Source organism: Nicotiana tabacum, chromosome 15 (assembly GCF_000715075.1).
Source record: "Nicotiana tabacum cultivar K326 chromosome 15, ASM71507v2, whole genome shotgun sequence".
NCBI classification, from domain to species: domain Eukaryota; kingdom Viridiplantae; phylum Streptophyta; class Magnoliopsida; order Solanales; family Solanaceae; genus Nicotiana; species Nicotiana tabacum.
Window position 1 is genome coordinate 4,025,916 of NC_134094.1, and position 71,370 is coordinate 4,097,285.

The 71,370-nt window shown below is 35.5% G+C and overlaps 6 protein-coding genes and 1 non-coding gene across 19 annotated transcripts in view; 5 read left to right on the forward strand and 2 right to left on the reverse strand.

Annotated features, from left to right (window-relative positions):
* LOC107791801 (SPX domain-containing membrane protein At4g22990-like) overlaps window positions 1–6,549 on the forward strand; it is an 8,751-nt gene extending 2,202 nt beyond the window's left edge. For all 3 annotated transcript variants that reach the window (XM_075230466.1, XM_075230465.1, XM_075230464.1), the window contains 9 exons: window positions 1–59; window positions 683–994; window positions 1,206–1,310; window positions 1,451–1,905; window positions 2,672–2,973; window positions 3,526–3,692; window positions 5,056–5,246; window positions 5,571–5,704; window positions 6,198–6,549. The exon at window positions 1–59 is cut by the window's left edge and continues 62 nt beyond it. In XM_075230466.1, the coding sequence (XP_075086567.1) occupies window positions 1–59; window positions 683–994; window positions 1,206–1,310; window positions 1,451–1,905; window positions 2,672–2,973; window positions 3,526–3,692; window positions 5,056–5,133 (1,478 nt within the window). In that variant the 3' untranslated portion in view covers window positions 5,134–5,246; window positions 5,571–5,704; window positions 6,198–6,549. The remainder of the gene's footprint in view (window positions 60–682; window positions 995–1,205; window positions 1,311–1,450; window positions 1,906–2,671; window positions 2,974–3,525; window positions 3,693–5,055; window positions 5,247–5,570; window positions 5,705–6,197) is intronic.
* A 2,887-nt stretch (window positions 6,550–9,436) lies between these two features.
* TRNAL-AAG (transfer RNA leucine (anticodon AAG)) lies at window positions 9,437–9,517 on the forward strand. Its single transcript has one exon. It is a non-coding gene; the product is annotated as a tRNA-Leu (tRNA).
* A 20,609-nt stretch (window positions 9,518–30,126) lies between these two features.
* Window positions 30,127–34,036, forward strand: LOC107796407 (hydroxymethylglutaryl-CoA synthase-like; the record flags this gene model as incomplete). Its single annotated transcript, NM_001325619.1, is given in 11 exon segments — window positions 30,127–30,289; window positions 31,376–31,482; window positions 31,890–32,022; window positions 32,414–32,557; window positions 32,668–32,826; window positions 32,970–33,043; window positions 33,125–33,200; window positions 33,302–33,357; window positions 33,449–33,536; window positions 33,653–33,793; window positions 33,887–34,036. Coding segments are annotated over 11 exon segments (1,200 nt in total), but the record flags the coding sequence as incomplete, so codon positions are not given.
* Window positions 34,037–34,848: 812 nt separating this feature from the next.
* On the reverse strand, window positions 34,849–37,201 carry LOC107796406 (expansin-A7-like). Its single transcript, XM_016619162.2, has 3 exons — window positions 37,024–37,201; window positions 36,175–36,484; window positions 34,849–35,274 (listed from the first exon to the last, which is right to left on the reverse strand). Exons 1-3 carry the CDS (start codon window positions 37,199–37,201, stop codon window positions 34,962–34,964), a joined length of 801 nt encoding a protein of 266 aa, XP_016474648.2. The 3' UTR covers window positions 34,849–34,961.
* Window positions 37,202–39,049: 1,848 nt separating this feature from the next.
* Window positions 39,050–44,491, reverse strand: LOC107796408 (PGR5-like protein 1B, chloroplastic). Its single transcript, XM_016619164.2, has 11 exons — window positions 44,102–44,491; window positions 42,774–42,889; window positions 42,586–42,682; window positions 42,406–42,506; window positions 41,816–41,872; window positions 41,136–41,212; window positions 40,952–41,003; window positions 40,716–40,826; window positions 40,543–40,640; window positions 40,378–40,453; window positions 39,050–39,320 (listed from the first exon to the last, which is right to left on the reverse strand). The coding sequence occupies exons 1-10, from the start codon at window positions 44,310–44,312 to the stop codon at window positions 40,384–40,386; spliced, it is 990 nt and encodes a 329-aa protein (XP_016474650.1). The 5' UTR covers window positions 44,313–44,491; the 3' UTR covers window positions 39,050–39,320; window positions 40,378–40,383.
* A 1,932-nt stretch (window positions 44,492–46,423) lies between these two features.
* LOC107796409 (uncharacterized) lies at window positions 46,424–55,041 on the forward strand. Of its 8 annotated transcripts, none has more exons than XM_075230469.1 (10): window positions 46,424–46,565; window positions 49,287–49,394; window positions 50,945–51,031; window positions 51,106–51,174; window positions 51,249–51,500; window positions 51,602–51,678; window positions 51,828–52,206; window positions 53,915–53,971; window positions 54,592–54,653; window positions 54,737–55,041. In XM_075230469.1, exons 2-10 carry the CDS (start codon window positions 49,368–49,370, stop codon window positions 54,774–54,776), a joined length of 1,050 nt encoding a protein of 349 aa, XP_075086570.1. In that variant the 5' UTR covers window positions 46,424–46,565; window positions 49,287–49,367; the 3' UTR covers window positions 54,777–55,041. The 8 variants fall into 8 exon arrangements, with proteins under 8 accessions (XP_075086570.1, XP_016474656.1, XP_016474655.1 ...); XM_016619170.2 differs by having other exon boundaries at window positions 54,741–55,041; XM_016619169.2 differs by having other exon boundaries at window positions 46,428–46,565; window positions 51,113–51,174; window positions 54,741–55,041.
* Window positions 55,042–60,001: 4,960 nt separating this feature from the next.
* Window positions 60,002–68,372, forward strand: LOC107796410 (uncharacterized). Of its 4 annotated transcripts, none has more exons than XR_001650387.2 (5): window positions 60,002–60,310; window positions 64,091–64,206; window positions 66,038–66,757; window positions 67,010–67,068; window positions 68,013–68,372. XR_001650387.2 is itself a non-coding variant. In XM_016619171.2 (3 exons), the coding sequence occupies exons 1-3, from the start codon at window positions 60,182–60,184 to the stop codon at window positions 66,585–66,587; spliced, it is 795 nt and encodes a 264-aa protein (XP_016474657.1). In that variant the 5' UTR covers window positions 60,002–60,181; the 3' UTR covers window positions 66,588–66,917. The 4 variants fall into 4 exon arrangements, 1 of the variants encoding a protein (XP_016474657.1); XR_001650388.2 differs by lacking the exon at window positions 68,013–68,372 and adding an exon at window positions 67,492–67,646; XR_001650389.2 differs by lacking the exon at window positions 67,010–67,068.
* The last annotated feature ends 2,998 nt before the right edge of the window (window positions 68,373–71,370 follow it).

A 71,370-nucleotide genomic window follows, 5' to 3' on the forward strand; every position in this document is an offset into this window, starting at 1 on the left:
CCGTAACATTGGATCGGCGATATGTTCTCAAGGATTTCTCCAGAATGTTGGACAACCAGGTGAGGAGATGGGACTGATGCACTTGTATCCTTAGATGTGCATATCAACTCAATCGTATTAGAGTTTTTGTTCTCCTGTGCCAATTTATCAACTTTGGAGTTTGTCAATGTTTATTGCGAGAGGTTTCTAGGATGTTGTAATATTAAGAGTGATTTTGGAGGCTCTTCCATTGACTAACTTATTCTTCCGCAAAATAATTCTTGGTCCTTTCTTGAATAAGGAAAAAGACTATGTGTATATGCTTAACATTAGTTTTGAGTACGATTGAGTGACTGAAGCAACATCAGTATTCAGTCTCCCAAAATAATCAGTTGTCGAACCCTCATTTTACAGAAATAATTTTGTTTTCTAGATCAAACTTTTAGGGGATAGCAGGTTCTTGTTTCAATCACTGTCTTATTTGCCATATTTGTTTCTTGCTATGGCTGTTGCATCATTTGTTTCTTACTCTGTTTATGTTCTAACAGGTTTGGAGAGGTCAGTAGTATTCCTTAGAAATTAGTCTATCTTTATTTGCTTGTACTATTTATGCATAATTAGATCAAAGGAATACTTCTTATAGCGAAAAATGGTTCAGGCACATCATGGAGATATGATATTTTTCTTATTAACTTTTTTGCAGATTGAAACAATAGTTCTCTTTTTATTGGAACAACAAGGAGTTCTTGCAAGCAGGATATCTGAACTTAATGAAAAGAAAGATTCTCTTCAAGAACAGCCTGATATATCCAAAATAAATGAGCTACGAGAAGCTTATCAAGCTGTGGGGCGTGATCTTCTAAAGCTTCTCTATTTCGTCGAAATAAATGCTATTGGATTACGGAAGATACTTAAAAAATTTGACAAACGCTTTGGCTATAAGTTCACCGATTACTATGTTAAAACCCGGGCTAATCATCCATATTCCCAACTTCAGCAAGTTTTCAAGCATGTGGTATTATGCTAATATCAAAGTGCTAGTCTACTCTTCTTCTTCTTTACTATAATAAACTGCTGCTACAACAACTGCCACTACAACTTGGTTTTTTATTCTGAGATTTGCCTTTTTAGTCATTACCGCGAATTCGTTTCTTGACTAAACATGAGATTCAGTTTTGTTTGCACTAGTATCTCTAAAGCAAGCCATCACTGAATGATGATTGCAGGGATTAGGGGCAGTTGTTGGAGCGATATCTCGTAATCTCGCTGATCTTCAAGACCGTCAAGGAAGCTACTTGTCAATTTATGACCAGCCAGCTCTTCCACTTCAGGTTTTAGTTTAATTCTATTAACCAGCTTTGGATATTTGTTCAGGTTTTATAAAAATTGTAGTCTTGTGCTGTTAAGCTCTAGATTTAAATTCCAGACATGCTCGACTATTTTTCTTATCTGGTACAGAGCTTTTTTGCAGGACCCTGTGGTTGACTCAATGCAAGCGGCTGTTGATAGATTAAGTCATTCAACAAACTTCCTTAACTTTTTGGCTCAACATGCACTTATCATGCAAGAAGAGTTACCCTCTCCTGTTGAGGAAGAAGTTGATGATCAGAAATACCATTTTATGTCGCTGCTGTTGAACTTGGCAAATACTTTCCTTTACATGGTTAATACATATATTATTGTACCAACGGCAGATGATTATTCTATGAGCCTAGGTGCTGCTGCAACAGTTTGTGGGATTGTGATTGGAGCCATGGCTGTCGCACAGATCTTTTCGTCTGTGTATTTCAGTGCTTGGTCAAACAGGTCTTATTTCAGACCACTGGTATTTAGCAGTATAATTCTTTTTATTGGGAATACCATGTATGCATTGGCTTATGATCTCAAATCAATACCGGTTCTGCTTATCGGTCGTTTATGTTGCGGGTAAATATCTCTCCTCCCTCCTCTCCAGCTAAGTGCATCTATAAATACGTTTTCTTTCATTGAATATTTTAGATATTTCTTTTTTGTACTTGGGACGGGAGTGGTGATGGTTGGAGGACAGTTTATAGTGCGTTTTGTGTCTTCGTTTTACGTCCTTAATTTTGCATGTTTGTTAGTTAAACTTGGTGATACATTGTCAATCTTGTAGAAAGCAAAGTTGTTTAGTTAACTTTTATGTATTTGTCTGTTAACCCTTAAGTGCATTGTCGCCAATGGATTTCCTTAACTGTTAGCTAGTTAGTTAAATTACGTGATAAGATTGACCTAAAATTACGTGAGCAGAAATTGAATAAAATAGCTGACAATCTCTCAGAATCAAATACAAATTTAGCTAAGAACATAATACAATAGAAGTAAAGAATCTATAAGGTGATACTGACTAATTGGAATTATTCTCTACTTGTGGTTGTTAAACTTATATTAGGTTCGGTGTTTTCGGGAAGATAAAGACCTATATGTCAATGTAAAGACAAATATGATACCTAAAGAATCTCTAATTTTGAATAATGCATTCCCATTGCCCTTAAAAACAGGTTATTTATGTAAGAATGCAATGAGTCTGAATAAAGCAGAATTAATATTGAGGATACATATAGTTAACCTCGACTAGATTTGGGATTGAGGAGTATTTGGTTGATTGAGTTTGCACATAATTATAAGACTAGAAGTTGACAAGATGGTGGCTTGCCATTTTTCGGAATTGCAGATTTGGTTCCGCCAGAGCAGTGAACCGTCGCTACATCAGTGACTGTGTGCCACTTAGACTTCGGATGCAGGCTTCAGCTGGTTTTGTCAGTGCTAGCGCACTTGGAATGGCATGTGGCCCTGCACTTGCTGGTTTACTTCAGACAAATTTTAAGATTTACAAGTTGACCTTCAATCAAGATACTTTACCTGGTTGGCTTATGGCTTTTGCATGGTTAATTTATTTGGTGTGGCTGTGGATCTCATTTAAAGAACCTGCTCGCCAGACTGAAGTAAACAATGTTCCTCAAGAATCTAATGCTGGTAAGTTCTACTTCTCGTTTTGGTTATTAGAGCTGTCACTATCCCAAAGTTGCATATATTACTGCCGTTGGCGCTCTCCTTTTACCTTAGTCTCTGTAATCTGAAGAGAATGGAGAATGCAGAATAATGTTGAATATGACTAGAAGAAACTTTTTGTAATTTTGTTTATGAACCAGTTTTAGTTATGAGCCCATATCTAGTCGCTCACAAATATACATTTTCCAACTCATATTTGAACCTTGTAGACTGGATTGAAGCATTATTTAAGAGAAGAGTAGAGTATGCTATTTACCCAAATGTTGAGTAAGGGAACTTTAGTGCGCTACTTACATTGTTTTTTTTTAAATGTTCGAAAATGAAAGTGTTGGTTTGTGAAGTAGAAAATGTTCTCATGATCAGTGTTCTCGTTACGTGCTTATATAGGTAGGGATACATTATAAATAATATTAAATTTCTATTGCTGAAGTAGGCATTAATGTGCAGAGGCGGTGTAATAAGGTCCATACTTCCTAAATATGATCTAATAATTAATCTTTTGGTTGCTCGAACCAGATGCCCTTGAAAAGGGTGTTGTGGAACCATTGCTATTAAAATCACCAGAGAATCAACAAGATGAGGATGAAGAAGATGGTGACGAGAGTGAAGAAGTTCCCGAGGAGTCTCATCAACCTGTTAATTCGATAGCAGCAGCATACAGATTACTCACTCCTTCTGTGAAGGTATGTTCAACTTTGAGCCCGTTGTTCTCTTTTTTTGTAATCCAATAAGTAATATTCTTTTTGTTTGACGGAGTGATCTAGTGAAATTACTTGCTTTATTATGTGGAATATTTGGTCGGTCTTGGCATCTTGGGCAATCCTCACCTCATGAGCTAGTTTTTGGAGTAGACCCTAGGTTCATTTCTTTACATGGTACCCTTGTTATCGTGTGTCACAATACTGGGGCCCCATGTAATGGTGTTCATGCTCCAATTGGCAGGCTTAGGCGTGTGGGAGGGTGTTGAGTTTTCCCACATAGATGAGATGTGGAATATTTGGTCTTGGCAATCTTAGGCGTGGTGGTGGTGGTTGGGGTAGCCAATCCTCAACTCTTGAGCTAACTTTTTGGGGTTGAGTTAGGGCCTTGGTCCATTTATTTACATGGTATCGTGCCAGGCCCATTCCAATAATTGATCTACTAGATGTTGGGCACCCATATTATGTTGTCAGACGCTGTAGTTGGCAGCCTTGGCCATGCGGGAGTGTTGAGTTGCCCCACATCATTGGGATGTGGAATATTTGGTCTCTTTATATGGTCAGAATACTCACCTCATGAGCTAGCTTTTCGGGTAGAGGTAAGGCTGCGATCCATTTACTTACATATTGTTTACGGAGAATTTGACTCTTGGAGTTAAACTGTTCAACAACTGGTATCTAGCACTTGCTTCCCTGATGTTGCTTGTTTGCAATTGTTTGTATTTAGATGTTAGCAAAATAGATCATGATGTCACAGAATGAAAATGGATTGGGAAGCAGAACTCTAGCTTTTAATTATCAAGGTTATAGTGTCTGACAATTCCATACAATTACTGATTATAATCAGATCCCTGAAGGAAAACCTCTTTGTTTGATGGTGGTCGTACAGGCTACGTATTAAATTAGAACATTTCATCTTTTACTACTTTGAAATAGTTATATGTGAAGCTTGTATCTGATATTGTATATTGTCCTCTTACCTATCAAGACACATAAACCAAATTCTGTTTTCCCGATTTATCACACGAATTAGCAGACCACATACTTCTACATAGATTTTTTCTTTTTCGGGCACCTTTTTTAGGTTGGTTCGGATGTTTAGGACACAAGTTAACAAGCAAACTAGATAGTGCTTTCTTGGATGCTGTAGGAGTGGGATACAAAATGAAGAACTTCACTAGTGACGCACAAAAGAACGAATGTAATATAGAAAAGGGAAGAAAAAGAAAGGATGGAACATTCTTTTGCCACCTGCAACAATTGACATCACATGAAGTCTATGATTTGGTTGTCTGTTAGAAAGGCATACCATTTAATAACCACTGATGCGACTCTTTGATGTATCCAGGTTCAATTGTTAATCTACTTTATGCTGAAATATGCCATGGAAATTTTACTCTCCGAATCTAGCGTTGTCACGACATAGTACTTTCGCTGGTCAACAAGCACTGTGGCAGTTTTTCTTGCGTGTCTTGGTCTCACCGTTCTTCCAGTAAATCTTGTTGTTGGGAGCTATATAAGTAACATGTTTGAGGACAGGTAATTTCTTTTGCATAAGAATATAATATGGATGTTTACTTTCTGAACACTTGTTCACTGGTTCCTTAAGTTTCTCGCCGGAATGCTCATGCATGTAATCTATATTTTTCATGGCTTCGCCTAAAATGTTTTGGCAGCTATGTCTGCATAAAAATATAACAAAGTTCAAGTCTCATCTTGTGATACCTAGCTATTAATATTGCGATCAAGGTGAAAATAAATGCATTTAATTAGATAGAAATTGGACAATTTTTATTCAACAGTAAGTCAGGACGATGAATCTTTACCATCAAAATTTGAATATTGAGTTTCTTTTGTTTGCAGGCAAATTTTGTTGGCATCTGAAATTATGGTTTGTCTTGGTATACTCATGAGCTTTCAAGTTGTTATCCAGTATTCTGTGCCACAATATGTCTGCTCAGGGCTCTTATTGTTTGTATCTGCTGAAGTTTTAGAAGGTATGATCCCTTATGTTTTCTTCCTTAAGAAAGCTAACTGTAGCACATTTAGATAAATCAATCTTTCCTTAACAAAGGCGGATGTAGCCTTTTGACTATGCTTTCATCTAAACCTAGAACTTTCGATATGGAATACAGATATGTATGTAAAAACTTATTAAAATCTCAACAAATATTAGATCTGAAGTCATAGTGTTAACAGTATAATGAGTTCAATGCAATACCCTTGTTGTCCGGCCCTTCCCCGGAACCCACCGCATAGCGAGAGCTGAATGCACCGGGCTACCCTTTAATGAGTTCAGTGCAATATTGAACCCATTAAATTTAAATCCTATATCTGCTTCTAACCAACATATGTATATGTGGTGTTCATAGTTATATAGCACTTCTTTGGCATATAACAAAACTTGAAAGGTGGCGATCTTCTTGATGAAAATGGGGATTTTTTTCAGTTTACACCTACATTATAAATCGGTTTTTTCGCTTGCTCCAGGTGTAAATTTGTCACTCCTCTCGCGAGTCATGTCATCTAGACTTTCTCGCGGAACCTACAACGGTGGCCTCTTGTCTACAGAAGCCGGAACCATTGCTCGGGTGATTGCAGATGCAACTATAACTCTTGCCGGGTACTTAGGGGAGAGTATGCTCTTAAATGTTACTCTTCTTCCTTCACTTTTAATATGCATAGTCTCCATTCTCGCCACCTTTTGGACCTACAATTCTCTCTACTGATTTTGTCTATGTAGTTATGTTATTCTCAGGAACCAGCAATCATTGTTGCTCAATTCTTGTACCTCTCCGTTACTTTGAAAATGTTTTACCTTTTGAAATTATTTTATGGATCATTTTCTAGTGTTTGGTTTGATATAAAGTATGAAGTTAAAATCATACAAGGTGCAATTGCACCGAGTTTATGTCTAGTATTAGCTTGTTGTGTGAATATTGGAATAATATTTCACAATTTAATATCCAACAACACATCAATTTAAAACGTGAAAATAGCACGGGCTAGCCATTTTTCGGACTGGTAATTGAAAAATAACCAGCGTTTGCAAAGTCATTGAAAAGTAGTCACTATTTTGCTGTATCACGGAAAGTTCCAGCATAATATACTGGAGATTGACGCACCTGTGTATGAACTTCCAACATAATATACTGGAGATTGAAGCACTTGTGTATGAATTTTCAGCATATTATATTGGAACTCCAGTATATTATTGTTGGATGTCCAGTATATTATACTGGAATATTTTTCGGATTTTGAACAGTGTTTTCGTTTAAATTTATCTTTACATGATAAGTGGCTAAATTTCAATTACTTTTGAAACTATGACTATTTTTTAATGACTACTTGTAAATCTGGTTATTTTTGAAAAATCGTATCCAATACTGTAATTGAAAAGGTTATTTCACCGAGTTTATGTTTTGTACATTGATTGTGTCATGTTTAGTTACAAAGGGACGACTTTTGCGTTGATATTGAGCACTATATAACTTATTTTATGCCTATACTAGATAAATTTGAACCGTACATCAGAAAGCTAACTCAAAATCTCGAACCCTAGTAATATATACATGGTTATGCATCTTTAATTTTTTTTTCATTTTTCGTTGTACTAAATTCACTATTCAAAGTTTCTAACTTCATTTCTTTACCTTATAATTCCAATTTGGGAAGCAAAAAAGAGATATTGAAAAATCGTGCTCTTAGATGAATCAAACCTAGAGAATGATCCATAAGTTAAAATTTTAATTAATACAACCACGGAAAATATTTAAGCAATAATGAAAATTGGAGAAATTATGACTTAATAGGGTGTTGGTCACCCCCAACTTATGAATTTTTAGCTTATAATAAGCACTTTAAGTTTGACCAAGAAAACTCTAACAAAAACACTTGAAAACTTTAGGATTTGTTAAAATAAACCAATAAGCAAAATAAAGAAGGCGAAGAGAAGATAAAGGAAGAAATACATAGAGAAGAATTCTTCTTAAAAAAAAATTGAAATTCCAGTAGTCGCTGAAACAACTGGCGACTTATATTTTTGGGAAATAGGTTTTTCTTTTTTCCAGAAGTTTTCTTGATAAGAGTAATGACATTTTGTAATTTCTTACACTTTCCAATAATTATTTGATATTTTTTAAAGCTACAAAATCACTGCTTTGGACTTGAACGTATTTGGAAGGTAGCATATATTGTGAAGAAAAGATAAAATTTGAGTAACCATATCTAAGATGGTTCATATAGAGTTTTTTTTACCCAACTCCATCTTTTTGTTATCCTCTTTTCTTTTTTCCAAATTAAACGAGTTTAAGTTTTGTGCACCGAATGTGTATATATATAAGTTTGTTTTACGCTGGTCAGGTCAATGTGAAGCCTACAACAATAGAGGATCATTGTCACAACTCGCATTTTGGAGTTGTGATTTCGGCCAAGAATTGGTGAGAAAAGGCTCTTCTGATTGTCTGACGTAGAACTGTCTACTCGAGCAACTTGGGCTTTTTAATTTTAAGAATATATAAGGGGGTATAGGTGATGAAAGCTCCGACCTGCCTCCCTCATACGTGCTGCCACCAAACCGTATCGAACGAGCTACCTTGGGGGCAACCTCAAGGGCCTGCCTAGATGACTCAAATGAGTGTCAAATGTATCCATACGAGTTTAGGAACTCTATGGACGGCGCAACGCCTTCGGGCTAGCGTTGGGCATCAAAGTGGTGCTGGAGGCTCGATGTGTGGGACGGCCAACCCCGCGGGCTGCCGAAGCCGAATGTTGGAAGGAGACCTTCGTGCCGATTGGATACTTGACGCACTTGTCATAGGGGCATCATGTGTCGACTTGTGAGCATGACTTGGGTTCAACCATGCAAGCAAGGGTCCGTTGGCCTAAAGGTGTAGGTGTGGGAGACACTGCACTATTCGGGATGGAAGCGTTTCACGAGGGCAATGTATGGGCATAGCACGAAAGACGCGCATGACAATGGCCAAGGGCTAAAGGTTGCCTTACTCGGGCGAGGCACGAGCTAGTCGTGGATGCACTAGGCGAGTGTCAAGCTTGAGGATTGGGTTGTGCACGAGGGAGCGATGCTCAGTCTTGGGCTAAGGACAAGGCATGTTCTAAGCCAATCCCCTAGGGCGCGCATGGATTGTGATCCTAAGATGAAGCGCCACGACATGTCTAGGGCCTAGACATCTTATGGGCGGCACAAGTTGGGGCGAGCCTACGGGCAAGTCCCACCAACAGGCACATGATCGTGCTTGGAATCCTGGGAAAGGAAACATGCTGGCCTGCAGCGAGGGGAACTGCAGGCGCCGCACGGACGAGCAGATGCCGATACCCAATGTAAGGATTTGGGCCGTAACAATCACTCTTCGTACTGATATGGTATGTTCTTGGTTTCGTTTTATATGTGTTATCGTCAATTGAACTTCTAATTAAAGTTTCACTCTTAAGTGTAGCTCTATATACTCATTTCTCATATCGATATTCTCAAACGTGGACAGACCAATAAGACAATAGACTTTGTAAAGTTGTTGCATCCATTACTTTGTGATTTGTATGTTCCGACTTAGAGCAATTTTTCTCCTGTTCAACCCGCGTTATAAATATATAATTCGAAGTCGAATACAGTGAATACGTCTATTTTCACATTGTCTCCAACCTGAAAATTCTTTATCAAATTCGATGCTTTAAGAATTCAACAATATTAGAATGTGAAAATTATAACAAGTGTTGAGATGGCCGAGTTGGTCTAAGGCGCCAGATTAAGGTTCTGGTCCGAAAGGGCGTGGGTTCAAATCCCACTCTCAACATGAAACATTTTTTTATTTTAAATATAGTTCTCCTTTGAATTCTGAGATAGTTAATTAATTATTATGATCCATAAAAAAACAAGAGCATCCAAAGAACGGGAAGAAAAAATACAAGTAATTCCATAGTAGAAATATTATATGTTATGGATTTTCTAAATGAAGTATGTAGGGAGCCTAGAAGCAACGCTTAAGTTCTTTCAGATTTATAGAAGCAACGATTAAGTTCTTTAAGATTTATAGGTCACAAGTTCGAGTTATGAAATCAGCCATTGATGTTTGCAATCGTACCCGGCAGGAACGCAAGATGCTTTGAGCACCGAGGAAAAAATATAAGTAATTCCATAGTAGAAATATTATATGTTATTGATTTTCTCAATGAAGTATGTACAAATATTTTCTTGATTACTAGTGGTAAAAGTTAAATATTTTCTTAATTACTAGTGGTAAAAGTTGAAGGGGAGCCTAGAAGCAACGGTTAAGTTCTTTCAGTGTGATTTATAGGTCACGGGTTCGAGCCATGGAATCAGTCATTGATCTTTGCAATCAGACCCGGCAGGAACGCAAGATGCTTTATGCACCGAAGAAAAAATACAAGTAATTCCATAGTAGAAATATTATATGTTATTGATTTTCTCAATGAAGTATGTACAAACATTTTCTTGATTACTAGTGGTAAAAGTTGAAGGGGAGCCTTGAAGCAACGGTTAAGTTCTTTCAGTGTGATTTATAGGTCACGGGTTCGAGACATAAAATCAGCCATTGATGCTTGCAATCGGACCCGGCAGGAACGCAAGATACTTTGTTCACCGGACTGCCTTTTTTTCTTTCTAGTGGTAATAGTTGAACTTAACTTCCACCTAAACAAACATTTTCTTGATTATTGGTGGTAAAAGTTGAAGGGGAACCTAAGAGCAACGGTGAGGTTCTTTCCGTGTGACATATTGGTCACATGTTCGGGCTGTGGAATTAGCCACTGAAAGCTTGCATCAGATTAAGCTGCCTACTTAATACCCCCTTGAGTCCGACCTTTCCTCGGACCCTACGTGAACACTGAATATTTTGTGCATTGGAACCAAATTTTCTATGATTCATGGCCTCATTCCATTCTAATATTATATGATGTTAGACTACTACTCGCTCACTCGAGATTTAAGGCGACTTGACAATGGGAAATGGGAACCAATTATTCCCTTAAGTAATAAACAATTATCAAAAAATTGAGAGTTGTTATGAAAATAATTATTGTGGATGTACATTTATTACCCCGCTATAGATAATTTTTCTGAAGAAGATTATCCATTTAGTACTCTGTTGAAGTTTATCTACAAGCAGCTAATGCAGGCAGGTTGCAAGCAGCTCAATGAAATGATTTGTAGCAGCTTCTTATTAAACAGGCAGGTTGCAAGCAGCTCATGCAGACAGCTTACAAGTAGCTAAAGAAAAGCCTTGCAGCTGCTTCCTGAAAAGCCTCGCAGCTGCTTCTTTTCTTCTATAAATAGAGAAGTTTTCAGTTCATTATGTACAACAGTTTGAAGTTGAATAAAAATATCAATCTTTCTCTATACTTGTCTTCGGTTTCTTTACTTTACAGTCTTTATTTTATAACACGTTATCAGCATGAGACTCTGTCATTTTGTGCACTTACTTTGAATTTAATTTATATTTCGTGTCCGTCTCCGATGTAAGGCGACACTCTTATGTCTGTGGTTAGATCTTGTTCATAACGAGCATCATAAGGCAGATTATATCCTTGAGGTGGTGAGTTTTTCTTCTTGGCAGTAATGATATAGATATCACTTACATCTGGTGTGGTCAAATTTGCGTAATTTAATTTGAGCTTTTTGCTTATATTTTAATATCATTATCATCGCTTGCTTGGTCATATGTTACGTATATAGTACCTATTTTGGTATTTGTTTTCATCCTAATTATCTTAATAAAGGATTACAAAGTGGATAACATTGTTAGATCCACTTAAACTCCAGCAGAGTTTGCAAGAAATATACAACCACCAGAAGTGGTTATGTTTCGTATATCTCATTGTAACTAAATTTTGTTAACCACCAGAAGTGGTATATGCCTATGACCACCAGAAGTGATAATTTAGGCTTTCTATGGTTACAATTAAAGATAAGCTAGAGAAATATTCTCTATATTATATGCACGCCTCGATTTGCACCTGAAGTAGTAAATATTTTAAAAGAGGTTGAAGCATCACAATTGATGTGATTAATGCGCGTTCAGATAATTATATTCGATTTCCTGAAGAATGAGAATTTTTGATAAATATTAATCTATTCCCTAAAGTGAATGTGATAATATTAATAAAGCCGTAAATATGAACGTGCTCTTGATGTAAATATATTATAATTCACCTCCAGAAGAGGTAATATGATTGAGAGAATATATACTCAATTTTTCGTATTTCAATTTGCTCCTGAAGAAGTAACACAATTGAAATTTTCTCCTAATGCGGGAAAATATTATGAAACTGTGTCTTTCTGTGCGTAAATAAAATAATGAGCTATTCAAAGTTATTTTTGAAGTACATTTTCATTCCCTGTAGTGAATGAATAAATACCACAACTCACCTCCGGAAGAGCTAGAATAACAGATGATATAAATATTTTTTTGTGGCATAAAGATCATTGTCGCATGTACTTGTTGTACGTAAAACATCTTGGATAATTTTATTAAGTATCATTCTAAGGCAAAATCATTCTTGTAGAATGCTTTCTACTACAACTATATTAATATATTATGGCTAGTTATTGAGTTCCCCGAAGGGAATAACAACTCGTGTATCTTTCCTTAAAAGATGCAATGACTATGTGGTTGTCATATTGATACAAAATATTCAGATATTAATAATATTTCTCCTTGAAGGAGATATTTGTCACAAAGTTAGTGGTAGAAATATTAAAATTCTTAATTTTCGTCATTTATAAATTTAGAATTAGTTTTATATTGTTCATTTGATTATGATTTTCTCTCATGATACCAGAAGTGTCTGAGCAATATTTGATAGTACAAAAAGTATCAACAACTCCTGAAGAGCTAATTGTTTGTCTAGAAAACACATGACACCAGTGGTGTCTGATAAATATTAGATTGTGGATAATAAAAGAAGGCTCTCGAAGTGCTTATATACAAATATGTCATTCATATTATATGATTATGGTCAAAACATATGTTGTAGTAAACCTGAAGTTTACTAATACAAATGGCTATCATATTGAGACTACAAATGATTAAAAGATTGAAAATCTTCATGTTTCTACAATCATATGAGGTAAATATGTGTGTGAGAAGTTACACGCCTTATTCTTTAAATTTGTACTACATCATGTATCACAGTAAATCAGAAGTTTACTGATGCAAAAGTTTATGCCATAGTAAACCAGAAGTTTACTTAGAGATAGCACATGCCATGATAAACTTGAAGTTTTCATTTGCCATTTTTAAATGAGCTATTTGAGAATTCAGATAAGCATATGCTGAAGAACTAGAAGATTCTTCAAGAATTCTCTTGTGTTGCTTGTTCTCATAATAACTTGATTATACCAACTAAAGTTGGGACTAAAATCCCCGAATTCTGAAATATATAAAAGGTGAATATGGGCCCATTCACCTATCATGTGAACCACTTATAGATGCATATATAAGATGGTTACATGTATGCTTATTGTCAACATGCAGTTTGACATTTGAAATTGTCTTTCTCAATTAAGAGCATAATTTTCAGATTATGAAATCAAGATAATTCATCTTGATGATTCTGGTTTATATCCAAGCTAGTTTAGCATTGAATACCTCATATTAATGGCTAACCTATTGCTTATGAGAACAAAGCCTCATGTGTTGGTCTAAGATTTTCTAAATTGCATACAACAACATGTGTATGCATCAGACCAACAAAATATGATAAGTCCTCCCCTCTCAATTGGTTTAGGATCAGAAACCAAATATTTTTATTATCTAATAACTTTTAATGTGTGGTATATGATTAATTTCTCTACCACAATGCACAAAGATATGTTTTCCAAAGAAGATTGGGAATATGCGTTAGTTTTTCTAACATTTGGGGGATGAAATAAACAGCTGGAAAATATGCTATATGAATCGAATTATCATTAATATGATCCTCGCCTAGAAGATAATTCAAGTCAAATGCTAGAAACATTTGCTGATCCAAAATTAAATATCATATTTCAGCTGCAAATGCTCCTATTAAAATTAAAATCCCTGAAGGGTAAAGTTTACTGCACGCATAAAGCGTAGTAAACTGATCGGTTCCAAAGGTAACAATCCTTGTAAAGGATATGAGCAAATGATCACAATGAGGAGGAAATGAGCTCTAGAAGAGCCCACGACATAACATTTTATGAAACTCCAGAAGAAGTTCAGGTACCTGAAAATAAAGAAAGTGATGAGATCTCAACAAGTTATGTTGCTTAGAAACCGATACAAAATGATCGTCGGCGATATATTTGATATAATATAGTACACAATATTATAAATGATTGTGAGGATCAGACCTATAGTCCAGACACCTGAAGATGTCATGCCATCTAAATGCAAGTCATAACCTCTATGACTCATTTGGTTAAGTCAAAATGAAGATCCCTGAAGGATTTAAAATGCTTGAAGCATATAATTCAAAGTCTCGAGAAATATACTCAATCAGATTACAAAAATCTTTGTATGAATTAAAACAATCAGGGCGCATATGGTATAATCGCCTCACTGAATTGATGAATGAAGGTTATATAAATGATGGCATTTGTCCATGCATTTTTACAAAGAAAACAACATCAAAGTTTGTTATACGTGATGTTTATGTTAATGACATAAATCTCATAGGAACTCTAGAAGAGCTCCAAAGGGAAAAACTTTGTCTTAGTCTGCAAATTGAATATTTAGCAGACATGATCTTTATCCATCAATCTGTCTATACAGAAAATATCTTAAAATACTTTTACATGGATAAAGCGCACCCATTAAGTACACCAAATGGGTGTTCGATCATTTGAAGTGAATAAGGATCCGTTCTGACCTCTAGAAGAGGATGAGGAACTCCTTGGTCCTGAAATACTCTATCTCAGTGCAATTGGTGCACTTATGTATCTTGCTAATGCTAACAAAGTTGGCGCAGATCATATTGGTTATGCAGATGCAGGTTATTTATCCGATCCCCATAAAGTTCGATCTCAAATTGGGTATGTGTTTACATGTGGAGGTATTGTCATATCATGACACTTCACAAAGCAATCTATTGCTGCTACTTCTTCAAATCATGCTGATATAATAGTTATTCATGAAGCAAGTAGGGTGTCACGACCCAATTTCACCTATAGGTCGTAATGGCGCCCAACACTACAGCTAGGCAAGCCAACTGATAAATCAAATATATATTGATTAAACTTTTAATCCAAGAAAATAATAAAATACCAAATTCTACCAATGTGTGTGCCAAGACCCGGTGTCACAAGTGCATGAGCATCTAGTAGATTATACAGAACTCCAAATACTGTCTAAAATGAAATAGACAGAATGTAAATATAAGAAGAGACACTGGTAGATGCAGAACGACTCAGAAAGGCAGCTCACCACTATGCCTCGGGATGACGTGGATATGTGATGATAGGTCCTCCACTAGTACCTGTCTCAGATCCTGCACAAAAAGTGCAGCAAGTGTAGTATGAGTACGTAAACAACGTGTACCCAGTAAGTATCAAGCCTAATCTCGAAGTGGTAGAGACGAGATGGCCGACTTTGACACTCACTATGGGTCAATAATAATAATTGAAATAAAGCTAGAATATTTAAATCAGCATGATTCATAGAATATAACAATAATTTATTTAACCAGTAGAAAATAATTAAATTCCTTCAAAATGCAATAATTCTCAATATATATATATATTAAATCCTTCAATTTCAATAAAAATTCCAATTTATCAAATAGTTTTACAAAACTGCAATTCAATTTCAATGAATTTTCAATTTATCAAATACCAGTAGAAAATAATTAAAATCCTTCAAAATGCAACAATTCTCAATATCCTTCAATTTCAATAAAAATTCTAATTTATCAAATAGTTTTACAAAACTACAATTCAATTTCAATGAATTTCCAATTTATCAAATAGCTTTACAAGCTGCAATAAACCGTCAAAGTATCGTGTAATTATTATTATTATTAAGCATGATTTGTGCCGAGGTCGTTCGGCCCGATCCAGAATATTGTGTACACTGCCGAGTGACGTGCGACATGATCCATAGATGTATCTATCCTGCCGAGGCGTTCGGCCCGATCCATAAGAAAGGAGAACATTTTCTTATGTACCTCCAGAATAAGAGTATTTATTGTAAAATTTATTCGAGAGGATAACAATTTATTTCAACAATTAATTAATCTAAACAAAATTAAGCATATAAAATTTTTCATATTTCTCTACCTTTCATAACAATTCACAATATATACATCAAATATTTTAATTAATAAAGAATATAATTTACACAAGTAATTCATGCTTTGAGTCCTAAACTACCCAAACTTTAGCATTAATAGTAGCTACGCACGGACTCTCTTCACCTCGTGCGTACGTAGCTCCCGCAATTTAGCAAAAATATATTTAATTTAATCAGCTATGGGGTAAATTTTCCCCTCACAAGATTAGGCAAGAGACTTACTTCAATTTGCTCCAATTTAATCCACTAGAAGGCCTTTTCCACGATAATTCAACTCTGTCTGGCTCGAATCTAGCCAAAATAATTTGATACAATCACTAAAAATTATAGGGATCAATTCTATAAGAAAACACTACATTGTTAATAGAAATCCCGAAATTAATTAAAAATTTATTTGTGGGGCCCACATCTCAAAATCTGGTGAAAGTTATGAAATCCGATAACCCATGCAATTACGAGTCCAACGATACCAGTTTCACTCAAATCCGACTCCGAATCGATACCGAAATCTGAAAAATTTGTTTCTATGAGATTTCTAAATCTTTCTAAATCTCAATCTCAAAACACTAATTAAATGGTAAAAATAATGATATATTTATGTTTATAGACCAAATCCAAGTTAGAATCACTTACCCCAATGTCTTTTCCTTGAAAATCTATCAAAAATCGCCTCTGCTCAAGTTCCAATTTGTTAAAAATGGCGAATGGGACGAATGCCCTCTTTTATAATTCTGCCCAGGCAACCCTCGATTCACGACCTCGATTGGCAGCCTCGATTAGCAACCTCGATTGGCAGCCTCGATTCACATCCTCGATTCACAGCCTCGATTCTTGGGGCCTCGATTTTGGGCCTCGATTTTGGGCCAGAATTTCCACCAGAAAGGAAAAAAAATTGCAGCAATTGTTTTAAGTCCAATTTTTGATCCGTTAACCATCCGAAACTCACCCGAGGCCCTCGGGACCTCAACCAAATATACCAACAAGTCCTAAAACATCATAAGAACTTATTTGAAATCTCAAATCACATAAAACAACGCTAAAACCACGAATTATGCTCTCATTCAAGCTCAATGAAACTTAAATTTTCCAACTCCTATATTCGATGTCGAAACCTATCAAATCAACTCCGATTGATCTCAAAGTTTACACACAAGTCATAAATAACATAACGGAGCTAAAACAAATTCGGAACTGGATTCCGACTCTAGTATCAAAAAGTCAACTCCTCGGTCAAACCTCCAAACTTAAATTCTTATTTTTAGCTATTTTAAGCCTAATTTAACTACGGACTTCCAAATAAAATTTCGAACACTCTCCTAAGTCCAAAATCACCATACGGAGCTATTGGAATCATCAAAATTCTATTCTGGGGTTGTTTTCACATAATTAGACATTCGGTCACTATTCGAACTTAAACATTTCAAAATTTTATATCTCGGGTTAGGGACCTCAGAATTTGATTCTGGGCATACGCCCAAGTCCCAAATCACGATACGGACCTACTGGAACTATCAAAATACTGATCCGAGTCCGTTTGCTCAAAATGTTGACCAAAGTCAACTCAATTGAGTTTTAAAGCTCTAATCCACATTTTAATCCATTTTTCGCATAAAAACTTTCCATAAAATTTTACGGATTACACACGCAAGTCGAGGAATGATAAATAGTACTTTTCGAGGTCTTAGAACACATAATTAATTATTAAATTTAAAGATGACATTTTGGATCATCACATAGGGAATGCATATGGTTGAGATCAGTGATTCATTTTATTCGAGAAAAATGTGGGTTGGAATGTGATAAAAGACCCATATATTTATGTTTATAGACCAAATCTAAGTTAGAATCACTTACCCCAATGTCTTTTCCTTGAAAATCTATCAAAAATCGCCTCTGCTCAAGCTCCAATTTGTTAAAAATGGCAAATGGGACGAATGCCCTCTTTTATAATTCTGCCCAGGCAGCTCTCGATTCACGGCCTCGATTGGTAGCTTCGATTCACATCCTCGATTCACAAACTCAATTCAGCAGCCTCGATTCTTGGGAGCTCGATTTTGGGCCAGAATTTCCAGCAGAAAGGAAAAAATATTGCAGCAGTTGTTTTAAGTCCAATTTTTAATCTGTTAACCATCCGAAACTCACCCGAGGCCATTGGGACCTCAACTAATTATACCAACAAGTCCTAAAACATCATACAAACTTATTTGAAACCTAAAATCACATAAAATGATGCTAAAACCACGAATTATGCTCCCATTCAAGCTCAATGAAACTTAAAATTTTCAAGTTCTATATTCGATGTCGAAACCTATCAAATCAACTCCGATTGACCTCAAATTTTACACATAAGTCATAAATGACACAATGGAGCTAAAAAAAAATTCGGAACTGGATTCTGACTCTGGTATCAAAAAGTCAACTCCTCGGTCAAACCTCCAAACTTAAATTCTTATTTTTAGCCATTTCAAGCCTAATTTAACTACGGACTTCCAAATAAAATTCCGAACACGCTCCTAAGTCCAAAATCACCATATGGAGCTGTTGGAATCATCAAAATTCTATTCCGGAGTCGTTTTCATATAATTAGACATTCGGTCACTATTCGAACTTTAACATTTCAAAACTCCATATCTCGGGCTAGGGACCTCGGAATTTGATTCCGGGCATACGCCCAAGTCCCAAATCACGATACGGACCTACCAGAACTGTCAAAATACTGTTCTGAGTCTGTTTGCTCAAAATGTTGACCAAAGTCAACTCAATTGAGTTTTAAAGCTCTAATCCACATTTTAATCCATTTTTCACATAAAAACTTTCCATAAAATTTTACGGATTACGCACGCAAGTCGAGGAATGATAAATAATACTTTTTAAGGTCTTAGAACACATAATTAATTATTAAATTTAAAGATAACATTTTGGGTCATCACATTCTCCACCTCTTAAACAAACGTTCGTTCTCGAACGGGTTTAGAATTATACCTGAAGTGCTAAATAAGTATGGATATCTGCTCCGCATGTTTTTCTCGGCCTCCCAAGTCGCTTGCTCGACTGGTTGGCCCCTCCACTGGACTTTTACTACAGAAACCCTCTTGGACCTCAACTGGCGAACCTGTTTATCAACAATGGCAATTGGCTCCTCTTCATAACCCAAACTATTATCTAGCTGAACAGTGTTTAAGTCTAACACATGTGATAGGTCGGCATGATACTTCCGGAGCATAGATACATGAAAAATCAGATGAACTCCCGATAGACTGGGTGGCAATGCAAGCTCATAAGCAACCTCCCCAATTTGTCTCAACACCTCAAATGGGCCTATAAACCTGGGGCTCAATTTCCCCTTTTTCCCAAATCTCATGATTCCCTTCATCGGCGAAACCTTCAAGAGAACTTTTTCACCTACCATAAATGATAAATCACGTGCTTTCTGATCCGGGTAACTTTTCTGCCTGGACTGTGCTGTATGAAGTCGTTCCTGAATCAACTTTATATTTTTCAAGGCATCCTTTACCAAATCAGTACCATATATCTTAGCCTCACCGGGCTCAAACCATCCGATAGGTGAACGGCATCGACGGCCATATAAAGCCTCAAATGGAGCCATCTCGATGCTGGATTGGTAACTGTTATTATAAGAAAACTCTGCCAAAGGTAGGAAATGATCCCACTGACCTCCAAAGTCAATCACACATGCCCTGAGCATATCCTCCAAAATCTGAATTGTCCGCTCTGACTGCCCATCGGTCTGCGGATGAAAGGCTGTGCTGAGCTCTACACGGGTCCCCAACTCACTCTGTACTGCTCTCCAGAAATGTAAAGTAAACTGAGGGCCTCTATCTGATATGATGGAAATTGGCACACCGTGCAACCGAACTATCTCCTGAATATAAATCTGGGCCAACCTCTCTGAAGTATACGTAGTCACAACAGGAACAAAATGTGCTGACTTGGTCAACCTTTCAACAATGACCCAAACTGCATCAAACTTCCGCAAGGTCCGCGGCAACCCAACTACAAAATCCATAGTAATTCGTTCCAATTTCCACTCTGGTATAGTCATCTGCTAAAGTAGGCCACCTGGCCTCTGGTGCTCATATTTAACTTACTGGCAATTTAGACACCGAGTTACATACTCAACTATGTCATTTTTCATCCGTCGCCACCAATAATGCTACCTCAAGTCATGATACATCATCGTAGCACCTGGATGAATAGAATATCGAGAACTGTATGCCTCCTCCAAGATTTTTTTCCTCAGTTCATCCACATTAGGAACATACAGACGATCTTGGAGTCGCAGAACACCATCTGTACCAATAAGTGACTTCCTTGGCACCACCTCGTAGTACCGTTCCACGAAGAACCATCAGGTGTGGGTCATCATACTGGCGAGCCTTGATCTTCTCAAATAGTAAAGATTGGGCCACAACACATGCAAGAAATCGGCTAGGCTCTGAAATATCCAGCCTCACAAGTCTGTTAGCCAAGGACTGAATATCTGAGGCTAATGGCCTTTCCTCTATTGAAATGAAAGCCAAACTACCCATACTCTCTACCTTTCTGCTCAAGGCATCTGCAACCACATTTGCTTAGCCCGGATGATACAGGATAGTAATATCATAATCTTTTAGTAACTCCAGCCATCTGCGCTGCCTCAAATTTAGGTCCCTCTCCTTGAACAAATGCTGCAAACTACGATGATCAGTGTAAACTTCACAAGACACCCCATAAAGATAATGCCTCCAAATCTTAAGAGCGTGAACAATCACAGCTAACTCCAAATCATGTACCGGATAATTCTTTTCGTGGGGCTTCAGCTGACTTGAAGCATATGCAATAACTTGCCCTTCCTGTATCAATACACAACCTAAGCCAATGCGCGAAGCGTCGCAATAAACTGTATACATCCCCAAACCGGAAGGCAATACTAACACTGGTGCTGTAGTCAATGATGTCTTGAGCTTCTGAAAGCTCACCTCACAATCATTGGACCATCGGAATGGAGCACCCTTCTAGGTTAATTTGGTCAAAGGTGCTGCAATAGATGAAAAACCTTCCACGAACCGACGATAATAACCTGCCAAACCCAGAAAACTCCTGATCTCAGTCGCCGAAGTGGGACAATGCCAATTTTGAACTGCCTCAATTTTTTTGGGATCAACTTTAATACCTTCGCCTGACATAATATGTCCCAAAAATGCTACAGACTCAAGCCAGAACTCACATTTAGAGAACTTAGCATATAACTTTTGTTCCCGCAATGTCTGAAGCACTACTCTCATATGCTGCTCACGCTCCTCCTTACTACTTGAGTAGATCAAAATGTCATCAATGAAGACAATGACAAATGAATCAATATATAGCCTGAATACTCTGTTCATCAGATCCATAAACGCTGTCGGGGCATTAGTTAAACCGAAAGACATTACCAGAAACTCATAATGACCATATCTAGTACGAAAAGCAGCTTTCGGAATATCTGAATCTCGAATCTTTAACTGATGATACCCCGACCTCAAATCGATCTTAGAGAACACCCTAGCACACTGCAACTGATCAAATAATCATAAATACGTGGCAACGGGTACTTGTTTTTAATGGTGACTTTGTTTAATTAGCGATAATCAATACACATTCGCATCGTGCCATCTTTCTTCTTCACAAATAATACCGGTGCACCCCAAGGCGATATACTCGGTCTAACAAACCCTTTGGCTAGTAATTCTTCAAATTGTTCTTTCAACTCTTTCAATTCTTTCGAAGCCATACGATACGGTGGGATAGATATAGGCTGAGTATCTTGAGCCAAGTCAATACAGAAATCAATATCACGACCAGGTGGCATACCTGGAAGATCTAAAGGATATACATCGGAGAACTCCCGAACTACAGGCACTGAATCAATAACTGGAGTCTCTGCAGTAGTATCCCAAACATAGACTAGATAAGACAAACAACCCTTCTCAACCATGTGTAGAGCCTTTATAAAAGAAATAACTCGATTAAACGAACTAACAGGCGAACCCTTCCACTCCAGCTTAGGCAATGCTGGAATAGCCAAGGTAACAGTCTTGGCATGACAATCTAGAATAGCATGATATGGAGACAACCAGTCCATGCCCAGAATAATTTCAAAATCGATCATCTCAAGAAATAGGAGATCTACTCTAGTTTCATAACTACAGAATATAATAATACAGGACCGCTAGATCCAGTTCACAACAACAGAATCGCCCACATGAGTGAACACATAAATAGGAGTACTCAAGGACTCACGAGAAACACCCAGGAATGGAGCAAATAGAGATGACACATATGAATACGTAGATCCTGGATCAAATAATACTGAGGCATCTTTGCCACAAACAGAAATAATACCTGTAATCACGGCATCTGAGGCCTCTGCATCTGGTCTAGCCGAAAAAGCATAGAACTGAGCTGGAGCGCCAACTGGCTGGCCTCCGCCTGGCGGACCTCCACCTCTAGGACGACCCCTACCCACCTGTCCTCCACCTCTTGGTGGTCGGACTACTGGTGGAGCAACTGGTCCGGTAAGCATAGGTTGCTGACCCTACTGTACTGGTCTACCCCGAAGCCTGGGGCAAAACCTCCGCATGTGACTGGGATCCCCGCACTCGTAACAACTCTTCAGTGCGATGGGTTGTTGACTAAGTGTCTAGCCCTGGGGACCTGAATACCCATGGGAAGAACCCTGAATAGCTAGTGGGCGATGGAGCACCTCGAGGAAGCGGTGGTGCTAGATATGGGGGCCTGCTGGACTGCCCTCTCACGAACTGACCTCTGCCCCCAGACGGAGCACCTCTGAACTCTCCAGAATACCTGAACCGCTTATCTCTCATACCCTGCTCTCGGCTCCGCTGACGTACACCCTCAATCATGCGGGCTATCTCCACGACTAGCTCATAAGAAGTACCCAGCTCAACCTCTCGATCCATAGTGGCCTGAATGCCAGTATGTAAACCCGCAACAAACCTCCGCACTCTCTCCTCCTCAGTAGGGAGTATCATAAGTGCATGGCGAGATAACTTAAAAAATCTCGCCTCATAATCAGTCACTGACATCTGACCCTGCTGGAGTTACTCAAACTGAAACCGCATCTCTTCCCACTGGGAGGGTGGAATATATCTGTCCAGGAAGATACGGGTGAACCTGTCCCAAGTTATGGGAGGAGAATCTGCTGGTCTGCCAAGAACATAAGACTGCCACCATCTACGGGCTCTGCCCTCTAGCTGAAAAGTAGCAAAGTCTACCCCATGAGACTCCAATATCCTCATGTTGTGCAGTCTGTCCCTGCAACGATCAATGAAGTCCTGCGGATCCTCATGTCGCTCACCCCCAAAGATAGGAGGATGTAGTCTAGTCCATCAGACCAATAATTTTTAAGGATCGGCGACTACAGCTCGCCTGGGCTCAGGTGTAACTGTTGTCACTGGCTGGGCTCCACCCACAGGTAGTGCACCCTGGGTCTGATATACAGCAGCTGCCTGTCCATGGGCATGTGCGGTAGGGGTCTGTGCTCCCCCACTCGCCTGAGATGTGGCTGGGTCTGCCGGAAATAAACCGGCATGAGTCATATTGTCCATGAACCGCAGCATACGACCCATGACATCCTGAAATCCTGGTGCAAATGTGAAATCCACCGGAGCTGGCTCTACCACAGGAACCTCACCCTGTTCCTCAATAATGGGATTTCCTACTGGACCCACTGGCGGCATAACTGGAACAGTCCTGGGACGTCCTCGCCCTCTACCACGAGCTGGAGCCCTCCCTCAGCCTCTAGCAACTGGGGGAGTAGCTCTTCCCTGGTCTGGAACCTCATTAGAGCGTGTTCTCACCATCTGTGAGAGAATAAGAGAAGGATATTTAGTATTACATTAATTGCACGACGGAATATGGAGAAGGGTAGTTTCCTAACACCCTATAGCCTCTCGAAGATAAGTACAGACGTCTTCGTACCGATCCGCAAGACTCTATTAGGCGTGCTCATAACTTGTGAGACCTAAGTGAACCTAGTGCTCTGATACCATGTTGTCACGACCCAATTTCACATATAGGTCGTGATGGCGCCCAACACTACAGCTAGGCAAGCCAACTAATAAATTAAACGTACATTGATTAAACTTTTAATCCAAGAAAATAATAAAATACCAAATTCTACCAATGTGTGTGCCAAGACCCGATGTCACAAGTGCATGAGCATCTAGTAGATTATACAGAACTTCAAATACTGTCTAAAATAAAATAGACAGAATATAAATATAAGAAGAGACACTGGTAGATGCAGAACGACTCAGAAAGGCAGTTCACCACTATGTCTCGGGATGGCGTGGATATGTGATGATAGGTCCTCCACTAGTACCTGTCTCAGATCCTGCACAAAAGTGCAGCAAGTGTAGTATGAGTACGTAAACAACGTGTACCCAATAAGTATCAAGCCTAATCTCGAAGTGGTAGAGACGAGATGGCTGACTTTGAGACTCACTATGGGTCAATAATAATACTTTGACACTCACTATGGGTCAATAATAATAATTGAAATAAAGCTAGAATATTTAAATCAGCATGATTCATAGAATATAATAATAATTTATTTAACCAGTAGAAAATAATTAAAATCCTTCAAAATGCAACAATTCTCAATATCCTTCAATTTCAATAAAAATTCTAATTTATCAAATAGTTTTACAAAACTACAATTCAATTTCAATGAATTTCCAATTTATCAAATAGCTTCACAAGCTGCAATAAACCGTCAAAGTATCGTGTAATTATTATTATTATTAAGCACGATTTCTGGCGAGGTCGTTCGGTCCGATCCAGAATATTGTGTACACTGCCGAGGGACGTGCGGCACGATCCATAGTTGCATCTATCCTGACGAGGCGTTCGGCCCGATCCACAATAAAGGAGGACGTTTTTTTATGTACCTCCAAAATAAGAGTATTTATTGTAAAATTTATTCGAGAGGATAACAATTTATTTCAACAATTAATTAATCTAAACAAAATTAAGCATATGAAAAATTTCATATTTCTCTACCTTTCATAACAATTCACAATATATACATCAAATATTTTAATTAATAAAGAATATAATTTACACAAGTAATTCATGCTTTGAGTCCTAAACTACCCGAACTTTAGCATTAATAGTAGTTACGCACGGACTCTCGTCACCTCGTGCATATGTAGCTCCCGTAATTTAGCAAAAATATATTTAATTTAATCAGCTATGGGGTAAATTTTTCCCTCACAAGATTAGGCAAGAGACTTACTTCAATTTGCTCCAATTTAATCCACTAGAAGGCCTTTTCCACGATAATTCAACTCTGTCTAGCTCGAATATAGCCAAAATAATTTGATACAATCACTAAAAATTATAGGGATCAATTCTATAAGAAAACACTACATTTTTAATAGAAATCCCGAAATTAATTAAAAATTCGTCTGTGGGGCCCACATCTCAAAATCCGGCGAAAGTTATGAAATCCGATAACCCATTCAATTACGAGTCCAACGATACCAGTTTCACTCAAATCCGACTCCGAATCGATACCGAAATCTCAAAAATTTGTTTCTATGAGATTTCTAAACTTTTCCAAATCTCAATCTCAAAACACTAATTAAATGGTAAAAACAATGATATATTTATGTTTATAGACCAAATCCAAGTTAGAATCACTTACCCCAATGTCTTTTTTCTTGAAAATCTATCAAAAATCGCCTCTGCTCAAGCTCCAATTTGTTAAAAATGGCAAATGGAACGAATGCCCTCTTTTATAATTCTGCCCAGGCAGCTCTCGATTCACGACCTCGATTAGCAGCCTCGATTGGCAATCTCGATTGGCAGCCTCGATTCACAGCCTCGATTCACAACCTCGATTCACAGCCTCGATTCTTGGGAGCTCGATTTTGGGCAATAATTTCCAACAGAACGGAAAAAAAATTACAGCAGTTGTTTTAAGTCCAATTTTTGATCCGTTAACCATCCGAAACTCACCCGAGGCCCTCGGGACCTCAATCAAATATACTAACAAGACCTAAAATATCATACGAACTTATTTGAAACCTCAAATCACATAAAACAACGCTAAAACCACGAATTATGCTCACATTCAAGCTCAATGAAACTTAAAATTTCCAACTCCTATATTCGATGTCGAAACCTATCAAATCAACTCCGATTGACCTCAAAGTTTACACACAAGTCATAAATGACATAACGGAGCTAAAAAAAATTCGGAACTGGATTCCAACTCTGGTATCAAAAAGTCAACTCCTCGGTCAAACCTCCAAACTTAAATTCTTGTTTTTAGCTATTTCAAGTCTAATTTAACTACGGACTTCCAAATAAAATTCTGAACACTCTCCTAAGTCCAAAATTATCATACGGAGCTATTGGAATCATCAAAATTCTATTCTGGGGTCGTTTTCACATAATTAGACATTCGATCACTATTCGAACTTAAACATTTTAAAATTCCATATCTGGGGTTAGGGACCTCGGAATTTGATTCCAAGCATACGCCCAAGTTCCAAATCACGATACGGACCTACCGGAACTGTCAAAATACTGATCCGAGTCCATTTTGCTCAAAATATTGACCAAAGTCAACTCAATTGAGTTTTAAAGCTCTAATCCACATTTTAATCTATTTTTCGCATAAAAACTTTCCATAAAATTTTACGGATTACACACGCAAGTCGAGGAATGATAAATAGTACTTTTCAAGGTCTTAGAACACATAATTAATTATTAAATTTAAAGATGACATTTTGGGTCATCACATAGGGAATGCATATGGTTGAGATCAGTGATTCATTTTATTCGAGAAAAATATGGGTTGGAATGTGATAAAAGACCCATATATTTATGTTTATAAACCAAATCCAAGTTAGAATCACTTACCCCAATGTCTTTTCCTTGAAAATCTATCAAAAATCGTCTATGCTCAAGCTCTAATTTGTTAAAAATGGCGAATGTGACGAATGCCCTCTTTTATAATTCTGCCGAGGCAGCCCTCGATTCACGGCCTCGATTGGCAGTTTCGATTCATAGCCTCGATTCACATCCTCGATTCACAGCCCCGATTCACAGCCTCGATTCACATCCTCAATTCACAAACTCGATTCAGCAGCCTCGATTCACAGCCTCGATTCACATCCTCGATTCAGATACTCAAATATTTGAAACAAAGTTTTCATCAGGGGGAGTAAAATACGCGATATACTTTTTTTTCCTTACTAAGGTTTTTTCCCACATGGTTTTCCTTATAAGGTTTTTAATGAGGCAGCTAGAAATGCGTATTACTAAATATGTGTACTCTTTTTCCTTCACTAGAATTTTTTTCAGTGGGTTTTTCCTAGTAAGGTTTTAAAGAGGTACAATACCTTTTAATGAACATCCAATAGGGAGTGTTATGAAAATAATTATTGTGGATGTACATTTATTACCCCCGCTATAGATAATCTTCCTGAAAAAGATTATCCATTTAGTACTCTGTTAAAGTTTATCTACAAACAGCTGATGCAGACAGGTTGCAAGCAGCTCAATGAAATGATTTGCAGCAGCTTCTTATTAAACAGGCAGGTTACAAGCAGCTCATGCAGACAGCTTACAAGCAGCTAAAGAAAAGCCTTGCAGCTGCTTCCTGAAAAGCCTCGCAGCTGCTTCCTTTCTTCTATAAATAGAGAAGTTTTCAGTTTATTATGTACAACAGTTTGAAGTTGAATAAAAATATCAATCTCCTTCTATACTTGTGTTCGATTTCTTTACTTTACGGTCTTTATTTTATAACAAAAGCATGAATTATGTCGAAAAAAAATCTATTTAAAAAAAAAGGTAACATCATTTGGGCAAATCTTCAATTTCGGTTGCTAAACCCAATGTCTGCGTGGTGCCTGCTCCTTTTAGGAGTAGTACTCTATTGACTTTAGAATAAATAAATATATATTTATGTATGGATATAAACGGTTGATCGGTTAACATAAGAAAATATTTATATACATACATATATTTATGTATGTATATAAATATTTGTTGTGAGTAAGTTAAATTCAGAAAAACCCCTTGTGTCTAATTGCATCCGTTATAGCATAACCACACTTCTTTCTTACTCAATTCATTTTTTTGGTTGTTTTGAAATAAAGAATTTAAATTCTATACATGTGTAAAAGATATTTATATTAGATCATTTATTCGCTAATTATAAATAATATATCTACTATCACATATTAAAATTCAATAACGGTATCAAATTCTTGAAATAAAAATTAAGTTTATCGATATAAAAATCAGAATAACAAGTCGTCGTAAGTCGTAACACTTCCTTCTTTGACTAACTGTATGTAGTTGCTCAATGGGTCAAGTTTGGCTGTCAGCACCATATTAACATTTCGTTTAAATATATTCAATTAAAAAGACAGACTTTGTAAAATACCATTTAACCAATAATAATAATAATAGTAAAAAAGATTTATCGAAAACAGTTTCTCTGTCTCACACAAAGGTAGGAGTTTGCGTACACTAACCCTTTCCAAATCACACTTGTGAGATCACACTGAGTATATTTTCGTTGTATCAACACGAGTTTTGATGGAATGAGTACTTCATCTTCCTTAATTAGAAGTATCGGATTCAAGCTCTAAGTATGAAGTCAACTTTATTAAAAAGTGTTTTACCCCTCAAATATAAATCTTTTCGACGCAAATTCAAATTTAATCGAATCTCAATACAAATAACAAACATCGGCTAAACGGGTCTTCCGCTATGTGCGGGGGTCCGGTGAAGGGCCGGACCACAAGGATCTATTGTACGCAATCTTAACCTGTATTTCTGTAAGATACTGTTTTCTCGGCTCAAACCCATAATTTTCAAGTCGCATGGCACCAACTTTACCGATTCCCTCGTCATATAAAAAATAGTTTTTATTATTATCTAGCTATGGTCCCGGACAATAAAGAACACATTGGCAAAACAAAAGGGAAGTTAGAGTCAATGTTGGCTGTTTAGCTGTACAACAGGTGTGGGGTCTTTTTATTTTTATTTTTAAATATATCTTGAAAGTGGATTTGTCCCAAGTGACAAAAAAACAGATATAGATCTGGTAAATTTCCATGTACCTTTTGAAACTAAAAATTCTCTTTTATATTTCAATCAAGTTTGAGTTTAAACCACCACTAAATTGTAATGTAATATCTGAATTTGGCAAGGACAATCATTAAACAAATTAATGAACACTCACATATTATAATGTCATAAGAGCACGGGATTTTAGAAATTTTTTTAATATGTTTGAAATATTTAGCTCATGCATTAAAAGTTCTATCTTTATTAAATTTTGTGTCTAGTAAAAAATCAGTATATAAAATTGCATTAGGACTATAAATAATAAATCTTCTCATAAAAATATGTATTTCAAAGTACCGACTAAGGGCCAGTTTATATAATTTCAAATTCTCATTTACCGAGATGATCTGTACCCATACAAATATTTAGTAGTTTGTTTTGGATCATAATTTCAAATGGCTTTTCTTTCTTTCTTTCTTAAATATTTATGCTCAATTAAATACAGTCCTACAAAATAAAAGATAAAGAGTATTCTTCCCCTCCTAATTTATATGATACTTTCTCTTTTTAGTTAACCCAAAAGAATGATATTTTTTTATATTTAGTGATAATTTAACTTTAAATATTTATTTTACTCTAATAAGATGATTTATAGTCACATAAATATATATAATTTGTGTTAAATCATAAATTTTAAAAGTCTTAAACTCTGTGTTCAGTCAAATACCACTATATTCACGGACTTCAAATTCTAAATTCGTATCCAATTAAAAGTCTTAAATTCATTTATTTTTTAAACTTCATGTTCAGTTAAAACGGACTTCAAATTCTAAATCCCATTCCTGTGATGTAATAAGTCTTCGGAATATTTTTTCTTTCTTTTTTATTTTCTCCATAAGTCTGTGGAATATCAAAGTGGAAAATTCTCACCTTTTATAGTATAAATATGCAACTTAAACATGTGAAAATCTCCACACAAATCATTCGCTCTATTTCCTCTTCTCTCTCTCTCTCTCTTCTGCAAAATATTTTCCAGTTCGAAGAGACTTAGAGAGAGAAACAGTGTGTGTGTGTGTGTGTTTTTTTTCGATCTGTCCATTTTACGTTTAGTAATACACAGAAGAAATATCAGAAATGGCAGCTCAACCGAAGAATGTCGGAATTCTCGCCGTCGAAATTTACTTCCCTCCTACTTGCCTCCCACAGGTAAAAAAGAAAAACATAGTACTATTACTTTGGCGATATTTACATAAACAGTGTAAAAGATATTTACATAATTAGCTAACTTAGAAGTAATTACGTTTAAATCTTTATAGTAATTTAGTAAAAATAATACTCCTTATGTTTTAATTTAGGATATATATTTCGCTTATCGTGATTCAATTTGACTCAACTTTGAAGCTAAATTGAACTAGTTAAACACATTATTTTAAAATTAAAATTTAGATATTCAAAAACTATATGAAAAGTATTATAAATTGTAATTTTTCTCATGCCAATTTGATTAAAATATATTTTAAAATATTGGTAGTTTGACTCTCGATTAGCGAAAGTCAGCTAAACTGAAACGGGTCGAGTAACTAATCTGCTATCGTATGTTAAAACTCATTCATAGTATGAAAATTTTTTGCATTATGGGTGTATATAATTTAAATTCATACTTTGACAATGAATAAGTAGAGAAACTTGAGCATAGATATGTGTAATAATTACTTTAATTACTGATTAATTAGCATATTAGATGCTTTAAATTTTTCCAATGTTTTAGAAATAATTTTAATAACCAAAAAATGTGATATTTAGTTTATACCTTATACCAACATGTCATGGATATTTTATTTATTCGTGACCTATAGCATGTTCACGTGCTCTGTTCTGAGATTATTTTTTTAAATCAAGTTCTCAGTTTATTTTATTTTACTTTTGAAATCCCATATTGCAGCCTTAACTTTAGTCCGTTAAAACCTATGTGCTTTTTCTAAGGGCCATGTAACATTAAAATATCTTATCAGATTTTCAGTAATTTGGATATGCTAATACAAGTTTAAAGGGAAAAAAAGGGTCATTCTGGTGCACTAAACTCTCTGGGTTTGGGAAGGGTCGGACCGCCTTGAGTCTTAAAACAGTCTTAGCTTGTATTTTGCAAGAGGTTGTTTCAACGCCTTGAATCCATAACCTCTTGGTTAAGCTTTTATTATTACGCCAAGGCTCCCCTTCATCTGCTAATTTAAGTTTAAGGCAATAAATTATGATCACTTTAAAAAATTTAAATTATATTGCAATATTCTATAGGAAGCATTGGAGGCTCATGATGGAGCAAGCAAAGGAAAATACACAATTGGTCTTGGACAAGATTGTATGGGCTTTTGCACTGAGGTTGAAGATGTTATATCAATGAGGTATACATCCGCTACTCCCGCCGTTCCAAAAAGAATGACACGTTTTTAAATTTGGAAAACAATTTAACTTGAACTTTTCATTTTACCCTTTAATGACAACTGTCAAGTTTTTATAACCACATAAATGTTATTGCATGTTTAAGACCACAAGTTTCAATAGTATTATAGTCACACAAATGTTAGGATATATCTAAGAGCACGAGTTTCAAAAGTTTTTATTTTTTGCTTAAACTTTGTACTGCGTCAAAATATGCTCATATATATTGAAATGAAGGGAGTAGTTCGAAAGTGTTGGTGATTTCTTCTTCCAGCTGAATGGCAAATTTTTTTGATTTCTGGAGTAAAATAATTTAGCTTGTGTAATTTTGGTCAATATACTGTTTTCTAATTAAAATGTTCATATTCAGTTTGACAGCAGTTACTTCCCTTCTGGAGAAGTATGAGATTGATCCTAAGCAAATTGGTCGTCTCGAGGTCGGAAGTGAGACAGTCATTGATAAGAGCAAATCCATCAAAACATTCCTCATGCAAATATTTGAGGTACTGGCTCACAGTTCTAGCAAATATTTGAAATTTAGTGGTTCTTCACGTATATAGCAAAGGTCGCATCCACCTCTGCTCAATGCAGACTAGCTCATGAAGCAGAATATATGTTGCAATCTAGTATTAAAAAAAGCGCGTGGCTTAGTTCTGCTTGAAATATGCTGTAATGTTAATATAGGCCCGGAAATCGCTTGATCATGCTGTTTGTTAAAAAAATGAGTTCATTGTTTGTTTACATCATCCTTAATAATTGATTGTTTGGTTGCATCTGGTTTGTTTTTTTGTTTCTGTTGACCTTCCACTTCACCAGTAAAGATTTACATTATGACAAACAGAAATATTGTTCAGCAAAAACTTACCCTGCTTCCTTACTGTGTGAAACAAACAGAAATGTGGAAACACTGACATTGAAGGAGTCGACTCAACTAATGCATGTTATGGCGGAACTGCTGCATTGTTCAACTGCGTGAATTGGGTCGAGAGCTCTTCATGGGATGGACGCTATGGACTTGTTGTATGCACTGACAGTGCGGTATGATCATTACAATATTGCGTATGCATTGCTCATTTGTTGCATAATTTGCAATGAACTTGAGCCTTTGCTTGATTAACATTCACTTATCTGAGAGCTTCTTTTGACAGGTCTATGCTGAGGGAGCTGCTCGGCCAACTGGAGGAGCTGCAGCAATTGCTATGCTAGTAGGGCCGGATGCTCCTATTGTATTCGAAAGCAAGATTAGAGCTAGCCATATGGCCCATGTCTATGATTTTTACAAGCCCATCCTCGACAGTGAATATCCAGTAATTATCTTAAGCCCCTGCAAGTCTTGTTAATTATCCATTTTCACAAGAATGCTCCGATTTTGTTGTTTCCTGGACACAATTTAGAAGAAATATAGGATATTGTTGTTGGTACATGAATTTATGGTAATTGTTTGTTGCAGGTGGTTGATGGAAAGCTTTCACAAACTTGTTATCTTATGGCACTTGATTCTTGCTACAAGAGCTTATGCGATAAGTAAGCCACTAGTTGAGCACATTTTAATATTCCGATACTTCTTTATTATCTTCTATAATAACATCTCATTCACATTTTTAGATACGAAAAACTGGAAGGCAAGCAGTTTTCGATTGCTGATGCAGCCTATTTTGTTTTCCATTCACCATACAACAAGGTACTTTTTGGATTCAAATATTCAATACACAATTTTGATTTCTTACTTCAGTAAACAAAGTGACGATAAGAATTACCTGAACGTTTTATTTAATCCTGCAGCTTGTACAGAAGAGCACTGCTCGATTGATGTTCAATGACTTTATAAGGAATGCTAGGTGCGTTGCAAATCTTCAGTTTGAATGTACTCGCCTTTTATTTTGTAAAAGGAATTCAGTTGACTGATCTTCTTTGATTTTGCATTTGCAGTTCCATTGACGAGTCTACTAAAGAAAAGCTTGCACCATTTTCATCCTTAACTGGTGATGAAAGTTATCAAAGCCGTGATCTTGAGAAGGTCCGTACAAAAGCTTTCACATTCGTTGTTTTCCAAAAAAATATTTTTTGTCATTTTCAGATATATATAAGTTGAGATTGGAACTAACTAAGGGATTATAAATTTTGCATATATAGGTATCCTGGCAAGTGGCAAAACCATTTTACGATGAGAAGGTGAAACCAGCCACATTAATACCAAAACAAGTTGGCAACATGTACACCGCGTCTCTCTATGCTGCTTTTGCATCCCTTCTCCACAATAAACACAGTTCATTGGTAAATACAAGTTACTTCTTTCCCTTTTGGTCCTGTTTCTTGTTAACCTCTATCGCGTTTCATCTAATTTTCAAATGATTTTGCCAAACTCAGGCTGGACAGCGAGTAATCTTGTTCTCTTATGGAAGTGGATTGACTGCAACAATGTTCTCATTAAGGCTTAATGAAGGTCAACATCCTTTTAGCTTGTCAAACATTGCAGCTGTTATGAACGTTGATGAGAAATTGAAGTCGAGACACGAGGTATGTTAAGATTTTGTTTTGTAATTTACTCGTGGACTTTGAACTCGTTACCAACTCTGTAATGGTTAGAGTTCCATAACTATCTTTGACAACCGATCTTTTGTGCAGTTCACTCCTGAAAAATTCATCGAAACGATGCATATAATGGAACACAGATATGGTGGTAAGGACTTTGTGACGAGCAAGGATTGCAGCCTTTTAGCACCGGGTACCTACTACCTCACAGAAGTCGATTCGAAGTACAGAAGATTTTATGCCCAAAAATGTGCTGAGAATGGACTTGCCAATGGTCACTGAAGATAAGTCCTAACATGATCTAATGTCATGAAGTTGGCTTGTGCTCTTATAATTATTGTTAGCATATAAAAGAATAACTATTGTCATATTACATTTTTCCCTAATGTTCAATGCCTTTTTAGTTTTCAACAAATTCAATGTTTTTTGGTTCACTTGTTTGTGAGATGATTGCAAAATCATCAATGTAATGCAGTCTATATTTGAATGAAATTCATTGAGCAAAATATTCTGAATTGGGCCTTAATTAGTTAAGTCGACAATATATCAATCAACTACAATTTGGGATCGGCTATATGAATCCATTATATCCATTCGCTCTATTATCTATTAATCGTTCAGTAGCACATCCAAGGTAGGAATGTTGCAATGATGTTAGACTATTCTTACTGTGACCGTTAACCAATTATGAGTGTGTTAAGAGTTACATGTTAGTATGCCAATTTCAATGCGATAGTGTAAAAGTTCTTTACATTGTCTGTGTACAGATACAAAAATGATAATACTCATTACTAAAATTATATAGCAAGTCTTTCACTAACAAAACATCAGTCGATACAAGAACAATCGCAAAATAAAACTCGATAAATTATTATTTTTTTTTAAAAAGAATAAATGTTGCATGCCTTAATCAATGGAAGTTAACATTGGCTTGATATGTCATTCCTACATGCCAATTAGAAGGTGCAACATTAGTAGCTATAATTGTTTCATGTGATGTGTAGGAAGTGAGCTTGAAAGAAAGTGCTTGACCACTTAGAGTTGCAAATGCTTGATATGAAGCTCCCCAATTATGACTCATACTTAACCAATTTGTCTTTGTTCCTTTTACCCACATACTAGCCACATCTCCACCTCCACCAACATTCATCACATATACCAATAACCAATAGCCATTTCCTTGGAAACTAAACTTGATTCCACCTTTTATAACACAAGGTACCCTGCAACCATGAAGCAATAATGCATGTTAGAGGTAGCAGATATTCGGTAGAATTGTCGAAATGCATATAAGCAGTGGCAAACTCAGAATTTTTAAGTCGTGAATGCTCAACTACCTTACTACTTTGAAATTGGGCGACGCCCAGCCAATATCTTTGTATGTTATTTAGCGGCTTCTAATATAAAAATATAATGTTTGGGTAAGACACAATAGGTGCTTGAGCACTCACTAGCTATAGTTGTAGGTTCGTCGTTGTGCACAAACTGACGCGGACGCTATCGTTATTAAAATAATTATAGAGCAAATTAGAGGCATGTAAATTTAGAGTCCATTTCTGCTATGTTTCCCGGATCCTTAGTTTCTCGATTTGTTTGAACATAGATATTCACAATGTATGTTCAAAATATAAAGAACTAAATACATGAAAAGCCAACTGGATTTAAATATTGTGTATATACATATAAATAAAATGATCTATCTATATAGTGTAAGTTTTCGAAAAAAAGGTGTCAATTGACTTCCATTGGACAATAACTCTGCCCCTGGTAACAAGTATTTGGTAGAATAGTCAAAACGTGCTTAACCTGATCCGAACACGACCGTATGAAAAAGATAGAGAAGATTAGAGGCAAGTAAATTTAGAGTCCATTTTTGCTATATTTCGTGGATCCTTAGGTTGTCTTGATTTACTAATCACGTTGAAAGTGTGTGTTTGAATATAGATTTGGTGAAAACAATATTCAAAATACTTGCATGACATTGTCAAGAAACGAATTCACGATATCTAGATTCATTATATCCATGTACATTTTAAAATTTTCAGTTGAACTCACAGACCCCGTCTTATATCGGTCCATTGCGTCTAGAATGTTAAATGTTGTAAAAAAGAAAAGAAATATACCTGCGATATGAAACAGGAACAATGCCAGCTTTCCATTGAGCAATTTTCATGAAAGCAGGTTTAGCCATGTCAAAATGTGTACGAGGTGGATTACACCAACCACCATGATCTGTGTTTTGTGACCAATTTGGTGGGCAGAGATTGGTTGCAGTGACTGTGACAATGGTTGAGTAGCAATCTTTTGATTGTGTACATTTTATTTGGTAACATTGTCCACATGAATATCCATTGCTATATAACACTGAACTTAATGCTGCTGTATCTGTTCCATAACCTGAATTGAATAAATTCCCATATCCACAAGCTCCACCTACAAAAATAATAGGAAATAAATAAATAAAAACATTAGACTTATTAACTAGAAGAAATTTAGTATTTGCAATCCGTCACAGAATTCAGATTGTGACGGATTTTTGATGGATAGATGGTCATCTCAGGAAAAAGTGACGCAAATTCTTCTTTTGACAGATCTTCAATTTCGTCACAAATTCAAGATTGTGACGAATAAGTGAGGCTTGCTCTAGTGGAAGAGCACCTCTAACCTCAAGCTATGTGGAGGGTAAGAGAGAACATAATTGTTCTTCAAACGATGGGGTAACCCCTGGTTCACAAAGCATCTTGTGTTCACGCAGGATCCAGGGAAGGTCGCACCCCAAGGGGGGTGTGATGTAAGCAGTTACCCTGATACAAGCATCATCGGCTGATTTCATGGTTCGAACCCGTGACCTATAGGTCACACGGAGATAACTTGACAGTTGCTCCAAGTAAAATTAAAATGGTAAGAAAAACAAAAGGATTGGGTAGGTTTAGTAAAATGTACAACAATGTTTTTAGTTTTGTGTAACGCACCCATTGTCTCTCTTGCAGTCTCGTCGCCATAAAACGTGGCATGAGCGAGTTTCCAAGGGGTCGCTTTAAAAGCGACGCTAGGGGTGGAATAGCCCCCGGCGTTTGCTTGATCGATGGGTGCTAGTGTTGCAAAAACGAAGAAGAATGTCAAGCTCCATCTATGGTGGAAAGAGGCCATGGAATTTAGCTCCTTTTGAGAAGGAGGAATGCTATTCTTTAGAAAATTGCAATTGCCTTATTTGATTTTGTAAAGATAGGTCTTAATATATAGTTTTTGTGTCTAAATAATGTTTCAAATGTATAGGCTTCGTGCTATCACGAACATATGTAAAACTTACAAGTCAACTTATGTATTTTTAAATTAGTTATGTTTATACTACCTAAATATCATGTAAGCGTGCAGGCAGGTTAATAAACTTACATGTTATGCCATTACTATTCTCTAGTGCCTAATCTGGATCTAATGTCCTAAGAATAATGGAACCCAAATACTACAAGAACCCAAATCTTATCTAAAAATTTCTGAATTTTGTAATGATTTGATTACACCTCCCTTTTGACAGATCATTGAAAGAAACTTTCAAGATAAAAATTACAATCCTAAGAAAGGGAGAATTACACTGTATAGCCGCTCTCAAAATAATAGTCGAAAAAATATTTTTTTCGACTCAGTAAAATCCCACAAGGCGGGTCTGGGGAGGGTAGTGTATAACATCATGTATGTTATATAAAAAATTATATAAATTTTACACACTTTTTTTGCTACAGATTTGCTATAGAATATAAATAGTTTATGGCGGGGGCTAAAAGTGAAATAAGCCCATTAAGAAAAGGAGATGGAGTACATGTAAATAGATGAGAGGAATGAGTAAAAATAGCACGGGCTAGCCAGTTTTCGGACTGGTAATTGAAAAATGGCCAGCGTTTGCAAAGTTATTGAAAAATAGCCACTATTTTGCTGCAACACGGAAAGTTCCAGCATAATATACTAGAGATTGGTGCACATGTGTATAAACTTTCAGCATATTATGTTGGAACTCCAGCACACGGAAAGTTCTAGCATAATATACTGGAAATTAGAGCACTTGTGTATGAAATTCCAGTATATTATGCTGGAACTCCCGTATATTATGATGGAATTCCAGTATATTTATACTGGAACTCCATCTTAATATACTGGAATTCCAACATAATATATTGAAACTACAGTATATTATGATGGAGTTCTAGTATATTTATTATGCTGGAAGTTCACATGTAAAAAATTCGAATTCCGATATATTATGCTGGAATATTTTTCAGATTTTGAACAATGTTTTCGTTCAGATTTATCTTTACATAAAAAGTGACTAAATTTTAATTACTTTTGCAATGGTGACTATTTTTAATTACCACTTATAAATTTGACTATTTTTGAATTTCACCCGAGCAATGAAAGATAAGGTGTCTAATCATGGTAGGGAGCGTTTTTTCCTTTGACGGGCCAAACGCGATGCCAATTCGAATCGTTGAGCCCCAAAGTGGGTAACAACCCCGAGTGTGAAATATTAAAAAAATATTGCGTAGGTCTTCAAAATCCATAATCTAAGTGCAAATGAATTTTACCCTCCTAGTGAAAAATTTTGAATTTTGCTTCTACCGTCAATTCTACCTTTAGGAAATTTCTTTTCAAGTTAATGACATGAGATATTAAGTATTATAAGCAACTGAATAGATGTAAAGGACGAAATATAGGTAAAATGTTATTTTTAAATTTAAAAAATGGTAATGGAAGCTCAATTTCATGTCGGAAACTAAAGTTGTAGCTTCACCTTCTATGATCAGGTGTTTATACAAATCCAATAAATGCAGGACACGTGTTTTCACAAATATCGTTATCACTATCGTAGTTAATTCATACGCATTCTCACCTTAATATATCACTTGATCATGATAAATTAGTATGATTTGGTATAAATACCCGATGCACACGGACTTTTTAGCGACAACCGTTATGTCAAAAAGTATAACACATGAAGCAGTTCAATTTTAGGAACCTTGATATTCTTTCATCACCTGTGATTAAAGGTTGTTAATTTTTTGTATTGATATACTTATACTCACACATTACATAATATATTGGACAAAATACAAGTAGCAAAACATTCACAATTTCAACACTGAAAGTGCTTTCCATTTTTACAAACTTGACTCATGTATGTTATTTGGCTCTTCCAATAGGCAACTTGTTCTAGTGCAATCTATTGTGCAGATCTCCAACTCCAACTCCAAGTTATTAGTAAATGGCAATGGTTTTCCTGTACGAGGAAAGTTCTCACCGGTTATACTTCTCCATACAAGCGATAAAATACAGATAAACTTGCGAAAAAAGCTCTTTTTTCCTAGATCGAAAATGACATGTAATCTATGTTGCTCGGACTTTCTGAAAATGTCTCTAAGTGTGTGTTGGATCCGTCATAAGTACTGTATTTTTGGAGGTTCCGACATGGATGCAACAACATTTTTTAAAGTTCGCGCAACATAGTCTGTAACTCAAGGACAACAGAGGTACGAGGATGTAGAGCAGGTCATATTTAAGTAATATAGTGTAAATTGAGGTCTGAGAACATAAAAGATGGTGCTTAAGTGAACTATTATGTGGCGTTTGGGTTGGAGAACAATAGTATTTGAATTCATTTCAAGAAAAATAAAACGAGTTAAGAATATTAAAATTTTATCTAGAAAATTTGCATTTTGGAAATCTATATTTTTCTTTTTGAAAGTAAGTGCTGGATCTATTTTCAAATATGAACCGAAAAGAAGTCTTATGTGAAATGAGAAAGGTAATATCATAGATTAGTTTATCTAAATTGTTGGGAAGGATCAAGGGAAACCATTCTTAGGTTTAAGTCCTATTTTTGTACACTAAGCATTAGCAGTTAGAGGCGGACCCAGGACTTTAGCACGACGGGGAGCACCGGTATTCTGTTCAACTAGTGCCCCCTAAAGGTTTTAGTATTCAGGGAGCCAAGCGATTTAAATTAAATCATTTTCAAGGTGTAAAATATAAGATTTCTACCGAAGTTTACGAGGTCGGGTGACCCCTCAAGGTTAGACATAGGTATGCTTCTATTAGCAGTCGCCTTGAAAGATAAGTGAGCAATGACAACTAAAACGCCTATAATTTTCCAAGCAGCAATAATAGTGTTACACCCTAGGCAAATTCTATATCTGCAAAACACGGAAAAGATACTGGTAGGAAAGCAAGCTTAAGACATTAGTAACGCGTGTTTAAAGCAGTACGAGCCTAAGACCAAAGCGGACAATATCATTAGTGAGCTGAGCTGTTACAAATAGGTTAAAGAGCATAGGTACCTCGAATCATCCACTAATTCCTTCAGGCAACGTGATCAAACGCGTGTCTGAATCATAGACCAAATCCGTCCCACAACTGCGAAAGATCATGGCGATGATTACACTATGAACAGATCAAGCAGAGAAAGATGAAAAATACCTAAAAACTAAGGCTTATGGACTTACCCTGAGCATTTTATTTTGTTGGTAGAACCACCACTAGATACTGATAATATGGTACCAAAGAAGGAAGTATTTTCTGCTCCACAATTCGGACAAGGGCCCTGAAAATTGTGTGTTAATATCAAACACATAGCATATAAGATAATACTACGCGCACAATGTTTCCGAAATCTTACCTTTAAGATCAGAAAATCTTTAACAACGACGTTTGTGATTGTAAACGATAGATACAATATCAAAGGCAAAGCAGCAAACCATGTGAAAATGAAACTGAAAGGCTCTGGAAGCTGCAAAATTGACAAAATTATAGCATTTGACAAAGGTTAATGAATACTCTGATCTTTTGCAAATAACCACTTGATAATCTAGGGATTACAATAAAGAACCAGGCTAGATAACAAGATATGATTACCTCCAAAAGATAAGTGATCTCAAATCCAGTTAAATCGTCAAGGAAAAAGAACCTAGCAAACATTAGCCAAACATATCTATTAGAGGATAATAATGTTGGTTGCTTCATAACCGGGTTGAGAAACTAATGACAATGTACAAAGAAATGAAAACTTATAATGCTGAGAGTTTTAAGTAGTACTCACAATCCAAGAGCAACAACAGCAGCAGGGACATTTAACAAGAACATCTTCAGATAATCAACAGAAAGATCGCTATAAACCTGCAACAAGTAAAGTTCATTTAACCACTTAACCTCATAAACATCTTGCACGAATGTATGATGGCTAAAAAGGGCAGCCCGCTGCACAAAGCATCCTCTTCGAATTTGGAACTGCCGGTGTGAGCTATAGCAACTGAGTCACATTGGGTGCTAATACTGAATTTTGACCCTCATTCGAGGACGAATGATCCTAAGCGGGGAGGATGTAAGGCCCCGAAAAATTTCACCTAAAACCCGGGGTTTCATGATGCCGAGGTAGACTTATGCGTTGATAATCGGTTCCGACTTTTTGGGTTGAACAGTGCGTTGGGGAGTTGAAAAATAATTTTGGAAGTGCAGGGCGTTTCTGCGGTTGCAGAATTGATCTGCAGACCGCAGATCTGCCGCAGACTGAAGCTAATGTATTAGACAACCTACTCTAATACAAGCATTAGTGGTTGCTTCCACAGCTCGAACCCATGACCTATAGTCACACGGAGACTCCAAGGATCCTCTTCGAATGTATGATGGCACAAAATAAGTATTTTCACAGATGCAATATAAAAGATGAGTACCTATTAACCAGCTAGTAAATGTCTCATTGAGCAGAAAAGTAGTACAAACCTTTCTACTTCGAAGACTGCACCGAGGACCCTCAACCACAATATCACTGCCATCCCTCTGAAAAATTAAGAGATGTCAATACAGGAAAAACTACATAAGTCCGCGATATTATAAGAAACAAAGAAAGCAACAGAAAGAACGGTAACAACTAACTTGATTTGTTCATATTTGTAAGGGCAATAAGTTGAAGAATAGCAATGACTAACATAGTTCAACTACTTCATAAATTGATAAGCTTAAACTACCAATTAAATGGTGATAGGAAAAGAAAGTACAACACATTCAGTATTATACAGTAAAATCAGTTGCTTTTTTTGAAAAAACTGTCAAAATAACAAATCTTTTTCATTTATTGGATCTTCTCTTATCTTATCAAGAACAATAAATAATACAGTCAAACCTCTCTATAACAGCCTTATTTGTTCCGAATTTTATTGGTTGATATAACGAAGTGGTGTTATAGAGAACATATATTATAGTATAATATAAAAATTGATTCCATAAAAAAACTTGACTTTTATAGTGAATGACTGTTATATAGCGATTATGTTATAGAGAGGTCTGACTTTATAATGCTAATAACCAAGTACCTTAAGTTTCATCTTCAGCTTGTCATACTCTTTATCAGTCATAATTGGATTCCCAGATACATAAGCCATAGAAGCTTCCAGAAACTTCTGTTCATCAGTGCCTGCATTGTTAGGAATTTGCTCTTACTATACCTATTTTAAGTGCCAATGAGACATAAACAGACAGAAATTCTTACTTACTTAGCATGACGACGCTGCTCCCTTCCCACATTAATTCTTCCTTAAGGTTATCAAATTCTTCATTTGACATGGTCGCCTTTCCTTCATAATAGAATGACTGTGGTACAGAACCAAGAAAGAGTTAGTTAACTTTAGTAGAATGAGAATGAAAACAATCGACGAATTAGTAACTGATTCTGCTTCATTACTTGCAGTGCTTGAAGAAACTCTTGCTCCATTTCTCCTAAAGATTTCTTTCCTTTCCCGTCAATGCTACAATATTGCATGATTTTACTGTCTTCAACCTCATCCTCATTGAGCTGACCTGAAAGCAAAAGTGAGTCTTCAAATGATGTGGTATACGCCACCATAAAAAGAAGAAATTGGAGAAGAGGAAAAAACATACAAACATAGAGCAAACATACACAGAGAGAGAGAAGGTATAAGAGTGTTTTTCAGTTCATATGAAAACATCAGTTGTTGATTGTCTCTATATTGGTCTCACTTTATTACTTCTTTCTATCTCTATTCATTTGTTGATTCCTCATTGAGCTTAGGACTGTGTCATGTATAGAACCAACATTTGAGGGTCAATGAAGTTTGTTATTTCATTGAAGCATCAAGAATACAAAGAACCTATGTTTGGGAATAAGGCATTGTAAATTGATCGATAGCAAAAGCACGAGACAGATTATGGAAAGATTGATTGCATCTTCTTTGTCAAGCTTAGGGCGGTTAGTTAGTTATGCCAAGAAAATCACTATTATTTGCAGCAACATCAAGTTGGCCTTGCAATAAATCAATGATACATAATAATTGCTTTCTTTGAGTTATAGAAAAAGAAGCAGCAACTAACAGGCCTACCTATAGCAAGAATATACTTTATCAAATGTCAATCAACAACTATTCCTCAATCTCAATCTACTTGGAGTCCGCTGTATGAATTCTATGTATCCATTCCCTTCATTTCAGGTTCGTTCCGTTCAAACTAGTTGGGTTCTGCTATATGAATTCTCTATATCCATTCCACCTTTTTCAAGCACATTTAATTACCATAGTGATAAATGATTTATCTTTTAAACATATTGGAGTTTCCTATACGTTAACCGGTAAAGGAGAAGTGTTATAGTAGGCCGACTACATGTTAAAAATATTCAAAATAGAGCTTGTGTTCTGTGCACTAACAGTTTAAAGAATATTTACACTATCAGATTACGTTGACCCACAATATGCAACTCTACATATCAAACCTAATATGGTAACATGAAAAATAGAGTAATAATCTACTATAACTAGTCAAATTCCAACGATAGAGTACAAATTCTTGACATCGTCAGCTTACACAACTTAAACCCTTTATAATTTAATCAAACTTTGATCAAAGAAGAAAAAAAAATAGTTTAAGTTATATACATGGACTAGTATAAAAATATTTACACAATCATGTCACTAATAAAAAATTACATGTGAATCTTTCGATAAGATTAATCCGTAATTTCATAAAGAAGGACATGCAGATGATAACTCATTGATTTACCTGGCTGGTCAGTTGTGGCCTTAGGAGAGAGAACCAATACCCTATGTTTTATAGCTAACTTTCTTCCAGCAAAATTAATTAATTTGAGATTTGAAGAACAGAATGAAACATCTTCTAAAGAAGCTGAAGATGAAGAAAATATTGGTTTTTTCCTGAAAGGGCCATGAAAAAGGCGAGGGCTAGTTATAGTAAATCCAAATTTAGTGGCCATTTGTGGCGGCGGCGGCGACGGCGGCGGCAGCAGTGGTGGTGGTGGAGGGAGTGAAGTGGAAGTGAATATTGCATTTGTGAAAAAACTGAAAAATGGAGAATTTGATGAGTTTTGATAAGAGATGAAGATAAGGTTATGTGTATGAATGTGTGGAGAGTGTTGAATGTTGAAAAGCTTTTGTCTTGATTTTTTTGAATTCAAGAAAATCGTTTCCCGGTTTTAACTGTTTTTTGATGTAACAGAATTTGACAAGTCAGCTTTATGATTTTTGTCTAGAATCTAGGATCCTACATTTGGTTGACACGTGGATGCTTGTTGCTTTCATGCATCTGCCACGTGAGATTGTTCGATCAAGGCTTTATATTAAATTCTACAAACTAAGAGGTGGTTTGGTTCGCGACAAGGTTATACTGTGATTATAATTCAAAAATTAATAATCTCAAGTTTATTTAGTGTTATATGCTTCGTTTAATTAGTATGTCTACAAATCTCCAACTTCTCATTAACATCGTCTCACGATTCATCAATCAATATTATATCATCACCGAATAACATACGTCATGACACCTCCCCTGAATATGATGCGCCAGTGCGTCCATCGCCAATGCAAACAAGAACGGGTTGAGTGTAAATCCTTGGTGTAACCTCGTCCCAATCGGAAAATGGTCTGAGTCTCTTCCCACTGTCCTCACCCGAGTCTTAGCTCCATCGTATATACCCTTAATCACTCTAGTGTATGCTACCAGAACAACTTTAGCCTCCAAACACCTTCAAAGAACCTCCTTAGGTACCTTGTTGGATGGCTTTCGTAGTCGAACGACCCGACATGAAACCAAACTGATTCTTGGATATAGATACAGTTCTCCTTACCCTCACTTTCACCACACTCTACCAAACTTTCACAGTGTGGCAGATTAAGAATAAGATATGCAATGCATAATTCGAAACATGTATTTGGTTTAAAGCTAGATAAATTTTTGTTTCCAACTTTAACCTTGGGTGTTACCAGCAACAAAGGTAATATTTTGATGGCAAGTTGACGTGGATACGATGAATGAAATGTATTTTTCTACCAAAAATTGAAATTTTATGCTGGTTTATTGTATGTTGCACTAATCTATCTACATATAATAGGAGAGACAAAGACACCATAGTATGCCAAGTGACAACATAATAAAAAGTCACTTGACAATTTTAGGACAAAGTTAGTAGGTTAGGTAAAAATTAGTTTCTTTTTGAATTTAATTTTAAAAAAATAAAATTATGCATTATTTATTATTAATAATTAGTTACTCTTTTTGAGCTTGAATTTAAATATAGAAGAAAAATCTAATTTGAATTTGAAATAATTACAAGCAACATAGTGAAAAAAAATAAAAATCAAAACTTTATATTGAAAATAAAATAGAAGAAAAGTCCAATTGCTTATCCCATATAATCTATCTATATATAATAGGAGAAGCAATTAAAGACTCCATAGTAAGCCAAGTCGCAACATAAAAAAACAACTTCGCAGTTTTAGGACAAAGTTAGTTAGGTTAGATAATAGTTAGTTTCTTTTTGAATTTATATTTTAATAAAATTAAATTATACATTATTTATCATAAAGTCTAATTCTTATTCCATATAATGTAGAAAAAAATTCTAAAATATTGATACATTTTATACAAAATAATAAAAGAACATATATTATGGACGGAATAAAAAAATATAAAAATTAAAACTTTATACTGAAAATAAAATAAAAGAAAAGTATAATTTCTTATTCCATATAATGTAAAAAAAAATCAAAATATTGATACATTATATATATATATATATATATATATATATATATATATATATATATATATATATATATATATATATATTTTAGACGAAGTAAGAAATCTATATTATCTATGTTATATTAAAGGAGGTATCTATATATTATATATTATATTATCTATACATAATAAAAAGAGAGACAATAAAAAATTACTTAGCAATTTTAGGACCAAGGACCAAAGAATTATTATTCATAAAAGACAAAAATCTTTTAATGCTTATAGATATAAGTATAATGATATCTTATATATTTCACTCATATTATATTTCTTCTTTTTCCTCAAAATGAAACCAATAAGTATTATTTGGGCAAATTGGGGGCCAAATTAGGGCACAGCTTATCTCCATCAAACTGGACGCTACTCTGCTCCTTCGCTCCAACTTCCAACCCCCAACTCTCTCTCTCTCTCTCTCTCAATTTTAAAGGTAAATAAATTCCTCTTTCATTTTCAATTTCAAGGCATAAAATAACTTTTAGAAAACCCTAAACCCAAATTTACATAGTGAAAAAGATAATCCTTTTTGGTCACTCCCTTTCTTCTTGTTACAAATGACGCTGTAAATGAATTATTTTTAGTTAAATAATTTGCATAATGAGTTGTTTTATCATGTGGGTTTGTGGGTTTCTTGAATTTTGTGAGCATTTTATTTACAATGTTGAAGTTGTACATGAATTATTTTTAGTGAAAGAATTTGCTGACTGAATTGTTTTATCATGTGGGTTTTGTGGGGCTTTTCTTTCTTCTTCACAAAGAAAAATGAAAAACGAACTAAATCTGATATTTAAGTGGAGAAGGTCAGAGGGCGGACCCTTTATCCCCGAGTATCAAAGGCTGCGGGTTGGCCCAGATAGATTTCTCTATCATGAAAAAAAGAAAGATGAAGAAACTGTAGCTGTCAATTTTAGTTGAAGTTTTTTGAAATTATGAGCATTTCATTACAATGTTGAAGAATTAATGGTACGTACTCGACTATTGTTTGATCACTGTTATGTACAGTGTGATATCTAAGAGTTCATTTTGTGTAGCCAGTAGCTACACTGAAACAGAGGCAGATGTAGTGCATAAGTTACGGGTTCATCCGAACCCAGTAACTCTCGCTCATGTTAAAAGTTTTATTAAATAAGTATGAGCTATAGATTTTGAATCCAGTAAATTGAAGGGGTTTCGGTAGAATTCCTAACTTGAAACCATAAAGTTCAAATCCTGAATCCGCCTTTGCATTGAAGGCGGGGAGTGAAAAAGGCAACTGAAGAAGAAAATTAAATGTTCACAAAAGATAGTCTTAACCATTACACATCCAGAATGTATGAAAAGATAGTTTATAGTAGGGAGAAGTTCTTTGGGCATGAGCTGTCAGGTGGAAAACTCAAAATGCTAAATCAAATTAGTTGAATCAAAAGAAAATGAATAAAATTGGACTAAACGTAAAAAAAACTTGAACTTTAATTTAAAAGTGGGCTGAATTTGAAGCGTAACATCCAACAGACACGAACAACTCTGGAAGTCATGTGTGCCATACATAATAAGAATTTGATCATTGCCTCACACTAGAGAAGGGTTTGGATTTTGGGGTGGGGATTGACTCTTTGCTATCTTTATAAATCCTAATATTTTCTTAGCGAAAATGCATAATTAGGAAGATATCTTTAGAATGCTGGACCTTGAATTTTGTCAGATGACCTTTGTCTTGTAAGTTGGTTTCTACTTTTCTCACATATGTAATATAGAGCATCTTGAAGTGTCTGCTAGATATGGACGTTGAAAACCTAGGCGTATCAAAGTTGAATTTATATGTTTTGTTCTTATATGGAACAATATAACGGGGTTCTTGTTGTTTGAAGTTTCAAAAATAAATGATGCGAGAACATATGCTCTTATTAAAGCTTCTTCTCGTGCATTTGCCGCTAAAAATGATGTGTTTTAGTTTATAACATCCATAATTGCTTCATGACCAAATAGTTCAAGCATGTACAACAAGAAACGTCCTTTTAAAGTTGCCCTTTTTGGGGAAAATAACTTGAATTACTTAGGTTTTCTGAAGTGACCTTAGTTTTTCTATCACTATGAACTTTATAGCATTCACAATCTACGGTATGATGCTTGAAGGCTTTGTTGCGTACTGTTAATGGTATTGATAAACAAGTGGGCCAGCCAGTCCGTCTGGTAATTGATTCTGTATTCAAGGTAGGCTATTTCGTCCTAGCTTTCCAATTTATCTGTCCTAACAAACTGCTAAACCATGTGCGCGTGATTTCTCGCCTATCATGACTTTGTCTTGCGCTCTAAATTAATTATTATTTTAATAGTTAGCGCTCTAACGACGTTTGAATAGAACTCAACGTTGTGTGCTAGGTTTCAAGGTCAAATAGGGCTTTGAAGATTGGGGTTGGCAGAAAAAGTGAAGGAAGCAATTTTTGTTACTTCACTCTACATATGCTAGTTCCGTTTTCTTCTCCCGATTATCGAGCTTTGATTAACTCAACACTTTAGTCTGCTTTTTCTCTTTGTTCCAGTTATTTCACATTAGATGAATTTTCTGGACTTTTAGTTTCTATATTTCTGGAATGTCACGTTGAGACATCAAACTCTATTTGTTTGAAGGTTGGTGAATGTGTACTAGTATTGGATTTGATTCATGATAATTTGTTATTGCATTTTAAAATGATTCCATGTGAGAATTATCTTTTAGTTATCCGAATTTAACGGTCTAAGATGTTCTATGCTTTGCTATTTTCTGAAGGATAATCTTCATACAGTATGCTAGAGAGACAAGCCTGATCATTGCAATCTCTTTGTTTGTTCCTTTCATGCTACATTTGCTCTATGCTCTACAAACAAATATATACGGACAGAGTGTGGAGAGCATCTCCACCTCCAACCTTAAGGTTGTGGGTTTGAGTCATCAATGGAGCAAATTACCATATATTGAAAAAAACAACTATGAACAGGCTGAGTGGCCGAGCCTATAATTATTTACTGTACTCCCGATTTACTATTATTTTTTTTGATAAGGGACTGTATTCCTGGATTTATTTTCTAAAGGTTTTCTTTCTAATTTTACCTTCAGATGTTTTTTTTCCGTCTACTTTGAGTTCTTGTAATTCTAAACTAATTCTACTGTCATTCTACTGGGGTTTTTTGGCAGGAGGTTGTAAGCAACATATGTCGTCAGATACTGCAAAAGAAAATGCATCTGTAGTTGATTCTTCAGTGACTGAATGGAAAAATGAAAGAGGGAATATGGATGAACCAGGTAAAAGTGATGCTAAATCTCTTCTTAATTTAGTCATCGTGTTGGATATTTGTCTTGGATTTTTATTTGAGTAGTTGTTGCTGCTGTTAAGATTTGGTGACACATGGTTTACCACTAGTCAGTAATTAGTGATGACACGAAGAGCTTCAATTACTTGCATAGTTTCTTGAGTATGTGTAAGCTGGTTTGACATTATTAGGTCTATGCAGTAAACCAGGTAAAAATGATGCTAAATCTCTTCATGATTCAATTCTGCATGTTATTTTTTGTCTGAATAGTAATGGCTGTCATGGAGATTTGTTACTAGGTTTACACCCTCCATGAATTTGTATGCATAAGATAGTTATTTAGATGCACAATTTTAATTCCCCTCGAAAAAGTGGTGTCATCCCTCGAGTATGTTTTTTGTTGGCTTTGCTTTGAAATTGACGGAGCAATAAATACTTCATAACTTTTCAGTTTAAGAAGCTTGAATAGGTCAAATGATGGCCAAACATGGTCAGGTTTAGTTTACTTTAGCTGGAACTTCACTTGAGAAATAAAAAGGGCTTCTCAACTTGGATGTTGCAATGCAATTTCAAGGCACCAATAGTGAACCTGCGGGTTACGTGAAATTGTTTGGAGACTTGTAGAGAGCTTTTCACCTTCTGTCCTGTTCCTATTTTGTGGTTGTCACATCCTCTTTCTTTCTCCCTCTCTCATATTTTTGGAATATCAGCTTATTGGATTCTTAAAGTATTTACTTATTTTAATATCTTGGAATGTGGAATACAGAACCTACCTACTAAATATCTAGGCCTTCCTTTGGGATCCAAAAACAAGTAAAGCATTTACTTATTTTATCCCAACTTCCTTTCTCTTCTAGTTCCTGCTCCTTTTGGTGTATTCATCCATTATAGTAAGTGCAACATGAGTATATCAACGTTAATCATAATACTTCTTTTGATAACTGAAAAAACCCCGAGGCCAGTGGTGCACGATTTGAAACTCAATGGATAATTGGCTCGCCCCTCTACGCTTCTCCACTTAAATACCAGACTTTTGTCTGCGGCAAGGTTCGAGCCAACAACGTGCCCCTAACCCACATATCATGTCCAACCTAGCCCTTATTTATTGTCTTTTACATTCTAAGTATCCTACTTCTCCTCTTTTCATTATATTATTCAAGAGCCTTACCACAATCTAACTTGTCAAGTTTTACTTACTGAATCTTGTATCGATAGTTATTAGTAACTTCGCGGAAAATGGCTGTGTGCTCATTTATTTTCTTCTAGGAGATGTTTTGAGATGTTGGAACCAGATGATTAATTTCTATGCACAAGCAGTTCAAGCTAGTTCCTGTGCTTCCTCCATTATTTGTTGTTGTGAATAATGCCTCTTTTTCTTACTTTTAGGTACTGTTTTTTAAGACTGTTGTTAGATGCACGTTCTCATATATCCTGTAGCTTCCATGTTATTGAAATGGCAGTGCTAGTTAAATGATAGTTTATGAATTGCTTCTTACAAGTATATGTGGACATTAATCAATAAAATGTGCACTCTTTTTTCAGATACTCCAAGCTACAGAGCAAATGAGGATACATGTCGTTCTAGAGCAGAAGAGCGCACAAATTCATGTCAGCAGATTGGAATTTCAGGTGCAATTGGAAATGGTAAATTCTATGGCATAAGATATTTCATAATCAAGAGTTTGAACCATGAAAATATCCAGTTATCAGTAAACAGAGGGATTTGGGCAACTCAAGTCATGAATGAGCCAATTCTGGATGAAGCATTTAATGTAAGTCGATTTTCCTATGAAAACCTGTCATATATCTTACAGTACAGACAAATACACATGTTTTTTTTGGGCAGAATTCCAGCAAGGTGATACTAATATTTAGTGTCAACATGAGTGGCTTCTTTCAAGGGTACGCCGAAATGATTTCTACTGTTGGTTGGAGAAGAGACCAAGTTTGGAGTCAAGGAAATGGTGGACGTAATCCTTGGGGTCGCAGCTTCAAAGTAAAATGGCTGCGATTGTATGATCTGCCTTTCCAAAGAACTCTTCACCTTAAGAATCCATGGAATGACTACAAACCAGTCAAAATTAGTAGAGATTGCCAGGCATGGGTTATATTCTTGTCACTGTACTATTAGGTTATTTTTTCCATGTACTCTTGTTAGTAAAGAGGCTTTTATGACTCTGGTACATGTACTGCTGTCAGGAGTTACCTCCAGATATTGGTGAAGCTTTATGTGAGCTCCTTGATGGACAAGATGCGTTGGATGTTAATTTGAAAATGTATAGCCCTTTCCCCAAAGTTGAAATATTGTTTCTGTTCTGTTATTTGGAAACATAAGAGTGTTTTCTCAAATTTGAATTAGTGCTAGAGTTCTGGAAAAATTGGTCCAAGTGATTTTTCTTTTTATAATAGTTATTGGCTCATTCAGGGATAGATTTGCAAGGAATGATCTCTCTTTTAAAAGACCATATGTAGAGCCTACAGTTCATCCTCTGGGTGGAGAGTGTAATGCATCTCTACATATGGGGTCCATGCTTTATCCCTCCTTTCTCTACCAACATCAAGTTAATGGTAATGGACTGCACGTAGCACCTCAAAGAATAAATGGTGTATTTGCTGCGGAGGAGTCAGTCATTGCATCAGGGGAAGAATCGAAGTCGAAACAATCAAGGCATTCACAGAGAAACGAAGGCCTTGCTAATCTTCATATAGACCCTGACGTGGGTCCTCGAATCAACATGTGGGGTATGTCAGCAGAAAGGAGCCCACTTGCGAGTAATTTGACTGAAGATGACATTCTTGAAATGGTTTGTGTTTCTTGTCTACTCTTGATTTTACTTACTGATGCTCTTGTAATTTCCATGAAGATGAAATAGTCTTGTGTACATTTTTCAAAATTCACTGATGATTTCGGTCATTAAAGCTTGATTTCTCTGTAGTTTGTAATTGGTTATTTGATATATAGCATCCTCCTCTTTGAATGAATATGAAGCTGTACTTTGTGTGTGTCTTATACGTTGGTTGTCTAGTGTTAGGAGGTATGTGCAAGAACTTGTCAAGTTTTGTAATTTTGAACTTGAAAGGACTGCCAGATTTTCTGATATTAGACTTTTTATCATCTGTTTCTGTAGTGGGGCTTTCAGTTCTGTTTGTATCATAAGACACACAAGTGTAATGACTTACAATTTCTTTGACGTGATTAGCCGTAATGCACAGATGTTGAATCAAGAATCATATTAAGTTATTGTTATGAAGTGTAGGGTGTTTTATGTATATAGTGAACTTTTTGTAGCTAAATGGATTATTAGATTTTAATTTATTTAGTTTCCTAATTTTACTTGGGAATCCTAGTAGTGTTAGAAGTCAGTGTATGGAAGTCTACTTTTTCTTTGAATAGTAATCCTTAAAGATATGATGAACTGGATAGAGTGGAAAGTTATCAGGTTATTCCTATTTTGTAGGGTGTTTTATGTATATAGTGAACTTTTTGTAGCTAAATGGATTATTAGATTTTAATTTATTTAGTTTCCTAATTTTACTTGGGAATCCTAGTAGTGTTAGAAGTCAGTGTATGGAAGTTTACTTTTTCTTTGAATAGTAATCCTTAAAGATATGATGAACTGGTTAGAGTGGAAAGTTATCAGGTTATTCCTATTTTGTTGGTGATGCTTTTGTTTTTTCTTCTTTGGTGCTTCTAGTCCAAGGAAATGCTAGGTGGGACTCGTCGATGTTCTTCTCTTTTCATTGTCTCCCACCTCACCGCCAAAACTTGTTCGCTCATACCCCGTTTCTACGACCTCACACTATTTCTTATATTTCCGATATGATAGGACTAGAGCTTCAAGTTTTCTGCTACTTAATGTTACCTGCCTTGAACTTTTAGTCCTCCTACATATCCGGCTATCCTTTCTTTTTGCCCATCTGACAGGCAGTAGAACCTCAAATTCTCTATGTAACTTTCAGCATGCAAAATTCTATTTATATCATCCAAAACTTGCTCGTCTTCTGTTGCCTAATTTAATCTCTTCACTCATCCTACATCAGTCCCTAGATAGCATATCATTATATTGACCAGTAATGATTAAAGACCCTTACTAATAACGTGCACTTTGTTTAGCAGGTGCCACGACCCTTCCCGTCATTCTCTCTCTCCATCTCTGTTTGCGTGTGTGTGTCCCTCTCTTTCTTGAACAAGTTGCGTGGCTGCTACAATTTAAGCCGTTTTGGCTCTTATGAAGACATTGCATTTCTTATGTATTTAATACATCATATAGATTTACCTGGCTCCTAGCTATAAACTCAGTGGGTTGTATATTCTGTTCTTCCCGGATTTAAGTTTGAAGGATGTTTTTAAAACTAGGTACTTTAATACTTCATGGACTTTACATTTTCATAAAAGGTATAATACCTCATGGGCGATGTTGTGTAGCTGGTAGATCCACCATTAACTCATGTTGTCATAATTAAGATATTACCGAAACAAGTTGTTTTTCCAATTCTTTTCTCTTGATGCAGACGTATGAAGAGTATCTTGAAGCTCATAGCAGAGGAAGCAAAAGATCACACCACCCTGTTAGTATTCTTTGATGCTTTTTTTCTTATATTCTGTATTATAGAATAAATATATCAAGCATGCTTTGTCGGCTTGAATTTTCAACAACTGTAAAAGGTTCAGCTTGAGAAGATTTTTCATTCTGTATGTTATATTCTTTGGCATTCTGTATCATCCTTGACCGTCATTTTAAAGATTTTTCAAAAGGATCTTTTGAGAGAAGGAAGGGGAGCCTTGGTGCAACTGGTAAAGTTGCTACCATGTGACCAGAAGGTCACGGGTGCTTAGTGCACCGGGCCGCCCTTTATCTTTTTGATAGAACGAATTCTGAATGAAGCTTGAGGTTTCCCTTGTGTTCGTAAACAAGACATAGTCGTGTAATTAAGTGTATGCCAGGGATGCTTTTTCTTGAAATGAACATGGGAATAATTAGGGGGGAATGCCGAGATTTTATTACTTCTCTGAAGTTTTCTGAAAAGCAAGATATTGAGAAAAAAACCCGGTAGTTTTTAGATCTGCTTGCAGTAAGGTTGAACCGGATGGTTAGAAAGGTCTATGATTAGTATATCTATTCCAACATATGGAAATTCTCTTGATGCCCATTTGATTATAGTAATTTACCTTCTCTCTCTTTATCTAGGTTTCAGGACCATTGCGAAGTACACAAAGGTCATTAGGCAGTGAAGAAAATTGTGATGATTCGTAAGTTTTTTGACTTCTCATTTCCAAAACACTTGATTTGCACTGGACCATCTGCATAACTTGTATGCAATCTATCTTTGCAGGCAGTCGGGTTGCAGTTCAAAGAAAAGGAGAAGTCACTGAATCTAAATCCGCTAAGTGGTAACGTTGATCTTCATGGGAAGCAGGCAGTGATTGATATTCTTGTATTGTTGCATTCGTCGCGAAGTGGTGGCTTTTGCAAAATTGTTCAGTTTTTTTTTTGTAAAACTTAAAACTTAGGAGCACATATTGCTATGATGTTGTATTATATCTGTACTGTATTATATGGCCCTCTTGTCACCCTCCTCCTTCCCCTCCTGCATTTGAATGGAAACTTTTACTGTCAATGCAAACTTGTACAGGAAAATTAGCAGTTTTTTTATACTATTTATTCGTAATTTTTTTCTTCTTTGACAAACTGAAAATCCTGTATGGATCTGGATATTATCTTTCCATAAATTAGGACGGACTAGGTATTGATTATTGGGATGTAGAGAGGATATTATCCTTTTATTCTTTTGAGAGCATTTATTATTGATAAAGATTTTTTATTTGTAGTTTATAGTTTGGATGATGACCACGAGAAATTATTGAACAACTCTCAACAGAAGCAAAAAAATTTGGGTCTTTTTTTAAAAAGTATTTCTACACAGTAGTAAACCAAGAGTCAAACAATATTTGTATTGATAAAAGGATGCAGTATCTCCTACTAATTGTATTTTCTAGAGAGAAGTGTGTATTTTTATTTTGTGAGCTGTTATTTTTGAAAGCAGCTAAAATATACATTTCTCAAAAAATGCGGGCACAAATTGGCCCAAGAAAAAGGATCCGAAGTGCCCCTAACCAATAATTAAGTAGATTACCACCAAGAAATGTGGTATGATACTTGAGATCTCTCAATACTTAATCAGAGGTTTCAAAGTTGAGCCTACGAGGGTTGAACTCGTTGAGAGTGAAGAAAGGGTTAGAAGTACGGAATGACTAAATTAAATAAATGTCACGATCCAAATCTCCTTCCGTAGGATGTCGTGATTACACCTAGTCTTAGGGACTAGGTAAGCCTAACATTTACTGAAATAATAACAATATTTCAGAAGGTGACTCTGAAACATGCGAACGCAACAACATGTTTCCTTTGAGTCTCCACAGCAAGATCCGTACAGCTAGCTAGCAGTCAACTGACTTCCAATTTACCTGGCTCTGCACAAAAATGTGCAGAAGTATAGTATGAGTACACCACAGTCGGTACCTAGTAAGTATCAAGACTAACCTCAGCGGAGTAGTGACGAGGTACAGTCAAGATACTTACTAGTCAAATAACATGTGTAATATAACATACAAAAATAATCGAAAATAAATAGTAGTGATAGCAATAATAATCAACTAGTGATATAAACAGTAAGGCAACAAAAACACCATAATCATTACTCAGACGAATAAGAAACACAAGTACAATCAATTAAACAAGTCCTTCAAATATAAATCTTTTAACATATAATTCTTTCGAATAAACACCCTCCAAATATATTTCTTCAAATAAGTATCCTTCAAATATAAAACTCTTTCAAATAAATATCTCATATCATAATCATAAAATACGGTTTTCAACTCCCTTTCATATTCTCACGGCACCTCGTGCCCATATCTCTATCACAACCGCACGGACAACTCTCGTACCAAATATGTCAATATATCAAATCCGCACGATTAGTTTATTTCAATAAAGTAAGGTTTCAATTTTTTAAACCAAGTAAGAATTCAACAAAGAAATGAGTTTATTTTAGAATTAGTTTGAGTGAAGAAAATGACATTTCAATTTAAATAAAACATCAGATAAACTACTGATTTGGATGTAAAACTTATCATATTAAAACATAATAGCAATTTCTTTTATTAAAATCAAATCAATCATCAAGAATAATTACAAACCAGAAATACAAATCCTCAAAAGTCTCGTACGAAAAAGTCAAAGCCAACACAACACTACAAGCAATACAAAACACTTAATATTAGGTCAAATAATACATCACAAAAAATACATGAAATTACATATTACGGAAAAATAAAATAACCAAAGGCAAGTGCAACTATAGAGAAATATCAACAAAAAGGGAACTCCCGAGGTACCGCCTCGTAGTCCAAATGATAAATAAATTTCAACAAACAACAAATGCCCCCAGGCCATCACAAGTCATCACAAATATATCCCCGACATAGCCCACCTTGTCTCGCCATGTGCACAATAATAAAGTAAACGCCCACCTTGTCTTGCCGCACGCGCATAATAATATCCCCACATTGTCATGCCACATGCGCAAACCCACATATATAGCTCGCCTTGTCTCGCCGCATGTGCATATATCAATAGTAACAATAGCACAGCAGAAACCTCGTGCAAACACCCAGACAAACCTCTCAACAATATCACACGCCAATATCACAACATCTTATGAATTGCACCTCAAGTGCTCAATTATCACAATATATCACAAATTATACATCAAGTGTTCAAATATTACAACTTGATACATAAATCAACAATACATTAGTTTCCACAATAAGGAGCCCATGGCTCGACCATAATGTGCACAAAATCTTAACAAAATATTCGGGAGTGAACAACTCAACAAAATAATATTTTACAATTTAACACTTTGCCTCAGTATGATTTACGACCTTTATAACTCAATACCAATTTCAACAACATGACTAGAAAGTAATTCATCAAGGAACAACGCCTTCTTTAATCCAAATTTGTGGCAAATAGATTAATGTCTTATTTTAATATTATTTAATAAATTATTTACAAATAAATAATCCAGAATGAAATTATATCCAGAAAATATCAACTCAACAAAAACACGGGATTCACATAAAATCAAGGTGGCAATCACACCAAATCATCATATAAAAATAAATTCAACAAACAAGGATTTAGGTATGACAAATAGAGGATTTAATAAGTGCCAATAATTTTTAATTTAGTACATAAGGGCGTCTAAGAATTTTAGCCGATATAATTTGCACATATAAACCAAGTACGTACTCGTCACCTCGCGTACATAATTTTCAATTACACAGTTTTTCACATAAGATTCAATGCTTAAGGGGTAATTCCCCCACTCAAGGTTAGGCAACATACTTACCTCAAATCGTAAAATTCTTTACTCCGATGTACCTTTGCCTCGCGGATTGGCCTCCGAAAGTCTCATTTCTAGTCATAATTAATTTGATATACTCAATACAAATCGTAGGAATTAATTCCATATGAATTTACTAATTTTTCGGAATACCAAAATTCATCTAAAAAAATAATAGTGGGGCCCACGTCTCGAATCTCGAAAAATTTACGAAATCTGAATACGCGTTCCGAGACGAGTCTAACCATACAAAAATTATCAAATTCCGATGACAAATGGACCTTCAAATCTTAAATTTTTGTTTTTGGAAAGTTTTACGAAAATTCCAATTTCTTCCATCTAAATCCGAAATAAATGATGAACATAATCATAGATTCATGAAATATAATCACTTTCGGATGTAGAACACTTACTCCAGTCGAAGTCATGAAGAAATCCTGAAAATCGCCCAAAAACTTAGCTTCAAAAATCCCAATTGAAAATGAAGAAATGACACATTTTCAATCCTTAAGTTTCTGTCCACGTTCGCATTTGCGGATAAATTATTCGCAATTGTGAGTGAACAGTATTTTCGTAATTGCGATAAATGGTTCGCAATTGCGAATGAACAGTACCTCACCAGAAACCAGCAAACTCAAATTTCTCCAAAATGATCCGAACTCACCCTAAAACTCATCCGAAACCTCCCGAACACAAACCATATATGAATTTCAATCATAAAACATGCTACAGACCTGCTCGCGCATTTAAAACACTGAAAATAGGTCGTCTTGACCCGATATTGACCATGGTCAAACTCCCAAATTTCTCAACTTTACTAGTCTCTCAACTAATAATCCAAAAATACACCCAAAAACTTCGGGACCCCGTCAAATCATACCAACAAATCCCAAAATATGATACAAACTTAGTCGAGGCTTCAAATCACATCAAACAATGCCGAAACAACGAATTGCGCCTCTAATCGAATTATGAGTTATGAAATTTTCAAATTTTATAATTTGCACCTAAGCGTATCAAATCAATCCGGAATGACTTCAAATTTTGCACACAAGTCATAAATGACATAATGGAATTTCGACCCCCGATATCAATAAAGTCAACTCCCGGTTAAACCTTTTAAAAATCTTCCATTTTTTAACTTTCGCCAAAATGCGTCAAATTGTCACATGGACTTTCAAATCCAAATCCGGACACATGCCCAAGTCCGAATCACCATACGAAGCTATTGGCACCATCAAAATTCTATTCCGGAGTCGTTTGTTCAAAAGTCAAACTCTGGTCAACTCTTTTCATTTTAAGCTTCAAAATGAGAATTGTTCTTTTAATTAAATTATGAATCTTCTGAAAATCAAACTTGACCGCACACGCGGGTCATAATACATATTACGAAACTACTCGAGACCTTAAGTCGCTGAATGGGACGTTAATTCTTAAAACGACAAGTTGGGTCGTTACAAAAAAGAAAAGGAAAAACAAGGTAATTTAGGCTTAGCAGACCCAACTTAACAGCTTGTTTGGATGGTTGTTACCCATCGTTTTATAATGTATTGTATTGTATTGTATCGTTTTATAAATATAATGTTTGGATAGATTGTATTGTTTGCGGTTATTAAATAACATTTTGCTGTTTGGTTTGACTGTATCGTATTGTATTGTAACTGATAAGTTTACTAAAATACCCTCAATTGTTTAAATATTAAATTTATCAAGAATTACGCATAAAAATAATTTAAGAAAATTCTTTTATGCTAATTTATCACCAAATATGTCTTATAAATAGATTAAGCAATTAAATTCATGCAAATTCTAATAAAATTAGCAATTTTACGTTGTAGTCGGAAGCAACATAATTTCTAAAAAAAAAGGGACGAATACAAAGAAGGTTATATGTGGGAGATTTGAAGTTAAAAAAAAAAAAAAAGGTAAACGGTATAATAGAATTATGGAATAATAAGTTAGGGCATAATTGGAAAGGAAAATAAAAAACAATCTCAACACACCAAATCGATTATTTCAAAAAACGATACTTTTTTTATTATTCTGGAATAATATATCTAATAATACAATACAATCAATTTTAATAAAATAATTAAAATAAATATTATTTTAGAATAACAATGCAATAGGATACAAGGAGCAACAACTATCCAAACAATGTATAAAGCTTACTTTTTAATTTTTGTCTTTTTAAAAGCGACACCATCTGTCCAAATCTTAATCACTCTTTCCTCCTCTTCAACAATTGTTAACAGAGCAACAAAATCCACTCAACAATTTCAAAAAATAATATTTTCCCCACTATTCTAAAGTTCTACGTCCAATATATACTCCTATAGATTTGTCTTTTAGCTCTACGACACAGCAATGGAGAATGGTGGTGGTGGTGGAACGAATGGGAAAAGAGTAAGAGCTGAAGATGTAATATGTAAGCTCAAAGACGACGGTGATTTCGATAAACTTCGCCTCAAAATTCTCCGCAAACTCAAAGAAAACGTCAGTATTTTGCTTTTTTTTTTCCTTTTATTATAGCTTGTTATTTAGGGTTTCTCATTGGGCTAAAATTTATTTATCTTCGGTTTCTGTATTGTTATATTTGTTAGGGTCTGATAGAGTACAACAACAATAACATCCCCAATGTAATGGAACGTATTGTATATGCAGTCTTTACCCCTACATGTGATAGAGTGATAATGTAATAATTTTTTCACACTATCATGTAATTTAACCTATTATAACATGTTACTAACATTTATTCTGGGTTACCAATTAACTCTATTTAATAGAGTAAGTGACCTGATTGTGTACATAGAATTAAACTATTAAACATATGAGTTTAAGTTGCACCGACGAGATAAAACATATTTTGAAGGTCACTTAAAAAATAATGGCAAGATTCTGTTTGATAGCATTGATTGGTAATCCAGAATAATTGATAAGTTAACTTGCTATAATAGGTTAAAGAGTTTAAGTTATATATACCAATGTAAGGAATTTATCAGGTCACCTTTATCTGTTGTAGCAGGTAGCCTATCTTTCTTTAAAGATAACAAATCCTATATTTTAAGGAGGCTGGCTTATCTGTAAATATCCGTTGGTTGAACGGATAACAACAACAACAATAAACCAAGTATATTCCCACAGGTATTGGTTGAACTGATAACGTAAAGATTCTTTATAATGACGGTGTATATAACTTCAACTCAAAAAGAAAATACATGTGGTTTGAATTTAAAAATAATTATTAGTACAAAGGAATTTGTTCTTACCCTATTTGCGCAATATAACTTCCCCATTCATTGCATGTGGCTCTGGCCTCTGGCACTGATTGGAGATTAGAGATCAATTTTAGGATTTCAGTTATATACCTGGAAGGCGAGGTATGTAGTTTATCTGGAGCAGGTGCCTTCTAAAGAGAAACATAGGTGTTCAAAGGTAGGCTCAAGCTAAGGTTTTACTCATGAGCATAATGGTATAGCCGACCTAACTATGATACCAACAGATGGAAGCAAATGTTGATCATGGTGATCCGAGAGTCAACAGATTAAAATTCAAAGAGTCAATGGACTTTAAAGAATTGTTACACTGTAACAGAAATTTAACCCAACCCATATCTATGTTGCTCGGACTATCCGAAAATGTCGCCGGGTGCGTGTCGGATCCTCCAAAAGTAGTGTAGTTTTGGAGGATCCTACACGGGTGCGGCATCATTTTGGAGAGTCCGCGCAACATATACCCATACTAGCTGGTTTACCAATTTTCTAACCCTTTTTCTAGGTTACACATCCACTCTTAAACTAGGCTGCTATTTGCAATTGGATTTTAAGTAACTTCATAGATCCATTATCAATGTATAAAAGTTAAAACTTTAATTTTGTAGTGCACGTCCTATGTATATGTTTATGCTTGTTTCGGCTTTCATTTGGAGGCTTAACATCATTGAAAAACAAAAATATGCTTCATTTTAGTTTGAAACTGTAATACAGAAAATCCCTACAACAATGTCTTGTAACAGCCCACCTATGTATGGTCTGGACTTTACTTTTGTGATATTCAGGTATAAGTAATTAAATTTTTTTGACCAGACTTGCAGTTTTGATTGTTTTCTTTCTATAGTTTGAGTTGTTAGTTATATTTGGGTTTAGCAATGAGCCTGGACTTTTAGGCTAGGGCAGAGCTGTAAAAGGTGAAACTGACTTGGTGCCCCAGGTTCGGGGAAGTATTTTGTTATATTTCTTGTGGGATTTTACTGGGTTGTTGTTGTTGTTGTTGTTGTTGTTGTTATGTTTGTTTTCTGTTGATAGCCAATCTCTTTATTTCCAATGAATGTCAAAACTTTTAACCTTCCACAAAGGCGCACCTTTTGAAGAGATGTGCACATTTTTATACACAGTTAGAAGCTAAGCAAAAATACATCACACTAGCATTACGTTGAACATGGAAATGGACCTGGCATGAAAATTTTGAAATATTATGGGGGCATGACATGTATTGGAGATGATGTTATATCTGTATATGGTCTACTCTTAAAACTAGAACTGTACTAACTGCCAGTTCTTACTTAAAAAAATATGAAAATTAGATTAGATACTATAAACTATAGGCATAAGGGACAAACTTTGATAGCTTCACGGGTCCAACATCATAAAGAATCTATTAAGTGACATCATATTGAGCATCCAGGAATCACCTAAAATAAAGTGCTTGCTAGTACAAAAAATCACTCTCCAAAATATCTGGTTCCAATAGTTCAAATTTAAAAGACAATAGCTGGGACTTAACTGTATTATTGTCGTACATGAATTAATGTGGTGTCAAACTTGATTAAATTTGATGTTGGTGCTTCCTAATGCTTGCGGTGGGGCAAGGGGGCAGAGAAAATTTCACTGTTAGTTTCCCAAAGCATAACATATCTGCCTAAGCTTGGTAAAAAAAAAATCTTCATGCTCATTATCATTTAAAACATCGTTTCTCCTAGAGCTGAACAGTTATTTTCTCATAGAAAACTTGAGAACGACGTACTATTCATGATAAAGTTAAAACGTCTTTCTTGCCTTTGGTATATCTCCATATACACGAAGATCAAAGAGATCTTCCTTTTTCATGTTGAAGGTAAACGATGCACTTCTAGTTTTGAAGTTATTATGTGATTATTTAGTATTTACTTAGTACAAGGGTATGAGGGGCTAGTTAATTTATTTAATTATAAGAAAATGGGACTTTATCTATATACTTGAATCCGGTGTTTAAAGTCATAGGAAGCATGGATCCAAAATTTATAGCGTTCTATTCAAGTGTTGATCAAGTTCACCTAGCTGCAAATTGAGAAGTAAGATAAGCATAATTTGTTAAAGAATATGATGAGTGTTTTCTATCAAATTCTGAGATTTCGTAGTTATATAATGCTCCTTTAGTATATGAAACTACTCCAACTGGTTCTTTTATGCTAAATGACCATTTTATGTTCAGTTTAGAATCAACGAAATTGATGAAATGTTGTTTACATCATTTAATATCTTTGAATAGGTTAACGCCAAATAAATTATTTATAAATTTATGCTTTATAGGTCATGGGTTCGAGCCGTGGAAGCAGCCACTAATGCTTGTATTAGGGCAGACTGTCTATATCACACCCTTTAGGGATGCCCTTTTATAAATTTGTGCATTATTCGTGTCCCGTCGCTTTTACTTGTGAAGGTTCTTGTCTCCTACTAACTATGTTAGTGTTAAACATATGATGAGCGGTTTTTACATTATCTTCTCAAACATATGATGAGTGGTTTACCCAAAAAAACCATTTGCTTTAAAGTGAAATTGCTTTTTTTTTTTCCCGCAAAAACATCGTGCGCATTGCACATTTTTCTATCCATTCCTCATTTATCGTTGATACATAGTATTGTAGCCGCAGTCGTAGTGGGCATGTTAGGGATCAGTTTGAGGTAGGGCAAATTATTTGTTTTAAGTTTTATTGAACTATCTTCTCAAAGATGCCGATTATCTTGAACCAACATCTCCAGCCTTTTTGCCTGTGTTTTATTCTAGATATTAGAAACTAAAGGTAAGATTTGTGTTGACCAAAAATTCAACAGCATGATTTTTTTTTTGCACTTTGCAGTATCCACGATGTAGGAGGATTTGTTGTATGTCATTTCTTTTGGCTTTTGGGTATGTCATGTTTTTACTTTATGTTCAGAAAAAAGAAAAGGACAAGCATGAGGCTATTACACTTTTAATTTTATATATGCTCCAAGTTGTCTGAAATTTGTTTTGCTCCAGGAAGAGTTGCGGAATAGCATAATAGCCACTGTGAAAGAATCAGCAGCACTTAACCGTCCAGGTGCAGAAAATATGAAACCAAGGCAACTGTCGGATGCTATATATCAAGAAGTTGGGTAGGTCATATTTTCAAAGTTTCCAATGGTTTTGATGTTCTCTTTAAGACACTAGAAGCACCTAAACGCTGAAAAAACTGACCCCCCTCCCCCCTCCCCCCACCACCACCACCACCACCAAATATTTTTTAAATTGGTATCTTCAAGTAGGTTATTTCCGTTTCTTTATGTTTTCACTAGCTTAGAATCTGTTTGATTCGATTACTTTTAGAATGACTTTGGCCTCCAAACTTGTGTTCAGACATGCTTCGAATAGGTTTATACACATTTTTTTAATTATTTTCGTTGATACTTAAGTACTACTCCCTCCGTTCCAGTTTATGTGAACCTATTTACTTTTTGGTCCGTTCCAAAAAGAATGACCCCTTTCTAAATTTGGAAACAATTTAGCTTAAACTTCCTATTCTTCCCTTATATGTGAAGCTTTTATAACCACACAAATAATCTGGACCCCTTTTTGACTTGTTTAGGACCACAAATTCCAAAAGTCTTCATTTTTTCTTAAACTCCGTGCCCAATCAAACAGGTTCACATAAATTGGAACGGAGGGAGTAGTATTTATTTCGGGGAGGGGGAGGTTTTATACTTTCATTTGTCTATTTTGTTGAATTTAGAAGTATCCTAGATTATTCTGGAAAACATGAAAAGAAGATAGATGAGAAAAACTTAGTAAAGAAAAATATCTGGTGTTGTCTATTTAAGCACTTAGGCATGTGTTTTTATATTTATATTTATTTCCTTGTCTATTCTATAGCCTGTTTGGCCAAGCTTCTAAAATCAACTTATTTTGAGAAGTGCTTTTCTCAAAAGTGCTTTTCTCAAAAGTTCTTTTTAAAAAAGTGCTTTTGGGGAGAAGCAGTTTGTGTTTGGCTAATTAATTTGAAAAGCACTTTTGAGCAGTAATTAGTGTTTGGCCAAGCTTTTGAAAACTGCTTCTAAGTGTATTTTTCTCAAAACTGCTTCTCAGAAAAGTGCTTTTGGAGAGAAGCTACTTTTTTCTGCTTCTCAAAAACTGCTTCTGCTTCTCCTCAAAAGCACTTTTTTTCCTTCCAAAAGCTTGGCCAAACACCTCAATTTTTGGCCAAAAGTGCTTTTAGCCAAAAAAAAGCACTTTTTGCCCCAAAAAAAGCTTGGCCAAACAGGCTATAGTCTCATTCTTGTTTCCCTCAAGGCTGATTTTCTTTATCATAAATGAGCTCTTTCTTGATCCTTTTAGGCTGTAATTTTCATGAAATTCAAAATGTGACTAAGTTCGGCCTAATTCAAGAATTGAAGGGTTTGTGTGGCTTTTGAAAGCTTTTTTTCCTGACAAAATATGAATACTCTACCCTTGTCCAAACAAACTGTCACGTCTGACGTGGCGTGACAATTAAGGGACAGTTGAAGTTGTCTATTACTTAGTTTTAAGTGAAAAAGCAGATGTTGGGAATATAAATAGATATAGGTCGATTAAGTGGTAAAACAATCTGCCTCTTGTATTGTTTATTGCTATAGGATAATCAGTGGAAGTTTCTTTTCTGGAGAGTGGAAATTGTTTTGACATGTTCTAAAACAATCTGGGCATTCAATTTGGTATTGAGGGAGTAATTGTATATTAATAAAATAAAAAATAAATTTTATGAGTGCAGCATAACTGTGTGTGTGGGCGCAGGGGTTGGGGGGTAAGTGATGAATTACTGAATGCTCCATTGCTTGTGGCCCCTTTTCCCTTTCACTCGAGAAGCGAATCGTGACCGTGCATCTCAACTAGTGATATGCAAAGTTAATTTTATTACTGGATATAGTGCTTTCACATGCTACAGTTTTAACCTGCTTTGGTTCTGAACTATAGGGACAAAGTCATGGGTAAAATTTCAGAGGATTTATGGAATACAATCAGAACTGGTGATGGCATTCAAACTGAGATAACCCAAACTGTTCAATCAGTTTACAATAAGTTATTGAACCCACAACTAAATGAAGCTGGTGAATCATCCTCTCATTCAGAATTGCAGCCTGCTCCGAATGGAGTTGAAACTAACGGACATAGTGCTGCTTCAGACCGTGGTATTGATGCCACATTTTCTGTTGAACCAGAGCCAAGTGAGCCTCCTGGTTTTGCCCGATTAGGTTCAGATCGGAACAGCAAAAGTAACTGTTCAAATCAGATTAACAAAAGTAACCATAAGGAATCACCCAAAGAGGAGTCAGGATTTCCTATTCCTGCTGATGAAAAAGCCAGAGAAACATATACCGAGCCGGAGACGAACCGCGCACCTGACCCTTTGGTGCCTGACAGTATGGATGTGGATGCACCACCTGGCTTTGCTATTGTCACGAAGGAGAAGAATCCAGATGAAGTTGATGATGAAGATCCTGACGTGCCTCCAGGATTTGGCTGATCGCTTATTAAGTTATTATACTTATGGTTATATTTTTTGGAAAAGGTTAGCCAATACATTGGTCATTGTCGTATCAAGTTCAAACAGCTCGTGTTGACACTTACAGAGAGTACTTTACGTTGACTGCGCCGGCTAGCAGCTCATGACTTCTCTTTCTTCAATTTCCCAAGGTTAGAAGCCTTAACTATGTCGTTTGTGTATGATCTTGGATTAAAGATTACTACTACCAAAATTCAGACGCTTCAAATATGAGTGTTGTAGATGACACGATGTCTTGGTGTAAGATCTAGTTACACTAAATTAATTTGTTGGTTCTTCAGATCTTAACTTTACTATTGCTTCCTAACCTGTACAAAGACAATACTATTTTGCCTTTTAGATGTTATTTCTTTAGCTGGATTTGTTTTTTCCAAAATTTCTAGGAATTGATGCTGGGGATTGGACAAAGAAAAATTAGTTGCTGATACCAATTGGCAAGAAGGTATCCTTTGTAAATGCCTTTGCGTGATTTACTAAGCAATTTATTTTTTTCCTCTTGGTTACAAAGATACTGCATTATGCCCTAGTGAGGTGCTACTTTCCTCTAACGGATAATTATACTAGAGTAGAAAACTACTAGGATTTTGTGAATTATTCATATCTATGATATGGCACAAATACAATTACTGCTCCTGTGATAGTCCGAAAAATTTACACAGTAAAATTTGTAGGATCAATGCATGTAGGATCATGTGAGCCGAGGGTCTATCTGAAACAACTTCTTTACCTCATACAAGATAGGGGTAAGGTCCGCGTACATCCCACATTTCCCAAACCCCACTCGTGGCATCATACTATGTATGTTATTGTTGTTGTTGCAATGTATGTAAAGCTTTATTATTAAAGTATATGACCATCACCTAAGGGTGTGGCCTAGTGGTCAATGAAGTGGGTGAGAACCATGAGGTCTCAGGTTCAAATCCCAGCGGAGGCAAATACTAGGTGATTTCTTCCCATCTATCCAAGCCTTGGTGGATAGAGTTACCTGGTACCTGTTGCTGGTGGGAGGTGGCAGGTATCCCGTGGAATTAGTCATGGTGCGTGCAAAAGTTCAAGTTGTTATTGAGAACACACTTCTATCTACTTAATAATGTCGCTGACATTCTAAGCAAGACATTTGATTCTTTTTGATGGTCCAAGGACAGGAAGTTCTTTTGATGAAGGGTGGTGGTGAGATTAAAACTTAGGACCTCTATGTTTTTTGGTACCATGTTAAATTGTGTGTCCACCTCATGTTGAAAAGCTTAAACTGTTAGAAAGGATACACTTTTATTTACTTAATTATATCTTTCAGTATATATTTTCTCTTTTATTCTGTTTCTAAGTTGTTTATGTCTGCTACATGAGGTGATGACATTTTATTGACCAAGTCTATGGATAATGCAGGTATATAGCACTAACTTTAGGTACAAGAAGTGTTATTTATTGGTTTTAGAAAGTTCAAGCATGATGGTTGGAATTTGAAATTAGGTTCGTGTGTGATATGATTCGGTTTTTTACAGCATGGAAAGTTAGGGTTTTTTGAAGGTCTATCGAAAATAGTCTCTCTACCTCTACAAGGTAGGGTAAGATTTGCGTACACATTACTCTTTCCAAATCGGATTTGTGGTATTATACTGGGTATGTTCTTGTTTTGTTGTTGGAAAGTTAGGCTTTTGCAATTACTTGATCTATTTTTAGTTGTGGCAGTTTCATTAAAACATTGTATTTACCATTTTAGTTGTTAATGAAATAACTGTTATTTAATTGTTGTTACTGGCTTTATTTTTCTCATGTGGAACTAGACAGCGCAGTATACCGAGATTTACTCAATTTTAAAATGCTACAAATTACAGATTAAAATAAAACCAAATGATTATGAAATTAAATGTAGACTGATCTAATGTACTTCTTTCTCATCCAAACTGCTTTTAGTCTTTCAAGATTATGAAAATTGTGTTAGCATTCAAAATTATAACAATTCCAATTCCAATCTATGAGGAAAATATAAAAAATAAACAGGTACTATCACTACATTACGTCAATCAAGCACCTCAAGCTATTATTTTGACGGATACAGGGATGGTAAGTGGTGTGGTGTAGGTACGGTGCCGGTTTTGTATAAACCCACAAAATTTCAACTCGTCCCACCCACCCCGCATAGTATTTTCACCCGCGTTCACCCGCCCTGTATCTCCATCCGCCCCAACCTGGCCAACTTGAGTTTTTCTCTCTTTCCGTTGAACTTTGATTGAAATTTTCGATGTCAGTTTAGGATTTAAGGATGGGTGCACCTGCTTTATTTAACTTTTTCTAATATTTTGTATAGGATTAAAATTGCATAAAGTAATATTTTTGTAAAAACTGAAAAAATAAATATTTTTTTTTTTTTTATAGTTTTTAGTTTAAAAAATTTCAGTTTTTTTTCCAGTTTTTAATAGTTTTAGAAAATTATTTTTCAGTTTTTTTTCCAGTTTTTACAAAAAAAATTATTTTAGAAAATTATTTTTCAGTTTTTTTTAAAGCAATTTTTTTTTTAAAAACTGAAAAAAAATATATTTTCGTTTTTTTCAGTTTATAGTAAAAAAAATTCAGTTTTTTCCAGTTTTTACAAAAAATAAAATGCTTTTGAAAATTGCTTTTCAGGTATGAGTAGTGAGTCTTTTTAATTAATTAGGAGATATTTAGAATTGACCAACAGGATGATGACACGTGTCCCTCCGTTTAAATGAGAGATATATTTGAACCCAAAGTATGACTGCAGGGGTATAGATAACCCAATAGTATAACAAGAGATATTTTTAGACTATTTTCGAAAATACATGGATATATTTGGACCTTCGACCAATAGGAAATAAGGCATGCCACTAATAACAGAGACCAACTCCTACATCAAATGAGTAAATAAAGTAACATCCACTTTATCCACTACAACTTCACAAAAAAGAAAAGATTATCTTAAAGGTAAACCACTTTCAATTAGAAAAAGAAAAAGTAGAGTCATTTCCTTCTTGTTTAATATCAACGCAATATTCTAAAGATTTCATCTTAAAAAGGATTTTCCTTAGATCCAACTCTTCCACAATTCTATTAGGTCAAATTAGGCTGGCCATAAACATAATACAGGTGCAATAAGCTCCTGCTATGTGCTGGGGTCCGTGGAAGGGTCGGACCATAATGATCTATTGTACGCAGCCTTACCCTGCATTTCTGCAAAAGGTTGTTTCCACTGCCCGAACATGTGATCTCCCCGTCACATGACAACAATTTTACCAATTACGCCAATGTTCGCCTTCAATACAGTTTAGCACATTACTCTGCAAAAATCAATCCCAATGATTCTCTCTTCAATTAAGTTAATTTCACATGGAGTTTGACTTACATATACTTACAGCTATCAAGTAATTTAAAAGATAACTAGAAAATAAAGTCGATAGTCTATTGCAACATCTTAAATTATACAGTATATTGTATGTAAGTTAAATCCTTTCATATGCACTCTAACTACTAAGCAAATGATAAGAGTTTCAAATTTCATTCATGAAGTGATTTTATAAAATATAAAAAAAAACCAAGTGTTAATATTAGAAAATTTATTTATAATTTATGCAGCATGTCTGCCAAAACTAACCAAAAATCTAAAATTCAAGTTGAAACTGTCACCCTTCACGGAATAATGCAAATTCAAATATAATAACAATTGCAATCTTGTTAGTAAACCAAGAGGACAATTAAGAGAAATCAAGTTTTGGCAATTATAGTAAAGATCTACCTCATAGGGTAAGGTCTGCGTCTACCCACTCTCCCCAAACCCCGCTTGTAGGATATCACGCTGCATATGTTGTGCAAAAACGGATTTTTTTAATTGTTTTTTATTTTTATTACATCAGGGGTGGAGGAGGGGGAAAGGTGGTGCCCTACTGATAGGGTGTAAGCTCACAAACTATTTCACATAAAATTGATAAAGATTAAAAGATTTGAGAAAACTGTAAAGTTTTCGGGAGGTGTTGGCATGATTATCATCAATGGAGAGGAAGATGGTTTCACAATGTCAGCCGATGCTCACGTCCTTCCTGCATGCCCTGGATGTTACTTATGCAGATGGAATGAAAATTCTTGCATACATGAATTCAACAAAGAAACTTGTTGCTAGAATTACATTCCAAGGAACAATAATATATTCACGTGTAAATTAAACATTTAACACATAAAAGGATTATACGATTTACCTCTTGAATCGTGAACAAAACAGATTAATTAATCTCGGTTTCCGCGACCTCAGCAAAATGTTCCACAGTTTACTCAAATAATATTCGGAAAGAGAGAATTTCGGGTGGGCGAAATTCCAAGAAAAACGAGTGGAAAAAAAACAGCTAGCCCTATATGAGATATATATAGCCACGTTTTTTAGGGTAAAACCCTTTTTCAAAACCTGTTAGATTTTTTTTTTTCCACAAATGAAAGATTTTCTTTATTTCCTACTATTTAGGCACAATAGGGACCACATAATTTAATTAACAAGGCTCACTATTACAGAATTAATTTTTCGAAATTAATTTCTACCATAATAAATTACGAATTATTGCACTAAAAATTCGTAATTGCACTCCTTAGTCCAATTTTAAAATTCTTCCATAAAACCTTATTTAACTCCCATGTTAAGATTCAGATAATAATCAATCAAATTAAATTACTTATAATTTAATTTATTGATTACTTCCTCTAGACTTTCGCTTAACTTATTTCATGTGTCGGATAGAAAATC

Excerpts from the sequence above, each read along its gene's own strand:
- LOC107796406 (XM_016619162.2), bottom strand. The coding sequence starts at position 37,201 with ATGGCCTCTTTCCACCATAGATGGAGCTTGACATTCTTCTTCGTTTTT. Across the intron at positions 36,485-37,023 it reads GACTGCAAGAGAGACAATGG|GTGGAGCTTGTGGATATGGG; the intron begins GTGCGTTACACA and ends TTATTTTTGTAG. Across the intron at positions 35,275-36,174 it reads GTTCCTGTTTCATATCGCAG|GGTACCTTGTGTTATAAAAG; the intron begins GTATATTTCTTT and ends TCATGGTTGCAG.
- LOC107796408 (XM_016619164.2), bottom strand. The coding sequence starts at position 44,312 with ATGGCCACTAAATTTGGATTTACTATAACTAGCCCTCGCCTTTTTCAT. Across the intron at positions 41,004-41,135 it reads GCTGTTGTTGCTCTTGGATT|GTTCTTTTTCCTTGACGATT; the intron begins GTGAGTACTACT and ends AATGTTTGCTAG. Across the intron at positions 40,827-40,951 it reads AGATCACTTATCTTTTGGAG|CTTCCAGAGCCTTTCAGTTT; the intron begins GTAATCATATCT and ends TCAATTTTGCAG.
- LOC107796409 (XM_016619166.2), top strand. The coding sequence starts at position 49,304 with ATGTCGTCAGATACTGCAAAAGAAAATGCATCTGTAGTTGATTCTTCA. Across the intron at positions 49,395-50,944 it reads AGGGAATATGGATGAACCAG|ATACTCCAAGCTACAGAGCA; the intron begins GTAAAAGTGATG and ends CTCTTTTTTCAG. Across the intron at positions 54,654-54,740 it reads GAAGAAAATTGTGATGATTC|TCGGGTTGCAGTTCAAAGAA; the intron begins GTAAGTTTTTTG and ends CTTTGCAGGCAG.
- LOC107796410 (XM_016619171.2), top strand. The coding sequence starts at position 60,182 with ATGGAGAATGGTGGTGGTGGTGGAACGAATGGGAAAAGAGTAAGAGCT. Across the intron at positions 60,311-64,090 it reads TCCGCAAACTCAAAGAAAAC|GAAGAGTTGCGGAATAGCAT; the intron begins GTCAGTATTTTG and ends GTTTTGCTCCAG. Across the intron at positions 64,207-66,037 it reads GCTATATATCAAGAAGTTGG|GGACAAAGTCATGGGTAAAA; the intron begins GTAGGTCATATT and ends TCTGAACTATAG.